This window comes from Amblyomma maculatum, chromosome 11 (genome assembly GCF_055883805.1).
Source record: "Amblyomma maculatum isolate TAMU_Amacu chromosome 11, ASM5588380v1, whole genome shotgun sequence".
Taxonomy (NCBI): Eukaryota; Metazoa; Arthropoda; class Arachnida; order Ixodida; family Ixodidae; genus Amblyomma; species Amblyomma maculatum.
This window is the reverse complement of record NC_139354.1, coordinates 93266689-93338777: the sequence shown is the minus strand read 5'-3', so window position 1 is coordinate 93338777 and position 72089 is coordinate 93266689. Positions and strand designations below refer to the sequence as shown.

General features: G+C 43.7%; 1 protein-coding gene and 1 pseudogene across 1 annotated transcript; one reads left to right on the top strand and one right to left on the bottom strand.

Moving 5' to 3' along the window:
* Positions 1-417, bottom strand: part of LOC146174402 (uncharacterized) — a 906-nt pseudogene extending 489 nt beyond the window's left edge.
* A 16864-nt stretch (positions 418-17281) lies between these two features.
* Positions 17282-60371, top strand: LOC146174401 (venom metalloproteinase antarease-like TtrivMP_A). The gene is made up of 14 exons (XM_084585388.1): positions 17282-17387; positions 18545-18717; positions 19099-19188; positions 22667-22799; positions 28533-28634; positions 30450-30574; positions 32234-32311; positions 33703-33839; positions 35148-35200; positions 44481-44589; positions 45765-45932; positions 51558-51693; positions 58584-58708; positions 60254-60371. Exons 1-14 carry the CDS (start codon positions 17282-17284, stop codon positions 60369-60371), a joined length of 1653 nt encoding a protein of 550 aa, XP_084441514.1.
* Positions 60372-72089: the final 11718 nt, after the last annotated feature.

Sequence of the window (72089 nt, the reverse complement as noted above, 5' to 3'; positions counted from 1 at the left end):
AACGTCCTGCCCTGGGCCTCCACAGTGTAATGCACGGTAAAAAGGCACCGGCAGCATCACGTCAATCAGATCTTTATGCAGTTCTTTTCTGGGAACATTGTAAAGATAATCAAAAGAAAACCGCACTTCCAGCAACTTGCACGAAATAACAACCTCGCGCAGGTAGCCAGTCACAGTACCAGGCATGTATTCACATGACACAATCTGTTCAGGTAGCAGCCTCTGCAATCGCACTTGCATCACAGTTCTTAGAAAGGTACCTTTTTGATCACGGAGGGATATAAATCGCGAAACCACTTGACGCAAGAACAAATGTGCAAGGCCAAGCCCGCCCCTTTTAACAGAAATGAACAAATTCGTCCGGGCAGTCTTTTCCCATGTGGATGTCCAAATAAAAACAGCAAAAATTCGGTGCATTTTCTGAATTGAGGTTCGTGAGAGACACAACACATTCATGAGGTACCAAAGCCTCGAAATAAGAAAAACATTGCAAATAGAAGCGCGCGAAAACATTTAGAGTTGCCTTCCTTGCCACGCATCCGCTTTTTCTTTCGCTCTGGACGTTTCTTCCATTCAGTGCACGTTGGGACCTCGATAACAATCTAAAGGCACGCCTAGATATGGCGTTGGGAGAGCAGACCATCGCAGCTTACAGAAGAAATCAGGTGTCAAGTACCAATCAGCGCAGCAAACCCCAGAGCTTTTCTCCCAATTGATCTTACACCCGGTTTGATCACAAAATGTTTGAACGACACCAGTGCTCTGCTACCGCACGCTGAACATCTTTAGCATCTTCAGTTATATAGCCGGCATACCTTATGCTCCTAATTTCTTTCTGGCAGGCGTATCTTTTCTCGTCTGCTAGCGCTCGTTTTGTCGACACTTTTCCAGCCCAAAGTTTTTCAGCCCTTGCACGTATGACAGCCGCTGTGTATCTTTCGCTGTCGAGTGTTTCCAGCTCACATTTAGGCTCTCGTATTTTACTGGCAAACTTTCCTGGCACAGTACTTTCCATGCTAAAAAAAAAACTCAAGTTGTCCATTCAGTTCTTCTTCTGTTTCTTTCTCTTTATACCGAATCTTACTATTCTTTTCTATGGCTTTCCATTTGACCCACTCTTTGAAGCTGTCCCATTCCGCTGCAGAACGTACTGATCGCATAGCAAGACAATTTTCAAACTCGGTCCTAACTTCCTAAGAAACCTTCATTGGCAAGAAGTTTGGCATTCAGTTTCCATAGGTACCAGTTAAAGCACGATTACTTTCTTTTCCTACCAAGCACTGCACTCACGAGACAATGATCACTGAAAGACACAGGTTTGACCTCATATGCAGTACACAGGGAAACAAGATCAACCGAGGCATACAACCTGTCCAACTTAGCATGGCTATCTCGCTGAAAGTGCGTGAACTCTGGCTGGTTACCAGTGGAGAACACTTTATCAACATCCTCAAGGCCATACTCATGCACAAATGCATTCAACCGCTCGGAGCTTCTGTCTCCAAGGTTTACACTTTGCCGCTCGGTCCGCTGCTGCGCACACACAGTTGTAGTCACCGAGTACAAGCAAGATTTTGTCGACCTTCAACCACAACTCAATAAAATCAAAAAACAATTCACGCTCGCATTATGAATTGGGAGCGTACACACACACAATACGCCAGCATAAATTATAGTATAGGGAAAATCAGTAACCAAAAGCTGACCACTTGGACAGGCAAAAACGGACTGTACGCTTACTCCCAGCGTGTTACGTATAAATAAAAGGCATCCACCCGATACACCAACAGAATGGCATACACACACATAAAAGTTTGTTTGAAAGAAGCCACCATACGGTCAGTGCTTTCTTGGCTCTCCATCTTTGACTCTTGCGCAGCTGCTATATCTATATCATTATCCAAAAGGAGGCGACTGAGCTAGCATTGTTGCCTTCTCGCTCCCAGCCCTCTGACATTCAAAGTAGCTACGTGTAACGGCGAGTTAAGCTAGCGAGTCATGTATCAAAAAGAGACGCCCGTACCCGCATGGTGCCTACCTTCATGGTTGCGTGGCCTCCGCTTCTGACGAACAGCGGCGTATGTATGCATGTAATGTCCTCCCAGCAGAACGTCGGGACGCATTCAAACGAAGTCCAAGCACCGTCTTTCATTTTTTTTCTCACACAAGCACCGCTTGGTTGCAGAAGGTTCCAGACGGTGGTCGGTAGACAGCCGACTCACAAATCGTTCAGGACACCACAAAACTACGGAGGCGGTTTCCCCGCCTGCCGCGTGTCAGCCGAGAAGTTCGGCTTCAGTTTAAAAGTTGCTCTTCGGATGCCCGCAGTTTTCGGCGGCGGCTCATCACAAACACCGCCTGGCAGCCGAGTCTCCTCGACGCTTTCCTCGTGCGGACGCTTCGCGGCAATTAAGGCTGCTGTCTCCGGCCCAACCTCCATGGCATCAGTACAGGGAGGCTCAGTACTAAGATGCTCCTCAGCGTCAGAAAAATTGAGTAAATCTGACGCTTCCTTTGACGCGCCTTCATGGTCCTGTGACGGAATGTGCAAGGCTTGCAGAGTTTCATTCTCTTGACTGGAGACCGTCACCTTATGCGTTGTTAAAACAGTCATGGAATGCGCGTCCTGGTTTGTTGACTGACCTCTAATGTCAGCAGCCTCCTCCGCATCCACCTTGTCCATTATTAACTCGGACGAGTCTTCGCTGGTCCCAGGTCGGGCAATGCTAGCGTATGTAGGTACGTGCACACTGGCTGTCTTCATGGCCAAACCGTCGACAGGTTCCGCAGCGAGGAACCCGACACTCTTTGCGGATGTGACCCGTACTCCGGCAGCGTAGGCACAATGGGGGTCTGCCTGGCACAATAACGAGCGCCAGCTCACCGCTAACATTCAACTGGTGCGGCAGGTCGTCGAGCTTCATGCCAGCTTTCAGCTTCAGCGTGACGAGTCTAGTAGTATAGCCCTTTTCTAACATACATTTAACACGCCAGCGCTCCCGGGAAACTTCCGACACTTTCCGTACGGCGCAAATGCAGCACGAACATCCTCGTCTGGCACGTTGTGTAGCAGCCAGTGAAGTTTGCGACGCACGTCCTGGTTTGCCGGGTCAATCCCCAAGTAGCGACCGTTTTTCGCACAAAGCTCACCTACACTTACAGTCTTGTTCACCGCTTCAGTATCCTTGAGAGTGACGGCCCAGACGTGGCTCATCCGATACGCCCCCATTGCAATAACATCGGGATTAGCGAGTGTTGTGCTAAAGCATCCCGGAAATCTTCCACCCGGGACGGGCGGATCCTGATATCGGCGTGCAAAAAAACGGTATTCAAAACAAGCCGACCTGCCAGCAGTGCAGGCAAAACAACCTGGTAAGTATTGCCCTGTTCAGCATTCCTGTTACCGCGGCCTGAAATGGCCGCTGAAGCCGCTCCTGGGGAGCCCTGCATCCTGCGTCCGTTCACTGGCGTGTCCGGCAGCATCATCTTAACCACTACTCTACGGCGGGTTATGGTTGTAGTGGTTATTATTCAGTATATGCAGCTACTTTTGCTCTTTCGTACTTTGTACATTTTCCTTGGCCGTACACTTTGTGGCCGTAGTTCACCGATCGCCCTTTAAACACGCTGAATATTTTTCCAGGCTATCAAGAGGGTTCACACATGTGACGTATCTTTATATAGCGTCGCTTTATTGAAGGCAAACCTCAAGATATCATAATTTACTAGTGCTGTAGTGTTTTTCATCGTCCACGAACGCTTTTAAGTTTTCCTACCTACAGAGATATCCGGTGCACAAATACTTGTAATACTGGGCGTTTTAGCTCCACGTGCTACCAGCGGAGGAGCGACGTCAATGAATACACTTCCGACTGAGTGGTTTAAATATGTAAACATTCGAGAACGCGTCGCCCGGTGTGCCGCTATATGCGCATCTTTCGATGATCAGCGATGTTTTTTTTTTCTCGAACAGTTTTTTGTCATCACTAGCGAAAGGATAGGTTCGTGCTTCCACTTTCACGTTGAAGGCGGCAGATCTTCAGTAGCAGATATGAAGACGCACCGCAAGATCGTATGAGCTGAAGCGACTGTTGTAGTACGCGCAAAAGCGACGCGACGCGCGTATATGCTTGCTAGCGCACACTTCCATGGCTTCGCATTTTCGAGGTATTCGGGAAACGAAGCATGCTCTTTATATACAGAATAGTTGTATAATATGTTTGGTATCATGCTTATTTAGTGCGCTGGCGTGTCCGGCATGGTCATTCTTGTTGAGCTTCGTCGATCGGCCCGGCTTCTGTTCAGAAGCGGAATACTCTGCCCGGTTCAGTTCCAGAAATGACGCATTCGTCCGGTTTCTGGTTAATTGTTACAGGCTGAACCGAAATGAAATCGCGCGGAGCTCTCGTTCCGGAAATTCCTGTATGGTGCGTGGCCCTTGTTTCAGAAAAAAAAAACTGGACGTCAGGCTGGAAAAAGCATGCAGAGCTATAAAATAACACCAAGAAAAAGAAAGAAAAAGAAAAGAAAGAAAAAGAAAATAGAAAAAAAAAATTGCATGTGACTCGAACTGCGGTCCTTTCAGCCAGCAAGCACGCATTTCAACCCCTACACCACGGCAGGATACGGTGGCAGTGCTTATATTTCTGCTTATACAGTCGACATTGCTCTTTGGCAGATCTTCAGTCGCAGATATGAAGATGCACCGCAAGATCGTACAAGCTGCAGCGACTGTTGCACACGCAAAAGCAAAACGCGATGTGTGTAAGTACTTGCCAGCGCACACATCCACGGCTTCGTATCTTCTAGGTATTTGCGAAACAGCGCGTACTCCACATATACAGAAAAGTTGTAACGTATAATATGTATGGTTTCATGCTTACTTAGCGCGAAGGCATGTTCCGACGTGGTCATCCTGGTTGAGCTTCATGATCCGCCCGAATTGTGTCGAGAAGCGGAAATACACTGTTCTGTATCAGTTTCATTCATATCGGGTTTGTCCGGTTTCTGTTAAACCAGACAAGACCTTTCCTGTATATAAGCTCAATACAGGACTGGTCCGCCCTGTTTCATATCGATTCCGGTTTGGGATGTCCTGTATAAGATACATACTAGAATTGGTCTGCCCTGTATTAATTCTATACCAGAGTGGACCGTCCGGATGAGATTCATACCGGTGATGACCTATCCGATAAAAACCCGTTTAAGCTTCATACAGGACTGGTCACACCGATATGAAATATATATGGGATAATACAGAACCGGTTCAAACCCGTTTGTCGCGATACGGGAGTTTTCACCAGGGCAGCTATCCCAAGTGCGTAGCAAAATTTTCGATGCCCAACATAGTAGTCCTTAAGTTAATTTCTCAAGTAGAATTTTGCTCGCCACTGATAAGAGCTGGAAACATTCGCTTTTGTTTCGTCACCGTCAACTCAATATTCTGGTCTGTTCCTGCGCAGTGGTTCGCATGAAGGGAATTTTCTTGTAGATCGTGAAAATTGCGTGAAGTGTTTCAAATCAGCATTTCTTGCAAATATTACCTCAACAACATGTATTCCTATACTTTTATTTGGCAGCCCAGAGAAAAACGTTTTTCTTGAGCCAAATTCGCGCATCTATCATTTTTTACCAACTGTTATTTTCAGATTCCTCTACACAATTTCATTGAGATTCGACGGTGAGCATCGATTACTCAACATGACACGGGGAGTGCATGTTGTTTGACAAAACACAAAATTCAGTATTCTGATAACATAAACACAGGACACAATGGTGAGCACTGTCGGGCTAACCGCATGACAATCATCTTTTTGAAGCATCATTCTGTGGCGCTTGTCTGCAAATCGCGAAGGGCAAACAGCGCCACTATTTATGTGCGAGGACACGCTGGTAGCACTTTAGATCGAAAAACGTTCTACGTAGCGGCCATGTACCGTAGTCCGTGCGTTCTCTGGCTTCTCATCTGTTGGCCGTCAACATCATTTTTAGAAGTGGGAGCAAGTAAGTATACCATGAAGTCTTCGCTGCCTCCCATAAAGCATGCTAATTTAAACATGTTCGCTCTTGGCTATTATTGTATTGATTGTTCATTTATGCAAACCTGGATATTGCAAAATTCGCAGCATGCCTTCACACGCTGAATGTCTCTAACCACCGACGAAATTCAGCTAGCAAAATTGTTTAAACCTAAAAATACTGTTTTTATTTCCTCTATTCGATGTATGGCGCCTAATTTATGAAAACCTCTCGCGTATTACGTACAAAGCCCACTCTCCTGCTTTCGCCTGTAGCTGAGACAATGCCTTTTTTCTGTGTATTCTAAACAGTTCCCTGAGGTCACTTTCGACAGTTAGGTTTTAAGTTAACTCTTAACTGAAAACTATGCGTGGATGCTACTTTGTTGTGGGATGCATTTTATTTCTAGCACATCCAAATCAAAGTCAAAGGCGTGTTTTTGTCGTAGTGCGGTTAAGAGCTACGCAGCGACGTTGCTCGCTCAGTTTTCCATATTTTGTTACGACCCTCATATACCTGATATTTTCTCTTTACGCTGAAACAACATATAGTGTACACGACTAGAGGAATGCTAAACGGATGGGGAAGTAGATTTTTTGAGAGTCCCGTGCGGGTGAGCTGCGCCTTTGACAAGTGATTTCATTTTTTGGGGGTTGTAAGCTCAACATGTTACGGCTACACAAGTACCAGGAAAAACTGGTTACCGGTTCTGCGAAAAACATACGCAAAAGTATTGAACTCGGATTTACATGCGCCTTCTGCTTTGATGCGTACATGGAGATATAGAAAAAATGCAGGCATGCGGGGCATGTGCGGAGCGGCTAGGTTATGAATCTGGCCACTAAATTTTTAATTGGCTGTCCAGATTTGTTTTACAATAACTAATACATTCTTACCAAAGGAGCAAGTTGGTTACGCGGGTTCATTGCTTCTCAAAACTACGGCAGCTCAAATCCTGAGCGAAGGATTGATTCAGTGGCCCAGATTCAGCGAACTCCTCTCGCTCACGGTTGGCCTTTCATGTAAGCTTTCGTGGCTCAGGAATGCTTATTTTCTCCATTATCTTAACTGATAGGAGAAAGCTCAAGCCTAGCTAATAGTTCGACGAAGTACCATGACCCGCTTATACACAGGAGCTGCGATTCCAGGAGTGATGAGAGGAAAAGGCGCGGCGCAAATGTTTACCTAAACAAAAGTGATGGCGGAGCAGTTACGGCAGCCGCGGAATTGAAACCCAAGAGCCGCGCCTCTAAATTGATAGTGTCACTAACGGGTAACAAAGCTCCGTTCACGTCGAGGGGGCGCAGAGAGAGAGAGATGATGTCTGTAGCGAACTCGGACGCTCGCATGGGGAGATGACGCAGAATAATTTCTGCTCTGCAGTTGAGATGGCTGGCACACAACGGCTATATTCGAAGGTTTGCAAATGTTCTTTGTCGTCTTGATTGGAAAGCAAAGCATAGACAGCCCAAGGCAAATCTAAGGCAAGCTCGAGCCAAAGATTGCGACGAGCCCAAGGCTGGCGCCAAGAGGTTTCGTCTCTCAGGCCTGCCCGATTTTTTGCCAAGGTCTATTCTCAAGGGTGCAGAATTGGCACACCATGCGTTATTTCCCTCAAGGCTAAAGAGCTGGAGGGGAGCGTGACAAATCAAATGTTCTCTGCTCTTCCGCAGCTTTTTTTCTGGAACTCTAGTTTTACAAATTCATTGTACCGAGTCACATGGCCATGGACCAAACCACCAACGCCATGCAGGTAGCAATCATAAGTCTTACGTTTCGAAACAAAGCAGTAAACACTACAACAAAATTTGCTATCAGTAAAGGCATGAGTTGGTGTCATACGTGTTTAACATCGAGCGCCGAGTTAAAATTGAAGTTCCTTCTGAAAACTGACGTCGACATCTTATAGCTTATGAGAGAGCTCCGGAGTTATTCGATATTCATCTAATTAAGGAAAATGTTTAATACAAATTTTCTTCTTTATCCTGATGTATTCGTCCGTATTCAGGACCATTGAGGCATGTCATTTGCTCACGCATAAATTTTAAAATTCAGTTTTTGAGATCGCAGTTAAGGCAGTCTGGGCCAGCAACACTGTATTTGAAACATCAAAAACATTATAATAACGTTACTGCCCACTCTCCGCATCAAAATATAAATTAAGGCTGACTGAAGCTGTGTTAGGCATCTTACAAAGAGCACTACGATATTCAGTCCATCTTTGTCCTATTCAGGGCACGTGCAAGTGTTTTCTCAGTACTCGTACGATGTCATAAGTTTGCCAGTTAGGCTGTAATGTCTTACCGTGAAACGAGTTTCCGTTTCCATTTTCTGTTTGTTTTCTCAACAGTAGTATTTGGTACTTTGAAATATGGTTTGTTGTGTAGGAAAGAGAGGACACTGAGGAATGAGATGCAACTGAAATGATGAAAAAACAGCCCTATTTTCGCTTTAATGTAAATGATTGAATAGGTACACACCATTCACACCACCTTTCTGGTGTTATGAAACACCTTTCTTTGTTTTAGTGGCGCAGTAGTCACTGACACGTGGTGGAAATTGAACCGTAGCCCTCCGCCATGGACCTTCTTTCTTCTTTCAATGAAACCTTCTTTTATTGCCTTAAGGCATGCTTCAAGTTCCCACCAGGACGTCTAACAGATACAGCGCGTTTCATCTGATTCCCTGTAAACAAATGTAAAAATCAAGAAATTATTGTTTCAGCGATATGAAGAGAAATCAGTACAAGTATCCTGTAAGATGACGGTAGAAGCCCCAAATCAATAAAAATAATTAATCGTTCTGTCTATGTTCTCGTTTTAGAAACAACCCCGTTGTGTTTTTATTTTCCTCAACCGTTCTAAAGGAATAACGAGTGTGCTATTTATTTTGTACATACTATTCACACAGAGCATTCCATGCGCAAGACTGTGGAAGGCAATCAACCGCTTTGGCGTAAAATGGGAATGTTGGTGGTTCCGAGACAATATTCACACTATTTTTTACCTGGGGAAGCTAGCATATCTAACCCACTATTTGAGCTTTCTTCTTTTTGGCTGCAAATAGTGCTGCAATGGGTGCAAATAGGGAAGAAAATACTGTAGCAAAATTGTCTCATCTCCGTGCACAAAACCCAAGAAAATTACTTCATGGTAGACTACCAACTCTAGGAATAATGATCGTTAAGTTTTAACCTACTCTATTTCACGCCCAGCGAAGTCTAATGAACAGCAAAATGTTGTGGAACGGCTCAGTACTCGTGATAAGTTCCCTTTTTACCTTGAATAATAAACAAATATTTCGGCACTCAATTGAGGCCACTCGTTTTAGAAATTTTCTTTCAACTTATTGAATTGATTTTTTAATTTATTTACTCCTGCATACAAGGATTTTTTTCTCGTTGGGACGAGCATTAGCCATAATTATTATTCAATATTTCACCTTAAATTGCATCGCATATAAATTTACATATTATATTATAATCAGGCTTGTGGTGCCTGAACCTAAATTTAAGTATCGCACTTCAAAGAAGGTCAAGTAGGGAAAATAATTAGTCTTTCATTAGGGGCCTCCAAAAGAGACATAAGAGAGAACAATTAGCGATGAGAAAACAGTAAAGGGAGAGAAGAACGCATTAAAACAGCAGAAGGGGAAAAAGACAGCAGACGGCTTGACTTATAGGTGCAGTGAAATACTAAAAAGAGAAAGCACAAGACACAAGCGTCAGCTACAAACTACACTTCGCCTTCAATTCCAACAATGTGTCATGAATAGTCCGACGAATCGATGTGCTCTCTAAGAACATATGTCAAAGTATCTTGCTTCGGTGTTGATTTCCAGGGTATGCTTGAAATTATGCCACGAGATCGAGAGCTTTAGGCTGAGAGAAGTATGTGATTGTCTGGCTCATAAATTTCGGTGTAATGACTGCCGTGAAATTTCTGGCTGTGTAGAAGTTGTATTTAATTTCTCCATATAGGAGATTTAGTGAAACAGTATATATTCAAGGAAATCGTATATGCATTGGCTGTAGCACTGCACCTGTGCCCTTTAGCATTTTCAGTGCTGAAGGTTGATCGCGCCCATAAGAAAAATATTTCCTCGTGGGACATTAGGGCATTTTTAAATATGTAGACGACTTGCTTGTGGTTGCAGATGCTGGGAGGACTGTCGATGAGGTTGTAGAAAAATATTGGTTGCTTTTCACAACGCCTTTCTAACCTAGCGTTCACGCAGGAGACACCTACGATAACTGTATTCATATAAATAGATGGATTTATTGATAGCAAAGACAAATAAAATGGCCAAAATGAATAAAACCTGGTTTATTACTCTGCACTGGAGAGTGAGTGAACAAAGAAGCTCATGATGAGTGACTATGTCGGAGAAAGCATATGAAAATATTACAGGCACGGCAACTTGCGTTACAAACGCTAGTCAAGTCCACTTACGCATAAAAGACGGCAAAGAGCCCGCCCTTCCTGCACATCGTTCCCCTTGTCCGGCCAAGCACCCTTCAGATAATCCTCCAACCGAGGCTTCTTGTCCAAACGCTTCAAGACAGCTGCTAGCAGTATTCGTTCACAAGCATACACTGGGCACATCGACAATATATGGTTTATAGTCTCTGTGATGACACAAGCTGAATATTCCGGGGAGTCCGCCTGTCCAATTATATGTAAGTACTTGTGCGTGAAAGCCATATTTAAACGAAGTGTATGTAACACGCATGGATGAGTGTGCGGAATATCATTCGGAACATAGTCTCAGCGTTCTATCGAGTCTTAGACGAATGTGTCGGGGGTCTGGCTGGGCCGAGTAAGCTGCCGTAGCATTCCTCATACAGTTTGTAAGAGACACGCGATGTCCGTTCTTAAAAAAAAGGCACAGCTCTTTGAAGGTCATTGCTGAAGGAAAGTTTTTCTTCAGCAACAGCCTGTTCATTTCCATTCAGGCCGCAGTGGGCAGAAATGAATTGAAACAATATGTTGTCGTCTTGCAGTCAGGTTGATGTAAGGAGCTACATGTTGTTTAGGGAAAAATACTGGCAGGCGGAGCGGAACCAGAAATGTTTCAAGTTTTGCAATGGAGTCTTTGAGGCCGTGAATATACACACGTTTTTATGCGGTTGCGCACATACGTAGCGAATAGAATCGCAGCGGTTGCCGTAGCAATATGTCCCAAAAGTAAATGCGAAGTCGTGTTCCGAGCGGGTGTGGCCACAGCTGCAGCGGGTGCCTGTGCTGACACTAATCCGTCAGTATATGCATAAATATAATTATGATATTCAGACAAGATGTTGACCTGAGTAAATTGTTTGAGCCCACAAAGTAGCACCTTTGATTACTACGAAGGTTTATCCATCATCAATGGTAGTTTCGCAGGAAGATATGGGAGAGCATAGCCTGTTAGTACTTGCGACGGATGGGAGCGGAGTGCATTTGTAACACTGCAGTCCGGCCACGTATACAGAATCTTACTAAGTGGATGATAACTGTCTTCAGTTATCTCCCACTAATAATTGCCATAAGTATGTAGACATTGCCATCGATATTAGTTCCATTGGCGCCGGCAAATAAGGCGAGCAAGGAAAACTATGGGCTTGGTTCCTTATAGCTCAACGAATTCAAAGCTCATTCTGAATCTCATGCATGCATGAGATTCAGAAGACATGCCAGCATAAGGCGAAAGAAAGCGTCGACATGCCGGCGGGTCGCGTAAAGATAGCTGGATTTCCAAGCCAGGCTTTGAACGTGGTGGCTGAGAAGATGCTAAAGCCCACTGTGAAATGAAAATTAAAAATGGGAAGGGAAAAGCCAGAATTCCTCTAATTCGGTCCTATGTCCATTATGTGTAGCAAAAACAGAAAGGAGTAGCAGAAAGCCTGAGGTATAGGTCTTATATTCTGCACAAAAAAGGTGGAATGCATGTGTGAAAATATTTACATAGAAAAAATGGCCAAAGGATGGCCTTGCAGCGTAAAGCATAAGAACAAGTTTGTGTCCTGTGTAGGAGGAGGGGTGTACAGTATACCACTAACTTGCAGTGAAGAATTTGTGCGTTGATCCGACGAGAAAGTGTGTGAACAGATGTCAGTTTGGGCAACTGCCATATGGTCAACCAGTTGTTCAACCTGACGTCCGTGATACTGCAACACTTGGACTAGTACCCAAAAATGGCGAATACCGTTCATTCTGATGTGCTACAGTGGAATTGTAGAGGCACTTCTACGAAGGTGGGCGAGCTAAAGATCCCACTACAAATTAATAATCTCAGGGTATGGGCTATGTTACTACAGGAAACAAACGCCTTACCAACACTTCTGGGCTTCAGTGGCTGCGTGTCTACAAAGATTATACCAACCGTCGCGTACACACTCCTGCTCCCCCGGAAAAAAACTGCGGTATATGTTGATACGCGGTTTCCTCTTCTCTCTCGAAACCTGGTGAACTTCATATCAAGAGGTTGTAGCAGTCGCTGTCAATTTTCCGAAAACAACTTTTGTGATTGTTTCATACTACGTTAGGCCATCCGGGGCAGCCCTTCTCCTATTAATTTTGGTAGATTATTAAGTGTCCGTTGGCAATACTTCGGGTGTCCGGTTTTAGTCGGAGGCGACTTCAACGCCCCTCACCCTGATTGGGGGTATCCCACTACAAGCCCTTGTGGTAGGCGTGTGCGGGACGCCTTCACTGATGCCCTGTTTCTACTGCTTAATCACCCTGGGACAGAAGCGCGGCCTGTACGCCAGATACGTAATGCTGCCTATGCTCCGAACTTGACGTGGTGGTCGGGCGCGGGAACTCCCTCGTGGTACATGGTGCCATACTGCTGGGGAAGTGATCATTACCCTATCATCAGTCTCCATCCCTGACGTCTACCGCAAATGTTCTGCGATCAACTGGGACAACATTCGCTCACGTCTCGATAGTCTGTCTCAAGATTCGTCGTCACTCCTTGTTGAGCACATACAAAATGCACTAAATAGCGCGCCGACTACTACTTGGATGGATGTTGAAAGACCGCCGTCAGATCTCGGCATGCTTAACTTGTGGGCTGCCTGCGTCAAGCCGAACTGGCTGCAAGGCGAGACCCTACCTCAGCACAGGCATGTACACGACTGCACTATCTTACTTCTGAGGCTCGGAGAAATTTAACGCAATCTCTCGCGATGCCAGCGACATGCATGAGTCGAACAAGTTTCTGCTAAATCTTCGAAGGCCTTATTCTGGAAAACGTTTCGTGCAATGAAACATGGTCACCGTTCTACTGACGCAGCGATAACTGCATGGTTTGCAGCTAATTTGTCGCCGGATGATTTGACCAAACAAGCAGCCCGAACATTTTTCCCAAAGTATGATACACGGCCTCTTTCCGCTGGTAATTTTCATTTGGCAGGTATCCCTGCAGATGCATACACAGTACCGTCTGCTACTGGAGCAGATGGAATTGCGATTTCTTTTTCTATTCCTGATCTACTGCCTGCAATTGATGAGGCGAAACGAAAAACAGCGCCTGGTCCGGACAAAATTCAGTGTAAGGTTGACAAGATCCTGAGAGCCGTTGCACTCCCTGAACTACTGGACACTACAAACAATGTATGGCTGCATGGAGTCGTACTTGAGAGCTGGAAATCCGCTGTCGTGATTCCTATTCTCAAACCAGGAAGCCCCCAACAGACCTCGCAATATTGCAACCAATCTCCTCAACATCAACGCGATGGAAGCTTTCGGAGAAAATGCTGACTACATGACTTTCTGGTTGACGGTAACAGCACGGTATTTATCACCTCGCTAAAATTGGATTTCGTCCGTAGATAGGTACGGAGGACGGGTTGGCGGTAGTTGCATCAGCAGTGCGTACCATATTTGGAGTAGACGTTGAAAAAGCATACGACAACACCTGTCATGCTGCAATCCTGAACCTTAATGGCATGCTCCACCTCCCTTTGAGAGGAAGCAGTTTTGACGCATCATTTTTGGACGGAAGAACATTTGCAATACGCCTCAGTGGGGACGCAGTTGGTTCATTCGTTTCGCTACGTGGCATGCCACAGGGATCAGTATTGTCACCGACATTGTTTCGTTCTCGTCAGTCGAGCGGAATAGTGTTGTTGGGCTGCCATAGGTTTTGGCTTAGTTTCGGTTATGCAGCGATTTTGTATGCTTGCTAGCTCGCAGTGATGCTTCATTGAGGTGTGTTCTTTCCCGACCCGCTAACGTAGCGTACCCTCTCCCCCAAAACATGGGTGTTCCTAAGAAAATCGTGATCACGGCAGTTCGCGATCGTTCAACGGAAAAAGCAGCTGCCATCATTGCACCCCGAGACTGGCACGTCACCACCGAGAAGTCACCGTAGCGGAGCCCGTTGAGCTTTCATTCCGCTGGCATGACGCTTAGAAGACATCCCTGAAATCAAGTATTTGCACGCTGATGGCGTCATGGTATGGAGCAGTCACCAAAATCTGCTTACTCAGGAGGCTTCTCTACAATCAGCTTCAGATATTACCTCTAATTACGCTTCTTCCATTGCCTTCAGCTTTCCGTGTTTAAACCACATACACGTGTATTGCTAACCGCTTAAGACGTTGCAAACTTACTGCAAATCTAATTCGTCTCTGTCTGTCAGGCACCCAGCTACAGAAAAGTCCGAGCGTAAACTTTTTGGGCTTAACTATTCACCAATGAGGATCGGCTACTACTTGGCTTTCTCAGGCAAAAAAACAAGCTGTTCAGACTGTGGCTTTGACGAGAAGAATTGCTCCTAAAGCGTGTGGCGCTGGCCCGTCTGTTGCACTGCAGTGGGTGAAGGCGGTACTGCCGCCACGTATAGTTTATCAAGCCCAGTTGCAACATCTTACAAGAGCACAATGGGATCACCTTGAAGGCGTGAACCGAGAAGCTATGAGAGCAATTACATGCCTTTCACGAATTATTCCGGTCGTAGCATTACAAAAGAATGCGCAGGTCAACACCTTCGATGATCTAGTGCAGCAGCGCCGTGATGCGCGCAGATTTAAAGGCTCTTTATCCCATTTCGTGAAAGGCCTCAGGGCGTATGCAATTTCACATAATAAATCTTAGCCACCGGTGCCAGTTTTCCATCCCTGGAAGTTTGTACAGGTAGGCAACAACAAGCCAACAGATAACTGCAGACTAACATCTTGCACCTCGGCATCGTCCCTTCGCCAGATATTTGAAGAGCAAGATGCTTACATGCCTCAAGGATCCATTTTAGTGTGCGTGGATGCAAGCATACAAGACTGTCAAGAAGAAACAACAATATACTGTCCGTGGAGACCTACTCTGAATCAGACTTCTACATACTTTTTTCTGCACTGAGCTCGTGGCAGTTCAGGAGGCGCTCTGCTTCGTGGTCACCATTACTGTGCTCCTTATGGCGCAAGCTTGTTTCCGCATTGACAAACGACAAGCGGTATGTTTGCTTCGACGTGTCAGCCGCTGCCCAACAATATGTCAAGACATTCACCTGCTAGCGGCGCGCTTCTCGCAGTCATTATGCATTCAGTGGGTCCCACTGGACCTTCTGCCTTCCGAAAGTCATGCAGATATAGCGACGCGCCTCCTGACTCAATACTCATCATTACCACAGCTCTTTGATGTGGACGGCGCTACCTTCCTTTTATCAAGAAGGGAACACTCCAACGCCACACATGTGCTCTTATCCCTCGGTGTGCGGTATCCCTCCCCGCGGTCTCAACCACGCAAAGAAAGTTGCGCTTAGGAGAATCCGGGTCGGGGTTGCCCTCACGCCAGCTGTCACTCGGGCGTGGTCTCACTTCCGACACTTATATCCCCGATCAAGGTGTCCGATATGTAATGACGAAAATGTTGAAGCCGACCTTTACCATTTGCTGTGCGTGTGCCACGCTTTGAAACCGACACGAATCCAGAAATTGACAATAGCAGGCCTTTTAGTAAGCAATCCTGCCTAGTATCTCGCTTGAACGCAGGGATAACATCATCGCTCACTCTTGGACTTCATAAATTCAGCTAACTTTTTTCCATTCATTTAATCATTAGCTCATTCTTTATCCTATACCGAACTGATGCCCTGAGGCAATAACTATTCCTAAAAAAAAGTGCGTGAATGAGAGGTTGCGGCGGCATAACAAAGTGCCGTAAGTCACGACTGACAACCTTGCAGAGCACGTTTCAAAAAAAAAATAAGAACCCTTATAAAGCGAAAATTTTAGACCTGATTCCTTGTCGGGCAGTTCGTTCGGGAGAGGTGTCCCTCTTTTTAGCAGTTTTGTCTCCTTCGTGCCACGCTTTGTCGAACGGCGCACCGTATAACTTTTAATAAAATCATGTTGCAGCGGGAACCGTAGTCCTGCTTATGTGAGAAACGCATCTTACTTCACCTTGTCTAGAGTCATCCCAACGCTGTTCTAATTGATACCGCCATCACTGACGTCATGAGACAATCCTAGCAACAGTGTAACGTCATGGGAGAAGGCATTGGCATGATTGTTTGTGGGGAGAGAGCGATAGCGCGAGGAAAAAAAAAACTGAATGGTCATGCGCGTCTAATTCGCTTAAGGCGCCTCCGCTGTGTGTCAGTATTCCACGTGGTTACAAGATTGTCGCGCGGTAGAAGCGACGCCGCGCGTCCAACCCTACACTTGAATAAGCACTGCAACGAACGCGCCCTAAGGAAGTCCAAGGCAACAACATTTGTAGGCCCTTGAGTGTGCGTCCATGCATTCGGTAAAATGGTTTATTAACGTTACTATCCTCTAAGGTCACACTTTGTCAAATTAGTTAACAGGCACTACACTGTCCGTAAGCAGTCAGCTACTGTTAAGTAAAGATCGCCCAACAGACCCAACAACCAGTGCTCTATAAAACATTTCGCCTCACCGCATTTCAGTAATCCAAACTATTCCCTCCAATTTTTGCTTCAGAAAAAATCTATTCTGCCGAGATCAAGAAATCACATGATATGTAAGTTATGGGACTTTTAAAGAGCTTTTATCGAAAATGAGTTTGGTAACGTGATTGATCCTTCAGCTCTGCTGACTGCGAAAGAAAACGTGTTTCTTTCGGAAGGGAGAGGGAAAATGATTTGACCACAGTCATATGCTGCATTTTCCCTTTTGGTATAGCTTTGCTTCCCGTGTATTTTTTTCTTTCATCTTCATTGATGCCTCTGAAGGCAAAAATGAAGTGTAGTTGCTAATTTGCACTTGTGCCTTGTACTGTCCCTTAGCAGTATTTTCTTAGCTCGAATCCAAGTCAAGATGAATGAAGATAAGCTAGCCCAGCTAAGCATCACGACCGAACATCACAGTTCATGTCGACTTGTTGCTGTTGGAGGGAAGGAAATTTCAGTCTCCACCGCACATGGTAAAGATAGGTCATATGGCAGTGTTTTTTGTGCTTTTTTTGCAGTACTTTTTGTGAAGGCTCAGGGCACTATTTTATCCTATGAGGGTAACATTTTTCTTGGTTGCCTGGTTTTCAGTAATACGCATTTTCAGCAATAAAAACGTTTATATAGGTGTTTAGAACAAGCTTTAATAAACATTGACATAAGCGATGACAAATACCCAAAACTGAAAGTGTACACGGTTAACAGGGGACCTGGCACATAACATACCGTATAACAAGAAAATACTTCAGAAATCAGTAATTGCTGTATATAGCACCCTGCAGCATTACGAGTACTGTATAATCAGTGTTGATGCTAAATAAAATTATTTGTATTGTATTTGTATTGTATTGTAAAGCACCTGCATGAGACTTCACGACGACGCGGCTACTCGGTAATATTACGACGGGGAGCTGCCCAGCTGTCTTAGTGAGAATCAGTTACTCAAATCTTGTTGGTAAGTTTCGTTACGTAGGGCAAAAACAACAAAAAGAAAAAATAACATCAGGTGTCAGTGCGTGAAAAGTAAATTTTTAAATTTGCTTGATTATGCAGAAACATATTCATATTATGAAGCCGTGGAAACAAAAATTGCATAATAACGTGTTTCACTATACACTGTCTTTGAGCAACACTTCTCACTACTTTTCTGTGTTCTCACGTCTTTCTGACGTAGGTTTAGCCGCCATAGTATGTCTTTCCTGTGCTTCTTGTCCCTGCGCTATACTTTCGATGCCCTGATTGAATAAGTGATGTTTGCTTGTGGGCTGTTATATAAAATTTACGCTTCTCTCTTATGCACATATTGTGGACGAGAAATTACTCCCATATAAACCTCCTTCAGCTATAGAAAGTAAAATAAAGAAGTGGTAGGTATACACAGTTTCTCTTGCTCTGCACCTCCGAAAAGTGAACACTTGCTTACGTTTCGCGGGTCCCACGGTGCTCACTTGAGAATTTTTGTTGCCGTTATACCTCTGTGCCTATTTGTATGATGAAATATTTTAATGATGTAAAGAGCAGGTAGGAACTCCATTCTGTTTTGCTCGCGCATGTTGACGTGTGTATTAACACATTCTACTGAAACGCCTATGCATTCCAACGCGCCTGAGGGATTTTGTTTTCCCTTCAGGGCCATCAACAACTGAGCATGTGTTTCCAAGAATACTAGAAGAACGGAGCTCTGAAGGCCGCCTAACATTGGTGGTTAATGATGACATTGTGCTGGACTTGGAAAAAACTTCAGCCTTTGCGGATCACTTTGAATTTGTTCAGCTCGGCGAGAGTACCAATCTGTTCGAAGAGGTTTGTTTTCACATGATGATATTCTATGACAATGTTCATGTGCGTACTCTACACGTGTTGCTTGATGGCTCACACGGCAACTCAAGTATGCATAAATAATACTGCCGATGATGCCCCACAGAGTTGCTTGGCGGGTTACTGAAAACTAAGAAACACTTTGGATATGCATTTGCTTGGAGTAAAGTACCAATCCTAGACTAGCACATCACTTATACTGTGAATAGTTAGGCCATCATTTAAAATGATGAATTTTGCTAAATATTCATTCACAACTCACCTTCAGAATATTGTGATTTCATTGACTAGCCAACTTCTTATATAAATGAAAGAGGGGCCTAATGGGATTTCAAGTAGAATTAACATTTATTATTTGACCTACAGATGTCGAGCTCAAGGTTTCGTGGTGACGTGTACAAGGACGAGAACAATCATGCCGCCGTGCTGGTCACCCGAGACGATGGCCTCCGTATCGTAAGTGAGGTTTTATCTTTCGATGAATAAAATGGCCCAATATTTGGTAAAAAACTCTACTAAATGATAAAAGAGTAAGAACAGGGCCTAGAATTTTTTTGATGAAACACTGAAGATCGTAGTGCTGTTTTGTCCAATACATTCATTATCGTCGTCTTTAATGAAAACTCTAAGGAAACTCAATAAGAAAAGAAATACATATATGATATTGGTATGCAATTTAAGGACCATTATGGCTGATATATGAGGACACTACAAGAAATAAAATGCTTTGAGCACAGCAGTAGAAATTGTTAGGAAGATCTTTAATTAATGACAACAGCAAAAAAATATAAATATTTGGAAAATAAGAATTCGATGTATAGCTCTACATATAGAACGCCATTAAACCCACTTGATTATTTGGCGTACACTATTTTGTTCTAATTATTACAACTTGTGGGGCTCGCGCACCCCTCATTGCCTATGAACTAAGCGCGCTCCTTCTATTTCGTCTTGGTGCGCGTGGAGGTAGCGCAACTTCGCATGTGTAGACTTTATCGCGGGGCAGGAAATGTGCTCGGTTCGATAGGGAGCCTTGTTAAGGACAGCGGAAAGCCAAGCCAGGGGATGGCAAGACAGCGCGGCTGGGTCGCCGACATGCTGTCAGCAAGCGGTACCATATGCATCCCGGGTGGTCCCGGGTGAACGCGGACGACGGAGCGAAGCCCTATCAGCATGAAGACGGAAGCGATGCCTCCGAAGAAGTGTTTCGCTGTTGACGTGAGTTGTTGCCATGCGGAAATCATGTCTCTGGAGCCGCTAGGAGCGATTCTGCCGTGCCCCATTCTACCGGGCCACATGCACATTCTGAATGTGGATGAAGCTTCATTTGTACAACAAACAGCACATTAGTTGTTCCCAAACCATGATTGTATTCCTACTCCTCCTCCGGTGTTATCAATGGTGAACCCCCTGATGACATTGCTACAAACATAATTATGGCAGAATTGCTGGCCTCCATAGGCCGCCTCAAGGCAATCACTACCTCTGGACACGATGGCATATCTAATTCCTTGTTTTGCAATTTGGAAGGGTCGGCTTACAGTCTCTGCTTGATACAATAAATGAATTGTGGCATTCTGGAATAATTGCGGGAGAGTCGAATCATTCTATTGTTGTGACCGTGCCAAAATTAGATCAATCGCTAGTTTCTCTAACGGCCCTACGCCTTATTTCCCTTACACCTACTATCTGCAAGCTTTACGAACACATCCTAGCAGCTCTCTTGTCATGGTAGTTGGAATGAAATGCTTGTTATGCAGAATCTCAAATCGTATTCTGTCCTCAAATTAGAACAGAAGATAGCCTTGCAGTTTTCGCTGATTACATACTTGACCATTCTCTCCAGAGTCATTTGGTTCGTAATGTGATTGGTACAGACATCTCAAAGGCATATGACAACGTCCTTCACTCTACAATTCTTGACACCCTTAAGGATCTCGGTCTCCCGAATAGCTTTCTTCCCTCAATTAACTCCTTTTTAACAAAAGGAACCTTTCTTATTCGTGTGCATGGGAAGCCGTTTGGTCACATTGCCTTCAACCGTGGGGTGCCCCAGGGCTCCGTCCTTGCCCCCACATTATTTAACGTGGCTTTTATTCCTCTAGTCCGAGCCCTAGAAAACATGCCTTCTGTAGGCGTTCTTGCGTATGCCGACGACGTGACCTTGTTGCCCTGTCATTCAGATGCGTCCGTACAATAGTCGGCGCTCCAGTACGCTCTGGATGTTTTAACATCGCAACATCGCAACTCCCAGCTTTAGGCCTGCCAATATCGTGTAATAAATCATGTTTCATTCCCATCGGAAACAAATCTGGCTTACGGAAAGCAGCCCCTTTTACTTTTACGGCAGCAAGTTCTGAATTTCATAAAGTAGAAAGTGTTCGTGTGCTCGGTATTTTTCTTCATACATCTGGGACTGGAACAAATTGGCTAAACGCAACCCGCAATTTGGTTCAAGATACACGTGGTCTGATTAGTCGCATAGCTATGCACTCAGGCGCAACGCGTTCTGATGCTGCTCGTCAGCTCGTGCTCGCTATCCTTCAGCCGCGGATAATGTACCGCGGCACAATTTCAGCGCCTCACCCGTCGACGCTAGGACTCCCTTGAAGCTATAAATCACGAGGCTATGCGCATCATAACCTATTGCCCGTTCTGCAAGAATATGCTCAACTTAATATATTAGCTTAACTCATCTAGTCCAGCGTGAGACAAACAGTGCATGGAAAATGTCGCTTCAGCTCCATCGCTTACACACTCTTCCTCTTTGGTCGTACTGTCAACTCAGACACAATCGCTCCACTGCCTCGCCACCGCACCGATATCAGCCGCGCATTTGCCTTCAAGGTTGCATAATATGCACCGATGCATAACTCACACCTTTGCAGGGAGGTACCGCTGTGTACAATACCTCCCACCTTCATCTTAAATCTCGCCCAAAGTATGGCGTCGATACTTGCCCCCCCCCCCCCCCCTTGCATTAGAGTTCCAGGCAATACACAACGCAAATAGCTTCATCTCATTCGAACCTACATTTGATACTGTTCATATTTGCAACAAATTCCTATCCGCCCTTAAGCAGCTTAAGGCTGTTCGACGCAAGTTCAAAATTACACAATCCATTCACCTGCTCTGTAAAATATACCCCTGTCCTGTGCGTATACGCTGGATTTGCGGCCATATGATCACGATCTACATAATAGCCATGTGGATAAAATGACACGCTTTCACACATTAGACATCCCGTTACCTTCCCCTTCCAGATCCGCTCATGTCCCATGTTTTCGAGAAAGAATATTTGCGTCAGCGATCACACACTCTAATTTCTCCGTCCTGTGATCTCATTTGAGAGGCGGAAGTATCTTTGCGCCGGATTCGGAAGGAGCGGCTCTAACCTCCTCTGTACGTCATCGGCGACGTGACAAACGCTTTTAAAAGATCAAAAAGTGCCCTCATGTGGTGATTCTTAGGAACTGTGCAATGTAAAGTATCTATTGTGGACCTGCCCAGTTACGGCATCCGTGCGACAGTGCTACCTACGGAAAAAAGGCCTGCGATGGAACCTTGATTGGGATTACAGGAAGTGGACGCTGAACAATCAGTTTATCGGCAACCTATGTGATTATTTAAAGGAGACCTGTTTACATTCCTTCTTCTAGATTCCTCCTACTCCCTGCTCCCTTTTCACTTTGCCTGATGGCAAATTTCTCTAATAAAAAAAAAATCACAAAATTTATTCATTACTGCACATCAACAAGGCGACACCATAAAATTGTTGCTTTAAGTTTTTTCATGGTCCGTTTGTATGGTGGTTCTTATAGTGTCATTGATTTAAACATGCGGTTTACTTCGTGCCGAATTTGTTTTTTTTGCGCAACAGCCTTCTGTTGTGTGCATATTATCCTTATGCAGAAAAAAGCTACGCTCTTTTCAGAGAGGCATATTAGGTGGATCAATAAGAATTGATCACCTCGAAAATGCAGTGCGAAACAAAGATGGTCATGTATTGCATTTTCTGAACACTATTGAACACAACACTTTCGACGGATTCGAGAGGCAACTTAAGGGTAAGCATTCATTTCTTTTTACACTCTCGTTGTTTTTTATATGACATGTTAAGTTTTTGTATATTTTTGAAAAATAGGTAGGCAACTGCAAAATCTATTGCGTGTAAACTTAACAGACGCTTTAGAGGTGTCTAGAGCAACAATAATTAGGGGTAGCGACATTCTGCTGTCATTTTATAAAATAATAATGTGTAACACTGCAATTGTTTATCAGCCAAAACATAAACGTGCAGTTGTAATATCTCAAGTCTGATATAGGATTTCTTTTTTAAAAAATACGAGCGGTTCACTTGCTGCTGAGTTGCGCTGTTGTAGTGAAGGTAAGTTTGCGCCTTGTTTCTCTTTATTTAAAGAAAGCACCAAAAAACCATGAGCGATTATATGATAGCATACTTTGGTTTCAGTTCTCAAGTGGTATAAAATGTATTATGAAGGAACAAGATATGCTTATATGTCCTACAAATGTTACGACCAGGCAGTCATTCCCGCCTTTCCCTCAATGATATGATAAAAGCTAAAACTTTCAATGTTGCCTCCAAAATGGATCTACATCATCTGGCGGCATTTTTTGGCTTGCACGCGATCTCTGAAGGAAATATTTGCTTCCAGCTGCTTAAAGTCGTCACCTTAGAAATGCGTGACTACGGCTCGAATTTAAATCTTCACAAGGAACATTTTCCTGTTGCTGGAAACTGTTGCTGAGAACGCTTGCAGTCGCAGGTTTTTGACTCGTAAGCGCGTTAAGTTAACATTTCGAAACTACTCTTGAAAGCGGTTTTAGTTGAAAAATGAGAGAGCTGTGATTTTCTTTAATTAGAAGGAACCTTTAAGAGTGAAGATTGTTGCCGCTGCGATTGGCACTTCATTGGAAGGTTATAGGTTAATTTCTACTGCATGTTTTAAGACCTTTGTAGTGTCTGTATCAGTTCTTAGCTTGCAAATGTATAAGCTCGAGGACTTCCTTCTCCTGATGATTGTACTGTACTCTGGCAATGTGCAATCACTCACAGATTTCTGCAAAGGTAAGAATGCAAAACATGAAAACCACGTCATGAATACTTAATGAGTTGAAGCTGTCACCGCCGTAAATAAGCCGTTATAGAACCGGAAGTAAAAACCAGTGGTCCATATTCCAGATTCCACCGGCTGCATTTGCAATTTCTGCCTCTTCACACTAATGTGTTATCACAATAACTGCTCATGCTTTTCTTATTGATCTAAAAACTAAATTTCCTATCCTTTCATTCGCTTCAGTGGCAGTTTCCCTTTATATGCCAGGACCGAAATCAATTCCGATCTCTAGTTCCGATAAAATTTGTACACTGGTGCAACAGACGCGTTAAGCATTCCGTAACCTCATGTAGCTAGTGTATGAAAGTATGCCACTAAACAAACAATATTTGAAAATTCCGCAAATATTCTTGATACCAGTTTCCTTTCAATAAACGTATAAAACGAGGGGAAGATGGTTGCACAGTAATAAAGAAAACTCTTCAAGGGTTCAGTGGGAGCTCAAGTTTGAAAGCCATGCCAACGTTTAGACAACAGGACGTGTCTTCCCCAGGTCAAGTCCCCTTGTCGAAACGCTGGCTTGTGCATTAGGGCTCCCTTTGAATCCTGTTTCGGTTACCTTTCACGCTGAGTAAATACAGAACAATCACCTTGCGCTGCACAAATGCCAAAAAGAATTTTCTTAAATTTCAACGTTTTTGAAAATTTCTTTTTTAATTTCCCCTAAATTTTTATCAAACATCTTTAATAAACATGCTTTAAAATTTTCAGTTTATGAGCGCTTCATACTGAAATATGCTCTTTCGTACAAAGTGTCATGTACTGCCAACTCGGCGCAGCTCTTTTTTTTCTCTCTCTCTCTTTCTTGATTACGGCATTTTTGCTGAAATGTTAATCTATAAATTTTTAATTGTTTCCTCGTTTGCTTCTATCTATTCATGTAAATTTGTATCTATACGAATTCTGTACGTGGCTATACACCGTACTCAATTTTTCGCACCGGTTTGCTAACATCCAGATTTGTTCTTAGTGTGTTAATAAATTTTTATTTAGTACTGCTGAATGCCAGTAACACTATGTTTTTCTGCGCTGTATTCGTAAATTAATATTCTAGATTTTTTATTATAAACACCAAAACTTTGCTTTCGATGAGCTCAAATGTCTAGGCCACCTTGTCAGGCTCCGATGGTATCCCCGCTGACCCTGAGAAGGCAGCATTTGGGCTCCGTGCGCCAGTTTTTGGACCCATCTTGGGCCGCCTCGACGAGAACGCAGAAACGGAAGTGCTCACAGCCTTCAGCAATGTTGGACTTGGCGCCGTATGAGAACAGTCGCAGTACAGCAATGAGCGCGTCATCGCCTACGCCAACCGTACATTGTCTCGTTTCGAAAAGAACAATTCGACAGCAGGAAAAAATGTCTCGGCGTAGTGTGGGCGCTCGCTCAATTCAGACCGTATACCTTCTACGAAAGGCAGTTCAGGGTCGTCATTGACCAGTGGCCTCGTTATTGCTACGCAACAAAATCTTCCCAAACGCACCTTTGCAGCCTCTTAGCCGATTAGTCGTTCCTGTTGCTCATTACGCCGAGTATCTGCGCCCCTGTCACAATGAACCACCACCAGGAAATCATGGCTTCACTCCCACATTGTATCGAATACGTCAGAAGTAGTAACGAGCAAACTAGAGGCCACAGTGAGACCGTATATGAAATCTTGGCGTGACTGCCAGCGTAATAAGAGCCCCCTCCCCCTCTAAGGCCTGCCGGGTTGCTGCAACCTGTTGCTCCGCTATATCTCCATTTCACAAAGTTGGTGTCGACTTATTGCAGCCGTTTCCTAAGCTGTCTCAGGGTCGCAGGTGAATTGTTTCTGCCACCAATTGTTTATGATGGTATTGAGAAACAAAGGCCCTCCAGCGTGGTACAGTTCCCGAAATGGCTCAGATTTTGTCGAAAATATTGTTGTCCGTCACTGGGCTTCAGCTTCTTTTATCATAGATCGCGCAACCTTATTTAGTGTAAGGCCAGTGCAAGTCGTTAAGCAGCTCAGTTGCACATCTGATTGGAGAAGTACCGCTTATCGCGCCCAGATGAACGAACTGACGGAACGCCTAAAGAAAACCCTCACCTATATGATTTCCATTTACATAGACGTCGACAACAAAACCTGGCATGCTATTCTGCCCTATGTCCCGTTCGCATGAAACACCGCAGTGCAAAACACTACCAGCTACACGCCTTTCCACTTTCTTTATGGACAGAAAGTGACTAAAATGTTCTAGATGCGATACTATTCCCTGATAGTACACCCACCTCCCTCTCCGACGACTAAGAATTCAGCCAGTTAGCCGGAGAACTCCGCCGACAGGCTGGGCTTCGTATTCATCGGCAACAAAATCGTGATGCCCAGTGATGCACCCTCCGTCACTGGGATGGCGAATATTGTCGCGGAGACTAAGTATGGGTATGGACCCCCATCCCACAGAGAAGTCGCGGCGAAAAACTATTGGGTAGGTTTCTTGGCTTCCATAGTGTCTTAGGCCATGTTAGCTGTAAACTATTAGTCCGGAAGATATATGCCCGCTCGTCGCGTCGTGCTCCTCAGACTGACATTGTACATGTCATCCGAGTGAAACCTCGCAACTCGCGTTAAGTGCAGTGGCAGTACGTGCCGTTCTTTTCCATGCCTTGACATTGCCTGTTCTTCCTTCCCCTTTTGTTTTTTCTTACTATGCTTTTAGAATCCGGACGAATCTTTTTTTTTACTGAGGCCAATGTTCCATTTATTGTGTAACTGGATTGGCCCCTCGTGGGAAGGCGAAGGCTGGTGGTCGTAGGCTGCCTAACAGGCTGTTCACGGGCGCAGAAGACCAGAATCGCTGCTTAGATTTTTCGGGCGCTGGTAAAAGGCGGTTCGGTGGGGGCAGAGGTGAGCATAGAATCTCAGCATAAGGGAAGACTTGAAGTTGGGAACAATGCCCCATTTATTGTGTAACTGGATTGGCCCCTCGTGGGAAGACGAAGGCTGGTGGTCGTAGGCTGCCTAACAGGCTGTTCACGGGCGCAGAAGACCAGAATCGCTGCTTAGATTCTTCGGGCGCTGGTAAAAGGCGGTTCGGTGGGGGCAGAGGTGAGCATAGAATCTCAGCATAAGGGAAGACTGGAAGATTGGCAGGCGTTTGGTCGAGTGGCTGCATTGCTTGGTGCACTTCATCGCTTGTAATGTTTGAAATGAAGGTGCGAAGCGGCTGGAGACGCTCACTGTGGAGGCGTTGGAAATCCTCCCAAACAAACTGACGCGCAAGCTGCCAGAGTGCATGATCGTTGCTATCTCGTGACAAGCTACGACAGCTGATGGCTGAGATTTCAAGCGAGCGATCATAGTAGAGTACTGCGATCATAGTTGCTGCAGTACTCGTTCCATGGCTCTATCTTCGCGAACAAATTCATACGCGGCTGTCAGGGGCTTGGAGCGAGACCAGGAAACAGCTGTTCCCTTGCACCGTGCACTAAAAAAGCACCTTTTGGGAATGAGCCTTGTTTGGTTTAGCGCGCCATAAATGTAGGGTCATGTCTTTAACGAGCATCATGAAACTTTCGTTTGGCCTCTGGATTCGACACTGGATAGCTTGTTCAGTCCTTTCTTTGTGCTCACGCAGAAGCTCACTATTACACTCCTGCGAAGCGGTGTGGGCCGACTTATGATTCTCGAACCACGTCTAGGCGGAGCCCTCATAAGCAATTTTGCGATTGTAGTTTCATTGTAGGCAACAATGCGATCGTTGTGGCTGAGCCAGTCGTGAATATCTTCAAATGGGACTTCATTAAATGACCATGGAATACGTGGCATGTGGATGGCCAACAAGGAATCTGTAGCATCAGTTACGCCAGTAATCTTGGTGGCGTTTTTACGAGATAATGTGCACAAAAAAGGTTCAAAAATTACCAGAATGAACCACCGCGTAAACAACTAAACTGATGTGTTTTGAAAAAAGTATAGCGCCTCTCTGTAAATGAAAAAATAAATTGTTCTTAGCTGTCGTCTGGTATGTAGTCCACTACAGCAACTAAACGGCTAGTAAAGTGTAAAAAACCTGGAAGTTATGACAGTATTTACTCAAAAAAGAAATAAAAGCTAAAAACCTACGGGGATTGCAACCCATATAGATAGTTTGGCTGTTTCTGTTTATTGAGTTGTTTCGGAAAATAAAATGTGCGTATTAAAATCCCTTTTTTAAAGCAGGTGACATTCGGCCCTGTTGGTAATTATTATTTAGGTACTGTTATTCAACAGGCAACAAATATGAGTGCTTGCGAGGCTAGAAACCTATGGAAGGAGTTTACAGACTTCCTCGGTAAACCCATCAAATACTTCAATAAAGTAAATCTAAATGCCAATACCTTGATAAAAACCAAATATATGTATTAAATACCCTATTTTATAATAAATGTGTTTAAATTAATCACTTTGTTAAGGCTCCACGGTGAGGAGTGCAGAGAATGTGATTTCAAGGTTTGTGCTTCAGCTAGATTACGAATATAAGAAACTTGCTCCGAACTTTAAAGCACAACACATGTTTTTGTAGCCTTCCAAATAATTAACCTAGACAGTACTGTCAGCCATAGTTATCTAGGCTTATTTCTAAGATAGATTTGATAATTTGTGAGCAAAACATACACCTGGTCAATATGTACTGATCTTGCGAATAGATTTTTTTATAGATAATGAATCTGGTACCATTCAAGAACAAGAAAGAGGATTCAACGAAAGAGGGCAGAATATAATATCTGCAAGGAATGCTGGATCCAACCAGGCAGTCAGAGGTGAGCACACCCGACAAATATTACCATTTAGTTCCTTCAGGGACAATATTTTGAGATATGTTTTCGCTCCAGCATTGGTAGCTAAATCGTTTGCTACCTCAAGAGCTCTGTATTAAAATTGACTTATGTAGTGTCATCCAATCTGAGGAGCCAAAGCATACAATATTCAGTGAAAAACTAACTTTTTAATTACAGTGAGTTGTGTGTTGTGTATTTTAGAGAGCAATAAAGGAAACACAACAAAAACGTGAGGCGGTATTTATATCGATTCGGTGCTTCATACCGGGGCCATAATATGGCCCTTGAGATTACACCGATGCTAAAAGAAACTCTCAACCCTTCGGTGCTGAAGAAGCGTCAAGAGGCAAAAAGGCCACAGCAGACAATTAGTATGGATAGGTGTGAAGGACAGACTTGCTTACTGGCTAGTTATTGAACTGACACTCACAGTCAGGTCATCTGTAACAATTTTTACTGTCTTCTATCACATTCAAAATTTCAGCAATTGTTTCTTTCACGATCATGTCAAACGAACTCAAGGCGGCTACTTTTACAGTTCAATTTTTTCCCATCGAAACCCTCTTGCTTCTCCTTGTCTTGCATTTAACTGAAAAAGCTTCGTTCTATTCAGAAATTATCCACCACTTTACGACCATATGCCAAAATGTAGAACATTAAAAAAATGTGCGCCCCTGCCTCCTCACCATATACTATTTCTTACTTACATCCCCCACAGGGTGGCACAGTGGTTACGGCCCTCGACTACTGTTCCAAAGGACGCGGGATCGAATCCCGGCCTCGGTGGCCGTTTTTCGCTGGAAGCTACAAGCTAGGCTACGCGAAGAAAGTGCACGTTAAAGAACCCCAGGTGGTTGAAATTTCCGGGGTCCTCCACTACGGCGTCTCTCATAGCCTGAGTCGCTTTGGCACGTTGAACCCCACAAACCAAACTAATTTCTTAATTACACAACAGGTGATGAGTTCCTAGTTCTTTGAAAGCGGTTGTTCTCAGCTGTCAGCCTTCTTTTACTAATCAGGCTGAATGGGAATGGCATTCAACTAATCTCTACCACTACACCTACTCAGAAATAGCAGTAACCAAACAAGAAGCAATCATGAGTCATGCCACAATGTAGATATCAATAGCAAATAAATATATTGAAGCGGGAATAACTATAAATACTTAAAGTGATTGCCCAGAATTGATAGTAATATATAGACTGTATATTATACTCGAACACCTATCCTGATATGATGCAGAAACGTCGAGTTCCGTTTCCCTTCAACCGTATCCTGTTAATATTTGTACGGATAAATAATTGCAGTGTCTAAGGCCACCACGAAAGTTCTAAATCAGGTCATCAGGTTTGGTCCGAATCAATTACGGGGAAAATCAGGTTTACGCTAATATACCTTTAGATATTGAGAACGGCTCTTCAGCTGAGAGGTTTGATATAACGGTGCTTTGTGTTATTGGTGACGGAAAAAAAAAGGACAAAAACGTCTACTAGTGCAAATCTTCCAGCCATCGTAACCTTGGAAATATAAGCTGATGTTGTGAGGCCCTCTTGACGAAGTATTTTATTTCAGCTTTATTGATTTGTCTTTATGTTGTCTCACAACTTCTAAACAACGTGTGTTTTCAATGCGTTTGGCCAAATACTTTACTTGAGTCCCGCAACTAATAGAAAAAGCCTTGCATTCCGTCATCAAATGAGTTTCTGCTCGCTCTTGTCAGTGTACGAAAAGGCAAATGGTGCGTTAAAATCCATTTCGATGTCAAAAACCAAGAAAAATAATTTAATTCTTTTATAGTGAAGAAGATAACAACTGTGGAAGCGAGGCTAGTGATCAGCAGTCGATATACAGCTGCATTCAAATCCAGTGACTACAGCGATGTGAACAGTTTGCTCGACTACCTCCGAGTGCTTATCGCTTTCGTAAGTCACTTTTCGTCCAAGAGCCTACTCTGAAAGTAATTTTGCATCCAGCATTAAAATGATTTGCAATTTAACCTATGGGCTGTGTGTCCTATTTCAGCACTTAAAGTAAATCAGCCAAATATCATAGCACAAATGGCTTGTTGGACATTGTCCCACATTCGAAGAAAGCGTCTTTAGACGAGCGTTAGCTTTTCGGAGAGAAAAAATGTCTACCTGACGTATCTAAGTAGTACCAAAAGTTTTGTCATTTCATAAATAAACGCCAAATGAACGAGCGCGTGTGCTTCATTGATACATTTGCAATTGAGCAGACGACGCTCTCAGCGAGGTAGACGGCCATTGTTGCTGAAAGGTGCGTCCGAACGGAATCTAAAGGTAACATACACGCACTGAAAAAGGCGATTCTTGCTGAAAGGTGTCTGTGAACGCAACCTAAAGGTAACATACACTCACTGAAGCCAGGAAAGAATTATGCTGAAGGAAATTGCTCAGTATTAGCACTGTAAAATCAAGATTGATTTAACGTATTTGTAGAACATTAACAGAAGATATATTTCTAATACAAGGGACGCTCTGCAGGTCTTATTCCTTCTAAAGTATTGCGCACAACGTCACTTCTATTAATCTAAACAATTTCCTTGCCCAGTGCATTCCACAGACACGGTACAATCTGCTATTAGGATTGTATTGGTGCCCTCTCTGACTTGCAAGGTTAGCTACTTCTGCAACTAATAACGCTTACGAAAGAAATCCTGCATGGCATTATAAAGGCACAAGTCCAAAATGTCGTTGTCTACAAGGAACCAGTCATCATCTCATTGCTTTTCGACGGGGACAAAGTGCAAAAGAGCCCCTGTGGAACTAACATAATAAGGCTCGATAAAAGCTATTTGAATATATAGGGTTGCATTGTACACAGCCGTACCCAAAACTGTCGTTTAGAAAGGTCAAGGTTTAGCCGAACAATATAAAACACTTAGAGAGGCCTGCTTCACGAAAAAATTATGATGCAGCCAGGCTAACAGAGATTGCTTCTTTTCCCTGAAGGGATCTACATGTACAATCGCCGAGATAATTATTTTTACCAGGGTTCGCCTTAACGCCTTGCGACGTGTTGTTCCTGGTACCTTAAAAGAACGCTACTTTATGGGGCGAAGGCAAAAATGAATCTCCTTTGCATCGGCATAAAACTTTTATTGCGTCCATTACATTCTAAACAGTACAATACTTCACCTTCTGCGGCATGAACCATATTCGGCTATGTAAAAATGTACGTTGAATGCAATGCTAGGCTAATTTTAATAAATGTGCAATTTTCCTACTTTCTGCCCTGCATTTTCCTTGTCCCGCTGAATACCGTCCTGTGGGGAAACACAGCATTTTAAGTCTTGAATGCCTGTAAACTCTTGGCGTTGCGTCGCACTTAGAGCTTGAGCGCTCACTTAACATATTCTTTAAGGTACACATTCTACATGTTTTGTTGGTTGGGAATTTGCTAGTCATCAATGAAACGCGCAGTGTCAAATTTTTGTAAAATTTTTTTAAGATTCATGGGCTCAGTTTTATTCTGTTATGTGTTACTCATAACTCTTCAGATTAATCTGCATAATGACTACACTTATCACTAAATCCAAATAAAACTACTGTTTTACTCAGGTAAACCTGGTTTGTTCACGATTCAAGCAGGACGTCCTGGACTTACAGGTGAATGTGGTCGGCGTCATTTTGTTGCAGGTATGTAAATGAAAAACGAACTTTTTTAATAACACTGATATTTGTCCAGTTGTATATTTATTAACCGGCCGCATGGATTTCTGCAGTAATATTACGCATACAAGATATTTCGGCAATAATTTTCTGCTTACAACAATTTTTTTGGTATATTCAGTTAGCTGTTTCCCGCGAAATTAGCGAATGCCAGCAAGCTAATATATAAACCAAATGAATGCAGCATAAAGTGGCATGCGAATACTTGATTCGATATTATTTCCGGCGGTGTTAACTCTGGAATCTGACTGGGGACCACAAAGCACTTTAAAAAATAGTTTAATGGCTTCGATATTATTGGCCCAAGAACTCGCTTTGGCACAAGTTGTTTATTCTTTTGTCAAGTAATAATAGGGGAACTCCCAAGGTGGATCAGATTTTGAATGAGGGAGTAATTACTCATTGTCATCCACCTAAGCGCAGCCATACGGCTTCTTTCTTTAGTCAACATTGGGCTACACACCGGTTTTCCAAACAATCGAACACTCACTATTTAATTAATATTACCACGGGTGGCTTCATTATTTTAAGAGCGGTGATGGTGTGACGGAGCAGTTGGTCTGCCTCGAGAGTGTAACAATGAACAATGCAAAACTTCTTTAGCCGTACAACATTATTTTATTTCGAGCTTACTTTACACAAAGGACAGGAACGCTAGTGCATACGCTTCTAAAGGTGCTAACTAGAAATCTGGGTTTGATATGACACGGAATAGTTTCCTATCACTGCCATGCTTGACAGTCATATAGCGTGGCTACAGCGTATCAAAACGTCTGGAATGATAAAGGGAGTTTAATATTTTTGCGGGTTGTATGCTCAAATTCACGTAATTCAAAATTTAATTTCCGGTCATATTGAGCACGGGAAAGTATTACGATTTCGTAGTGAGATGTCATGGAGGGAATAACAGAGGTGATTGTTTATCCTGGTTACATGAATAAAGCTTTATGACTATCAAATTTGCAATGATTTTCAGAATGGCCTTGCGATTGACGTTTCTAGATTAACGTATCTAACAACGTTCTTTGGTTGAATGAAATTGATAAACACCTTAATGCTTAGAGCACTAGGTTTAGTGAAGCTGTTCTGTTTTCGTGACATTTGTGTTTACGAAAAGTATAAATACCTTTTAGCGCAGTATTTTGAATCAGTAGGCGTTTAGGAAGTTCCAATTCATTTTATACTCTGAAATGACTGCATTAATATTTTCTTCCAAGGCCACACAGTGACGCAAAATATATATGACAGTGGCTCGCAGCCTTCACTTTGTATCCATGTTAGTTCATTATATGGGCTCAGGCGAAAACGCACTGAAATGAATATAAAATTTCTCTTTTTTTTTTTTTTTTTTTTTGCAGGAAGCTACCGAAACCTTTATGCGCAAATTTCATAATGCAGATGCACTGCGAGCTGAAACATTGGATGATTTCAATGAATTTATTACAATAAGAAAAACCGTCTTTACGCACGAAGATATCGTCGTTTACTTGACCCCGTAAGTATTACTTTGCTGCTTGAAAGTTTCATGTCAGCAATTTTTGCCGCCATAATTACGGTTGTCATCCTAGAAAAATTAGACAAAATTGGTGGGGAAAGTGCTTATTTCAATAGCGGCCGCAAAGGATAACGCGAAACCAAAAAGTTTCAGGAGAGACTAATCGGGATGACACTAGAGGTAAGGTAAAATATGGCGCTGATGAAAATTTATTGTCCTTAAAAAATTTTCTTAATTTATTTTTACTTCTTTTACAATTTCAATTAAATAGAAAAGCCGCTCAATACGGCTAGGGCATTGATTGGATAACGCTTGCTTGAAGAACGTCAAAAAGAACTGCCTAAATCAAGAAAAAAATGTTCAAAAGTTAGATATAATCACGTCTAAATGTTGTTAGCACTTAGAGTGAATAATAATATGTATATAGGCAGCACAGCAATCGTAATGTGCCTTGATGAACTGGATAAGTAACAAACAGGTGTTTCTTAAAAAGCATAAGAAAAATGAAAAATGGTTTTGTAATCGCAAACAATTAAACCACTGTTTGAATCGTATATCAGCAAAGTGAAGATGTCATTAAAATTTGCTCATCTACAGTTCTATTCCTGAATTTTAAACTATTGTAGACAACGATGTTTAGTCATTTGGCATGTGTGTTTTTTCATGCCTCAATGTTCCTCAGATTGTAAACGATGTTGAATAAATCAATTGGGACAAAGTGTGAGGAGGTTCATTTTTAGATATCATTGGCGTCTCAGGGGGTACGAATCAAAATACATGAACAGACCGACCAAGATAGCAGCAAATATCTTTATCCACAGATATTCAAGAGACCAGAATGCGACTTATAACTAAGAATAGGAATAAAAACAAATTGTCAGAAGTCACCGCGTCGTACGAGGAGAGGAGCCGGTGCAGAAGCTCCCGGTCGGGTGGACAGGGTCGGTGAGGTAAATCTGGGTAAGCCCAACAGGGCGCAAGGCGACTGGTAAAGGGGCAGGTACCCATTCCGCCATGCTTTTCTTATCTAATTAAATTTTTCGAGCATTAACTATATCCCGTGAATCAAATTATAAGCATGGGAAAACAAACTAGTACAATACGTACAAGTGCTGAGCAGTGTAAACATATAATGATAATCAGAAGAGCTACAATATTTGTTGTAAAATTTTGGGGATAAGGATTCGATGTGAGGGTTTCTGGGATCACTGAGTAAATATCAGCCACTTAGATTCCAATTAAATTAAAAATAAATGTATGTACAATAACAAAGACATGAACAATATTTCCTTACCTTTCTTTTTCCAGATACAGAATAGGCCAGATGCTATCGGATGGCTCTGTTGACCAAAATGGTGCCGGTAAATACTAGCGTTCACATTATATACGTATGATATTTACAATAGACAATGTGGGAGATATAAGAGCCGTTTTAAACGCCTGTCTGCACACAAAGCCCCTCGCGCGGAACATATTGCCCATGTTTCTGATTGGGAGTCAGACAGTCAATACCTCTTAGGATCAATGCAATGGAGCAGCTAATACGTTGCTACAGATTATCGTGCAGGGCGTATTTCCTTCATATTCTTTTTTCGGGCTGTCTAAAAGAGGCAATTACTTTGCTTCTGCCTCCACTGAGCAATCCTGCTCCTCTCCTGGTGCCATTCGTTTAATTGCGGGAGGATATAAAGAAACGTAGGAGTCAAATTAAGGGCTCCACTATTCTGGACATCTTTTATATTTGTCACCATGACTACCTCGTAACATCTGGTCGCCGCAATATGGACAGCCTGAGGTGTTTGGCAAGTATAACTTTTAATCATCCTTTTTTGTTTCAGTGTGCTTCAAAATCAATCAAATGTGAGAGAGACTGATGCTCAACTTTTGTTTTTTACTAGACAACATTATTGGATTTCATCTGCCATCTTCTTGTGGGTAGTTTTTCTTTTGCACGCATTTTGCGCTTTCCACCCACTTTATTTATCTCTTTTGACGTATATTATTTAAAACATGCCCGCTACTCACCTCGTCACCCCAACTCCCTGACCTCATGGGGTATCCAGCAATTCGTTCATGTCTTCCTTTTGGAAACGGCAGTTAGCCAGGCGTCGGCCGTTGTAAGGCTCGCCTCCGCGATCAGCTCGTTAAGCTTGTTGGCTAAAAAAGTCTGTTATGCTGGCCTCAGGCTGATACGCTTGTGGGACTGCAAACAAAAAATTGATAGAGCTGGAGAGAAGCAGTTGCATGGATAGGCCATTTCAGGTTGACCTTAGCATGAGCACAAATGAAAGCAATCCCGTATGCTAAGTGATAGCCGTAAACTACGCTTTAAAATGCCTTAAGCTGGTCTAAAACCACGATTCCCCGACTAACCTTTTGGCTCTCGCTTATGCGAACATATCTCTTACTATCGTAAGGGAAAGATACATTTCACAGTATTAACATGGGCTTATTTGGGCCCGGAAAAATACACGAATCCTTCTAACAGAGACACTGAAACGACTTTATTAAGGCGGAAGCCTTAATAGACTATTTTGTCACCGAAAATATGCGCATATTGCGTCCGCGGAGGTGAAGTCACCAGTCATGATTAAAAAGTCGTGTGGTGAAGTACATGAAACACTATTAAACAATACAGTCATGGTTATTAGTCAGAAGCCATCATCTGCTGTATCATTTGTTAGACATTAATTGAGGATGAGAGATTATGTCACCTTACTTGAGAGTATCACATACAAAGCCATTCGACAGTCAAGTTACATGAAAATATCACGTTACTATGAAAATCCTTAGTTCAATCCCAAGTTAATTAAATTCGTTACGCAAAGTACTCAATTAAGTAATTACTTATGTATTAAGTACTTACGTGCTTACGTACTTCTGTAATTACTTAGCAATAAAATAAATTACTTCCTTAAGTTCTTATTTATTTACGCAAATATAATTACGTTCATAAAAAGTCGTCTGCAAGTGGAAACAAAGTGCCTACCCCTCCCAGCACCATTCGAAGGCGCTAACCGCTACGCCAGACACAGGAGAAATACATCTTGATTTTCCCTGTCTAGCGTTCCTGCTGTTTGCAAGGCAAAGTAGGAGTTCTGACGACAGCTTCTACAATAAATAAATAAGCAAGGTTTAGCATGGTGACGACTTTCACCTCCCGTTTAAAAGGCAACGCCGTGAGTAACCATCCTTCCATCCATTCAACACCGTCTCTAGGAGGGAGTGTGAAAGTATCGCTTGAAAACACCACGCGATAGTCAATTTTCATGAGTCTGTCACGTGGCTATGAGAATGCCACGTGAGAGGAGCGACGCCGCACCACCAATCTCACATTTTCATGAGCATTGCCGCTAACGCGCGCCAAAGGACACCATGGGACAGGATCAATGGTGCATATTCCAATCCCACCCTTGCAGGAGCACTGCAACAAACGCGCGCCAAGGAAATGAAATTTACACTGTTCAGCTTGCTTGCTAGTGAAACGCTTTATTTCTTGGAATCAAAGAGGAGGCGAACTGGGGAAGATAGTGAACGCCGAAATAAGTCAAAATCCACAGTCCGTGCCGCCGCAAGTGCGAGCCGCCTCCTAGCACAGCTGGCCAGGGCCTTTTGTGCGCCAACTAACGAGCACCCAAGAAAGAAGGTTTCCCAAGCCTCTTCAGTGAGGGTGGGATGGGGTAGAAAGTGGGCGCTTTATTGCCAGGTCCACACCATGTGGGATAAAGAGCAATGACTCTCTTCACAGTGCGGATATTTGTGTTTTACATTTGGGTCATAGCGAGCAGTCTGGGCTGGACACCAGAAAGAGTTGGTCAGCAGATGTCGCATACTACGTTCGTCGGCCTTCGACATCCTCTTCCCATAAGGTAGGTACAGTTGGTGCCGAGCTCTGTCGTCGCCACTAATTTCATGGAACAGCAGGAGCTGTCACCTTAGCTCGTCATCGGGAGAAAGAATAGTAAGTGCCTAGAGAATAATCATGGAGCAGCAGTGTTTGCCAATTCGCTCTTTGGCAGTCTCTGACGGCCCGGTGCCTGCACAATGCGTACAGGCTGGTTTCCACGTCGCGGACCACATTGTAAAGCAAGCGCTGAGCCAGTGTGCACAATTCACCGCGCATATAGCTTTCAAAGGCAAACCTCGAGTCGGTGTGACACTTCGGCATTGGGGGCAGAAACCGTGAGCCACTGGTTTGGAGCCGTGTTTAGAATGCAGCGCCCGCTCTCGAGCGAAGCGGCAGCCCTCGTAAATGCGTGGATTTATATTGCGTGGGACGGAGCACACCCACAGCTTGTGTCGCCAACCCACGGGGATACTGAGAGCTTCCTCCACCAGAACGCAAGGTGATGCGGTTTCCAGACGTTAGATCAAACATTATCTTGGCCCCGTTTGGACCAAGCGTGCATTGTTACAAAACGGCCTCCGACAACTCCCGGAAGGGGGAAACCACCGCCAGACCGAAACATGCGGTCAGTGGAAGTTGTCATTGGGTTGTCATTGCCCCCTTCACCACTTTCTGATTGAAGACGCCGAGCTGTCGCACATTGGTAGCGCTGAGTTGTAGGTAGGGGTAGAATATTGGATGCGGTTGATAACGACGGCCCGAGCCATACGGAGCCCATACCATCCCCGCACACCTCCTCACTGGTTCGATACCCGCAACAGCATGTGGCCCGCCATGTCCCCGGTGCGCTTCAGTTCGGCAATTGTGGTATCTGCTTTGAGACAACAGTGAATATCGGGGCCCAAGCCTAAACCTCATTCGCTTCCCGCACAGGTCCCTCGCACAGGAAGGTATTTTTGAGGTGAGATTCGTTTTAATGGCGCGGTTGTGAAGAGTTCCAGTTTGGTGGGGGCGCAGATAAGCCCGCAGGCGTTAGCATGTCTCCACTATACTGGTTGCCTGCTAGACGTTCTCTTCCATGGCGCCAGTGAAGCCTGTGTTGGCCGAGCGGGTGATGTCATCGGCGTAAAGTGCATGGCGCTCCCCTACGCCAGCTGCAGTAGTTTGGGGAGGTCTGTCATGGTTACTTTAAAGAACAAGGATGAGAGCCCAGAACCTTGGCGTATTCGTGAGGGTAAAAGCTATACAAGGGGCGCTTGATGTACCCTGCCGAGCAGAGCTTAAGCTTTTGCATTTCTGCAGTGCAGATTCTGCGTACAGCGCTATATGTGATAAAGGGATACGTACGGGCCCCGAAACGTCGTGTTTTTTTTTTTTCAAAACAATTTGGCAAAGTGTATGTTTATTTCTTTAATGTTCACTCCTCGCCAGACGGTATTCCGTCAATCCCTGGAGTATATTGCTCTTCGCGCTAAGTATGGAGCGGCAGTCATTGCAAGAATCAGGCGGTTTGTCAGCCTAAATTCCAGATTGGCATCTTTCTAGTGCCATCTACAGTTCAACCTACGCTGCAAGTCTCTGAGCCTCATTTCGAAGTCTCTGAGGTTACCGCACCTAGTGCTACACCATTTGGAACGCAAGTCACCGCTAAAACTGAAAAATGTTTGCTGAAAGCACGGATCACCGAAACGAAAGCCACGATCAAGTAGTTCGAAAGGAATGTATTCTTTGTGCAACGTTCACTCCAACGTGATCTGACCGATACATTTCAAAAAGTTAGGCTAGACGCTAACAGTGTCACCGCCAGGATGAGAGACAAGAGAATGGCTATTCAAGAAGGCAAGTTGTCATTACTTCTACAAAGGAGCGTCCGTACTCGGTGATCTCCTGGCATCTACACTTTTTCCTTGCACAAGCTAGATCCCGCGGAGCATTTCCTCCTTAGCCGTGGACTGAACTTTAATGTCACTGCTGGCCCTAATCCTGCAAGAATGATCTGTGCGGTCGAACAAGCGTTTCGGCAGGTTGAGCCCAGTCGACGAGATGAGGCACGTTCGCGTGCCTTTTAAGCCCTTGGAAAACAGTCGCCGACAAAAAACAGGGTCCCTGCCGCTACCGGAAAAGAAAGCCATCAAAAAGTTGTAGACGAACGGCGAAATCGAAATTTATCCGCCGACAAAGGGAACGCAACCGTCATTTTGGACCGTTCCGATTACATCGCGAAGATGTCTGCACTTCTTGAGGACGCAGACACCTATATGAAGCTCATTCGCGATCCAACAAAGCAAATTTAATCGGAACTGCAGAAGCTGTTGACAGAAGTGTTCAAGTATGTCCCTCCTGAGAGGAAACACTTGTACAGATAGTTTCTTTGCCACAACGGCTCGGCTCCCGCGATCTACGGAGTTCCAAAAGTGCACAAGCCAGGTGTACCACTGCGACCAACCATAGACTACAGGCGTTCACTGCTATACAAAATGTCCCGTCATCTGCCCGAAGCCCTTCGCCCACTAGTCGGAAAAATGACGATGCACGTTAAGGACTCTCGCCACTTTGGGGAAAAGCTAAAGCAGACATCAGTTAAAGACGAGGACGTCATGGTTTCATTTGACGTGAAATTTCTGTTCACGTTCGTCCCGGTAGACTTTGCAGTGCAGTGCTGCAAGTAGACGACTCTTTGCCTTCAAGGACGGCGGTCGACGTGGACGATCTATGCCGACTCTTGAGATTTTGTCTCGACAACACGTATTTTGTGTTCAACGAAACTTTCTACAGGTAGCGATTCGGCACAGGAATGGAAGCTTCCATCTCCGTTGCCTGCGCCAACCTCGCATTGGAAGCTATTGAAAAAGCACCCATTTCAACGTTCCGACCGGCACCGAAGCTATTCTTACGACCTGTGGACAACTGTTTCAGTATTATACGGCGCAAAGATGTGCAACCTTTTCTACGCCATCTAAATTCAATTCAGCCATCAGTGCAATTTATCGTGGAAGAAGCCAGTGGGAAAATCCCTTTTCTTGATTTCCTTGCACAGAGAAAGGCAGCCATACTTGTACCGTCAGTATATCGAAAATTGGCGCATACCGGGAAATACCTGAACTTTCAATCCGCACATCCAATTGGATACAAGTGGCCAGTCGCCAAATCTCTATTTAATCGCGCTTTCGCCTTATGTTCAAGCCAGGAAAATGGAGACGGTGAAGCAAGACTCAAAAAACAATGCATATCCGCAGCAGCTAATGAAAAAGCCAAGAGCGCTCAGCTCATACCTCCCGACCTGGCCAACAACAACAAAAAAAAACGCTGAATCCAAGAGAGCGAGCATCCCGTATGCTTCCGGGGTGAGCGAAGCACTGTCAAGCGTATTCAAAGGATATAACGTTTAAATTTCTCATGAGCCTACCAGCACGTTGAAACAACAGCTTGTACTGGTAAAAGACCCGCCAGATATCTCAAGATACCCGGGCGTAGTATACAAGATGCCTTGTGGAATCTGTGACGCTGCCTACATTGGCGAAACCGAAAACTTTAGACGCAGACTCAGAGATCATTAGAATGACGTCACGAACGACAGCTCTACATCTAATGCTTTGGCGGAACACAGAGTATCAACGGGACACACCATCGACTGGGACGAAGCATCAGTCATTACTACAGAGAGAAACTTATCATCGCGCCTTCTTTTAGAAACGTTTTATATTCGTAACACGAAGCATGCTCTTATCAGGAAACGTGGAAATCTTCCACAGATATACAATCGGACACTACGGAATGTTCACCATATTTAAGCAGCCGTCTTTCCATGCAGCGCTCTATAGGATCAAGGGACTCGTACGGGCCCCGAAATGTCGTGTTTTCCATTTGTTTCAGAACATTGTGATGAGTGTATGTTAATTTCTGCAATGTTCGCTCCTTTCCAGACGGTATTCCGTAAAACCCTGGACAATATTGGAGATTCTGCAGCGCTCTCGAAAAATTTTATTGCCTGTCTACAGAAGCGTGACTGGCCGCCACGGCTAAGGTTTAATGGCGGCAGGCTATTAGTTGGAAGCCAGACGATGCGACCAGTGCTAAACGATGGTGGCTTCACACTGCGTGTAAGGAGGCTTTTTGTGAGCTCAATGAGAAAAACACACATGCCATCAAATGCGATAGTGTGAAATCTTGCCATGAACCTCCCGCGACCCAGCTTAGTTGATGGATGGTTCCTAAGGTGTGTCGAACTCTGTCAGTGGTAACCGGCGATATAAATGCCACGCATGCCACTTTATGTAGTTTCGGAAGAGGCCGACAGAAGAAGCCAACTTGTTTGTAGCTGTAGTGTTGCTAGAGGCATTGCAAGAGAACAAGGTAACGAAATGGTCGCAAAAGGTGCACTGGATGTCGGCTTTATCCGAAGAGGAAGTACCAGTTGAAGATTACTTCTTCCACATCTGGTGACCAAACTCTGGTTTGATAAACGGACCACCAATATTGATATTGTCAATGACTGGAAAGCGACAACCTGGTACAATACGTGCCCAAGCTCTGCTCTAGTGTGCAATATCTTTCGAGGAGTATGTTAACGTACGTACGTATCATCGCGTACTTTGCCCATACATCTGACGACATAATTAGGACAGGCGGTAATACCAACACGTACAGTTTCCTTCTGCGTACGAGAACATCTCGATATCGCATTTTCAGGGTGTTCTACTGCGTTGGAGTCAAGTCCCTTACATGAGTTACCAGTTTACACAGTTGCGCGTCAATCCCAGTAAACATAAGTTCATTCTCTATGTCACTCGACCATTTGAACGACCTAATCACACCTGTAGAGTAACCACAATAGGGAGATAGTAACTGAGACGCCCGACAACGCCAAGTAATAGTAACACATCGCATACCAGTAAGGTGGGCGACAGAGTGGGATTGACGTAAACCCAGTCCAAGTGGCTCATACCTACCCCGATGCGCATTGCAAAAAAATAATCTTCATAAAAAATGGCACTGCTATCACGGTGGCGAAGGAATCGGACAAGCTTCTTCAGCGATTCGGATCAATTATCAAAAGCAACCTGTCCAGAACTCCTGCTCCCGCGCCATGATTATAACACGGAGTTAAAGAAGTCGAGTTATACATGCGATACGCAGCGTAGAAAAGGTGTTGAAATGAAATAAAGAACTCCGTCGGACATTCGCGTATGTATTAACCAAGCGAGTCTTCCAGTCGTCTAAAAACAAAACAAAAAAAAAGTCCGCCACAATAGCGCGACTATCGAGGGTGAAAATGAAGTTAGCATTGGACCTGAAGGAAGGGCTAGAAAATCCACACACAAGCACCAGTTCTATGAGTCCGTCAAAGGAAAGAAGGCGTGCACAATATATTGGGAAAGAAAGGAAATTACATTTACGGATGTTCACGTCAAAAATAAGATATTGATGTGATAGAAACATGCTCAGTGTAGCACTTGCCATTTCTCCCCCTGCAAAGTAAATGCTGAAATGGGTAATTATAACAGTACACTAACTAGAACCAACATTGGAAATCAAACCAGGAAGAATCTAGGAGGAGGAGGAAAGGCAGTGAGGTTATCCGGAAGAAAGCAATTTGCTTCCATGCACTGGCGGACAGGATTTAGTGGATATGAATGTGAATGATAAAGGGGAGTTACAGGTATAAGAAGAATGTATCGCGTGCGCCACAATCAGAGCTATAGTGCAGGCCCGTGGTTCTCCAGAAGCGGAGCAATACCTGGGAGGCCTTCATCGCCGGCGATCGCCGCAGCTTGTGGCCTATAACCTTAATTTCTGTCAGTTGGTGCCCATCTAGATGTTGGATCGCACGGGAGAGAGACTGTCTTTCAATACTGAATGTGGGGCGCCCACAAAGAATGTGGGCTTTAGTCTCGTCGCACACACAGGTTGCACATGTCGGGCTATTACCAATTAGCATGCAAACAAACGAAAATATAATTGACTCACATTCTAGTTTCGCAACCAAAGTTTGCGAGTGCCACCCTGCGTCAGCGCTAGAGCAGTGCTTCACGATGGTCTATAGATAACCGTCTAGGTTCGGCTGGTTGCTTCACGGCAACGGTCAATGGGTTACGAAAAAATCCGCTCGGCAGGAGTTGCTGCGAAAAGTTTTAAAAAGAAGTTTGTTTTCTTCTATAACACGAACATATTTTTTGCTGTTCTTCATTACGCGTATGTGGGAAGAGAAGTAATGTTAAAAGTTCAGCTGCTGTTTGGGAAGGCTCGTATGATTTTCTATCATGTTTGAGACGGACAAGATTGGCTTCCTTTCGTGGATTTACCAATAATATCTTTATTTCATTTGCTAAATGTTTTTCTCAAATAGTAGGTTGTCGGACAAGTTTCATTATTTCTGGTGGTATATATTATAAAAGAGTACTGAACATGAGTTGAGAGGGGGCCTCAGATTGCAATCCGAGCCAACATTTCGACAAGGGGACTTGTCTTCACCTTGGTGAAGACTTTGCCTCTGCTTGCGAACGAAGGCTCCCCCTCTACTCTTGTTCAGTGCTCTTGCTTACTGTGTCGCCATCACATTTCTCTACATCATTGTATGTAAGAAATATAGGCCTTTATTCGGTTGTAGATTGTCCGACTGGATACGTGCATGGCCTGAATTTCTGATTGCCTTTGCACGATCTTTCGAGACCTGATCACTATAAAATAATAAGGCGCCCTTTTCAGCATAGAAAGTCGACTGCTGGAGAGTGCATTAGGTACGCTCTAATTTTTTTTTCTCTTTGCTGACAAATTAAAACGATGTGTCATTACAGGCTTGGCAGGTGTCGGGGGAGCTTGCACAGACCACCGCGGTAGCTTGGTTACTGATACCCCAAAAGAATTTACAGGAGTCTACAACCTTGTTCATGAAATGCTTCATTTGTAAGTACATGCAGTTAATTATCGCTGTAAGCTAATGCAGCATATTACAGCTGTTTTATACTGTTATACCACCTTGGCAGAACTTCTGAGCGCTTTAAAGCTTCCTGCTTTTAATAACCTTATTTTCATAGCAGTGCTTTATATGCTTGTCACAGGACTGTTCACTGCAAAAGGATTAAAAATGGTAGCAGTGAATAAAAAAGAATACAAATTAACGCATCTGCATTGCGTAAGTGAACCACCTTAGGAATTGTCGATGTGGTTCTTGTGGGGAAATAACAATGTTACCACATAACACTTGAATGACGGGCCAGGAACTTCTTTCATAGGTAGCGGTAATGAAGGATTACTAAGGAGTATTGAAATGCTTGTCATGAGACAGTGATATAAACAATGGTCGTTAACAGTGTCTTATCGAATTCCTGCACAAAGGAGCCGTTGGGGTAGAAGGTAACAAACTATTAGGTGCGCGGAAAAAATTAGTCTGCGGAAATCAGGCGGCCCCAGGCGGCACATGGCTTTTTTAGTTTGAGAGATGTGAGTTTTAGCGTTTTCTGTGCAGTAGGTGTGGTAAAGCTAACATTACGATGAACACACAGTAAGGTGCAACTAAGGTATACCTCCATCTCAATTATGGCGTCAAGGCAAGACAGCTACACTATAAAGGTATAGAAAAACATAATAAATCACGTGTCCTGCCCACAACCCGTATGGATTGGGCGAGCATAGACACCACGAACGTAGGACTTTAGTTGAATCGTACTGAGCAAAAAGGTTTGTTGTTATATACATTATGAGGTGTAGGAAGTCATAGAGAGTACTAAAATATTTCAGGAACCAGAACCAAATTGCACGAAAGCGGCAAAACGAACACAACGAAAAAACCCAAATCATAGCGCTCTCGTTAATTATTTTAGTGCACAGAACTTGTACTTCTTTTATCTTGCTTATTGCTTACGATATAAACGGTTGTCATTACATAACCTTTATTCTTTTTTCTTTAGCACTTTAGCATTATTTGTTGAAAATGAAGCCCATAATAGGGCTCTTAGATAACGCCTGCTTAGCTGGAAAGTGTGTTGTGACAAGGGCAATCAGAAATGGCAGTGTTCTTAGAGCGGCTGTAATATTCATTTGTGATTTGCCCAAATACTGACCGGAATGTTCATTTCCAGGCTAGGATCTGCCCATGATGGTGAAGAAGCTCCGGAGTATCTTAATAACAGCCCTGGAGGAACACAGTGCTCAGGACTAGAAGAATATGTAATGTCACCAGTTCACAAAGGGAGCAAAAAGCTGACATTCTCGAGCTGTACGCAGAATCAAGTGCTTGCCTACCTCAAGTATGTACACCAATTATCTGCAATAGCTTAAGGTTTCACATGTATAAAACCGTCTATGAGATAAAATTTCAAAAGTTTATGATAGAAACTAACACTATACAGCAGTAAAGCTCTCATATTTCCTACTTTACAAAATATAATATTACAATGAAGAGGAGAGGAGGTCAGTGCACCAAAATGTCGTGAGTAAAATTTATATTACGGCATTTTGAGATCTTTTTGCCACTTGGCCGGCAGCGCCAGAAGGAATCATTTTAGATGAATTTCGATGTCTAAGATAAACAAGTTATTTCTACTTTTATGATTTAAACCCAAATATTGCTTGTGAAGAAATAGGCAAAATGATTTCGGCGAATAATGAAACGTGTGCTTGATGATTGCTTGTGGGCTTAAGAGCTGTGGTCTAGTGAGACCTGAAAGGAAACCTTGCGTCGGCCGAGAGCTAAAATCATTATTAGCTGTTGCTTGGTTTCTGCGTGATCTGACATAGATCTCGTTAGCTAGATCGGCAATGTTCGCACGAAGACCTTCGGTCTTCACATCTGCGACCTAATCGTTGCAGAATCTGCGAATGACTTGAAAGAACATATGCCACGGTAGCTGAATACGGCTGGCGACCTTTCGGGTAGACGTGCTGACAGTGCTACGTCCGACAGCTTTATGCCTCTATACGTTATATTGGTTGCATGTATGGTTCACATCCATACAGTAGCTAAACCTGTACTGTGAGAGGCACTATATATTCTGTCATGTCAGTATCAAGACAATTTATTAATTTTTTTTAATTCGGGTATAGTAACTCCAAGTCAGCTCAAGATTTAGGTGGTGGTCGAAAGTACGCAGAGCTAATGACGTTAGCAAGTTATGGGAGAATATATGGATCCAGCTCGCGCAGACCGTTTTCATGGACTGAAGTTGGCATGCTGTTACCCTCCAGTAGGTTGTGATTATTATTGATGGTTATTATTACGTCTTTGACTAATAATTTCGTAAATAAAAAATGTAACTTGAACAAAGATTAGTCGAGGTACATGGTCTAATATAAAAGAAGCGGCAAACATTGAGAAAAAATGGAAGGCATAAACACTTACTGCTCATTGAAGCACTATGAAAAATATGTCCTCTGATAATACAAAGCGTATTTTTCTTTCCTGGAGTTTTCTTCGAACACAAAGTGGGTGGTATGTGCTTGCACGCGCGGTGTGCGTTTGACTATGCTATCTTCACTGCATTGCGTAGTGTACGCTTCCTTGAAGTGTTTAGTTTTTGTAGTAGTCTTCGCGGGATTAGCGTATATTTTAGAAAACAATCTCGATATTGTTAAGCCAGTAAAAGGAAATGTTTAGCCGACATCTCATTGCAATATTATTGAGGTCACAACCACTATAAATTAGTAAATTAAATCAACCTTGTTCCCCACTGTCGGTTATGCCACTGTCAACAGATGCTCAGCCTACACACCCGCCGTCAGAACGTCCTAAACAAGCTTTAGCTGTCGTCCTTTCCACTGGCCAGAAGTTTTAGCGGTAATGCTATGCTTCATATCCAAATGGCGATATCTCAATCGGATTGGGAGGCAGAGCTGGCGCACACGGGTCTCTCTGAGCAGCGCAGCCTGATCACCAGGGCCCGGGAGACAGCCCAGGCCAATGGTATCCTGGACGGAGGAAACCACCCACGCTATTCCGTTAAACAATTAAAGTTTACTCTCTCTCTCTAAATCGGTTTGGAGGTCTCACTGTGAGGCGGTTTTGTAAGCATAGCATAGCGAACGAAAACATGAGAGAACTGCGGAGCAAATGAGGGAAGTCATGCATCAGCTGATGCACAGAAAAGAATGCTCGTTCTGCCATTGTAAGTCATGCTACACTGCCGTGAGGTTTTTTGCAAAGTCAGACAGCTAAGCCAAGGAAATGATAGAAGTGTGTCATATAGGAAGTATGCAACTATATCAGAGTGAATGCCATTTTCTGGTGCATTTAGCACAGCCGAAGCTTGTAGGCAGGTTTTATCGGCTTATCGCCGCGAGCTGCGGTATGCCGTCGTGAAGCTCTGTTTTGCCTCACAAAATAGCGCACTTGGCATCACTTGAATACCTTTTATAAAGAAGAAAGGTCAGCTTATGCGTGCTGAGTACCTTAGTTTCACTATATCAGATTGGTCTTGATGTTGGGTCACGTTTGTGCGGATTTGACGAGATATCTGCATATGTACGTGCCTTTCGGTTAGGAAATGGACTAGATACAAGAGACGCTTCGTTTCGTCACCTTTTTTGTGTGTGTCTTTCTTGCACTTTTTAATATGAGAGCGGTAGCTAGTATTCTACCTCGAGCAGCTCTCAAGGTCAACTGGATGGCCGATTTAACATTAGGAATGGAGGAGCGCGTATTAGTAGCGTTACGCGCCAGGCACCACCCACTCGCCTCGCTGTTGTGAGGAGAAGGGCTGAGGCGAGTGCGCGTGTTCTTACAGCTGCATGCGCAGTGAAGTGACCGCTTAGCTTGAGTATAGGTCGTACGCTGCCTACTTGTTGCAGAAAGTCATGGAGGTGGAGAAGGAATGGGGCCGTTTTTAACATAGCAACCGCATAAGAAGAGTCAAACCAGAAGTAAAACTACCGGCGCTGGTAAATTTGAAGCCATGCATTTCAAATCGGGCGTGGTTACGAAAAGTTTCAGCTATCGCCACACTCGATCACATTGCCTGTTTCACAGCCCCTTTGCGCAGAGGCAGTGTGGCATCCTATGAAGTCATATTTATATCTCACTCTACATTGCAGGCTGGCTTGTTCACAAACTTCCTTTCATACGCATTCGACTCCAACACACCGTTATTGGTTTGTAACCTTAAGCTGTGTCGAAGGCAAGAGATGTTGGACAAAAAATTTGGGCAATCCCTAAAATTATGTGGTCAATCGCTAAATGTGAATTTGCGCATTTCGAAAATATACATTTCAAGATTAAATAGGTCCTCGTTCAAAACAGAATCTACTTAGCTTCGAAATATCGTTAACACACCATCTGGATTAAGTGGACCATCGCCAGAATAAGGTCGAACACTAAAGGATGATAAACCGTTGAGGTGTCGAAGCTTTCTCACGATAATAAGTGGGTTTCGGACGTTAAGCCCCTGGTCTTTGTCTTCTCTAAACCAGAAAACGAAAGCACAAAGAATGAGGGTGCTCGTTATGGCATAAATAAAAGGGCCAGCAATAACGAACAAAAAGAAAAATGTAGGGGACGTTTTTATTGTTTTTACTTTCAACGTGAAGTGTTATTTAAATATTGTGAGAGATAGTTGTTAAACAGTTAGAAGAAAATTGACGACATGCCACCGATGGGATCCGGACCAAGGAACTCCGAATTCCCCATTAGTGGTCTATCGCTGAACTACTGCAATAACTGTTTAATCTATCACTTTCTTAGTCAATATACGGAACCACATAAATTCTTAGGAAACTGAAGATTGACTAGCCGTTACCATAGCTAAGCTCTAGATTACCGGACTAGAAATTCGCAGGTCGTGAATCGGGATTCCGCCGGCATCTCGTGTTTTTTTCTTCTACTTTCTAGTCATCTATTTCCACGTTTATTTAGTGCATCCCCTTGATAATCAGAAAATTAAAAAAATAATAATAGGCTGTTATCCTTGCCAGTTGTTGTTCCACGTTTGTTAGACTAACTGCTGCGGCCGAGGTCACATGTCCGCTTGCGTCTTTCTCATATGTCACAGCACCAGGGGACCAGGCAGCGGCTACATACCAGCGAGCCAGCGACATCAGCAAATTCATGTGGTTTCAGATATAGGTTACATAGTCCATGGGTTGGTCCGCTATAAACATTTAGCGCTGACCATCTCATCACGCCATACTCATGTCGACAAAAGTGCAAACTTTTGAAAAACAGTGCCACTTGGCGTCGCAACTTTTCTGTAATAGGACTTTCTTCTTTTGGTACAAAGTAATCGCACATTATCTTACTTCACTTGTATATTGGTAGCATAAAAACCTACAGTTGGAGTAAGTTTTAGGCACTGTTATGAAGCATATGTAGCAGCCTGCATGTTTTCTACATTGCATGTGCGGCGTGAGCGTGCTGAACCTATTTTGTTTCAGTCTCAACGCCAGTTACGTCAGTCATTCTATACTCCAATCTATAGACAGAATCTCTGTCATCCATTTGATTTTGAGCAATATCAGACTTTGAGTAATTCTCTTCTTACCAGAAGCATCGCTAGCCCCTTTTACACGTAGAAGGCAGCGCTGTCACCGAACACTTGGGAGAATTGGCTGGAAATGCACGTGCACACAGAGCAAGGTGGACTCCTTTTTATTGAGCATGTGTTTCGGCTAGCCATTTACGCCGGGTAGCAGACGCCACACGCCTGAAAGCACGGTTCCCTCGCGCGCTCCCCTTTCTCTTTACGTATGAAAGAAGCTGTACATGCAGCATAACACGTCATTTATAAAGCATCATATTCCGCAGAATTGAGCTATGTTTATGTTTCTAATTTAGGATGTATTGGTGAGCTAGTACTGGTCATGATTTTTGATCGCCATATTTTGTAGCATCACTTTTGACGACCAGGAAAGGGGGTTGGGGGTAGTCACGTCTTCCGGGCTTGACAAGCCATCGTGGTGGTCCGCATGACCCGACCGTTAAGATACACACAGCCCGTATGGAGGGGTCATCATTATCATCATAATCATCAGCCTAACTATACCCACTGCAAGGCGAAGGCCTCTCCCATATTTCTCCACTTAACCCGGTTCTGTGCTAGCTGCATCCACTTGACCCCTGCGATGGAGGGGTCGATGGACGTAAAATGGCTGCATATCGGAATGAGTTGCAGATTACTTAAAGAGATGCTACGAAATAACGTTTCCTGGGTAAGCGTACTGAAACTCCAGCAGCTTTGTACAGGTTTTCATGTAAAAACAGATGCAGCAGAAAAGGAAATTTCCCGCCACAAGATACCTTTGTAAATCAGTAACAAGGGTAAGCTGATAGATTGATTTTACAATCAGTCAAAGAAATCAAGAGCGGTATTATTAAATCAGGGGCCCTCATTACGATCTTGAGTTATACACGACCTTTTACTTCATTCTATGGTAATAGCTGCAGTTATATTGTTCCAGCTATTAGTATTTTACTTGCACAAACGAGGAGACTATATTTTTAGCCTTTTTTTTTCGTTTGAATCTAGTCTTAATTCTTGCAGAGCCTTAAAGACATAGTATTTAATCGAAGTATTTAGGCACGTAGTTTAACCGAAAAGTCAAATGTCATACTCTCATTACAGCCTTTTCATCACTTCATTTAAAACGAGACTGGCCACAGGTGACACACCTGAATTGTATCAAATTTATCGCGCATTGGGGATTTAGAGCAACACAAAAACGATGTTTTGGGGATCCATATTCTAAGTGATAATCAAACTCCCTATGTTCTGTAAAGAGACATTAAGGACGGATGATATGCACCAGGGAAAGTTTCCTGCCTTAACTAATAGAACACATAAACCACGCCTATTTTATTTAGGAACGAGAAATTAAATTCCGGAATTTTAAATGTTCGTATAAACTTAGTATATTTATGATAATAAAATTTCTGGTACGTTTTCTAGGAACCCTCGGGGACACTGCTTGCTGTCCCAAGTGACACGTCACACAGAAGTGGTAACGATGGAAAGAATGTTCGTAAACCGAGAAAGATTCTGCCGCAGATTAGTGAAGGAAGTAAATAACGCTAGATTTCTTGAGGTAAGTGGGCAGACAGCGTGAATAAACTCCACCCAGCCTCTGTTATTTTAAATACAGAATGTAAAAAAAATATCTTTAGCCATTCAGAAATCTACGCCTATCAGTATCATATACAATGCACTGAAATGTACTGTATTCGTAACAAAAATCACCTTAAAGCCCTTCACTAAATGTAGCGCAAGAACAGCTCTTGATGATGTTGCCGATGTCATGATGATAGTAGAACTTTTTTTTTTTAACAAAAGGACAAAGCGCTAACGACACATTCACAAAAGAGAGGACACGGACAAGCGCTCACTGACAACTGATCAGTTGTCAGTGAGCGCTTGTCCGTGTCCTCTTTCTTGTGAATGTGTCGTTAGCGCTTTGTCCTTTTGTTAAAAAATGCTGCACCAACTAGCCCAACAAAAAGTCCTTCTTGAATAGTAGAACTACCAGGGCCGCAGTGAAGGTGCGAATGCTGGACGAACTTCTCTCAATCCACAAGTAAGCACATTGCCTAGAGCTGAAAATGAACTACTATACGAATGTTTTAGTTTCAAATTGCTGCTCTGAGCACTCCTTCTCATTTCCTAAGCAGGGAAGTCACCTAAAGGCTACATTCTCCGCTGCATGGTTCTTCACTTTCTGGACATCTATCTCCCAGGTGTCTTTCCCTAGGCCTTACCCGTACAAGACACCCTTACCGGTCATTTCAGTGATTCTCCTGCCTGGATGCATATGCCTTTGGATACTTTATTCCTGGCACTTTTTCGTTGAAAGCTCTTTTTTAGTAGCAGATATTAAGGTGCAGCGCAACATCGGACGAGCTGTAGTGATTGTTGCTTGTATGAACGCTGTTCTGGCGGGGATGAACGCCAAGAAGCGATGCGATGTACGTATGTACTTAGTAGGATACACTTGGATATATTCCTAACTTTAAAGTACTTGTACAAAAGCAACTCGTCGCCCATGATACAGAAAAATTCTAAGGTATGTTGTTCACCTCTCCCAGCCTCTTTAGCGCACTGGCTGGCTCCAGCATAGCTATTCTAACCGAGCTTCATCTATCGGTCCGGATTCATGAGGGAAACGGAAATACCCTGCCCGGTATTAGTTTAAAATAGGACGGGCCAGCCTGTTTTCATCTTTGAACCGAACATGGTCATTCCAGTGTATGAGCTCTATAATGCACATGTCTGTCCGTCCTGAAGACATAAAGCAACGCAGCAGACAGGTCACAGAAAACATGCAGACAAGACGAGCGTAGACTAACAACTGATTTATTGAAAGAAACGTCCTTCTTTCAAGAGCATAACGCATGCGCAACCAAAATTAACGCCAAAAGTAAAAGTACCCTATCTTATCAACCTAAAAAGTCAAGTTAATTCTGATACAGATGAATTGATGCCTCGCTAACACATTTTTCCGCACCGTATCTAGCAGTTTACCAGGCTTCAAAAATCTCGCGTGCCTTCCTGTCCTTCACGCAGCCTATAATCTTCCTTTGCCTGAAAAGCGGCGTACAAACTATTTTTTCTTCATGTCATTAACCTTACAAAACTGGCAGTGTCTTGCTAAATGTTGCCCACCGTGCTGGCTAAAAGAGTTATTGCTCCTGAAGGCATTTATTATTGCAGCGCCCCGTCTGCCCTACATATACGGAACTACAGCTGAATGAGATCTCAGAAATAACTCCCATCTTACAGGCTACAAACTTATGTCTGTTGTTGACTCCGCACCCTACTTTCTTTTTCAGGTTATTGTTTGTTAATCGGCTTAAAGGAGACAGTTTACATGGGGCGGACAAGAACACGTTGACACCAAATTTCCCTCCCACCTTCTTCAAACCGTGCGAGGTCTCGTGCACATAAGGAAGGACTTCAAACTTCCTCCTCTCGCTTTGCGGACCAGCAGATCCATTGCGGACCAGCACGAGCGGTTTAAGATGCTTTCTGAACATGGTCTTTCTGTTGTCCTCCATATACCGCGAATGGTCCATTCGTTACTAGCTGGGTACCGCACCGGTCCATACGTCCTGAGATTCATGTCGGACATGGTCTCTCGGTCGATTTATGAGCCGGATACAACTGTGCGGCATAAGGTCCACATCTCTTGGTTGGTCTGGTTCGAGCGTTATATTGGTCCATTAGAAATTTGTTTAAGCAATATACAGGATTGGTCACACCGATAGGAGCTTTTACCGGACTATGCACGCCCGGCAAAATTATTGCTTTCGATCAGGAATTTAAAATAGCGGGTATTGTTTTGGAATCTTAATAGTTCGATATTTAGCACCCTGACAAAGAAGACTTCATATCAATTCTAAGTGCTTGGTTGATCTGAATATTTTGGCATCATCGGGGTAGCCTTTATAGAAAACGATGTTTACGTTCTGAATTCCGTTTCACTTCATTGCTCTTTAAAATTCGCTGTGTTAACTCAGAAAGAGAAACTGCACAAATAAGGGGTTGTGGTCAGATAATTGAAGCGGAAAAAAGGAATTATGGGCTTCAAAGGATGAAGAGAGTATAACGCGTTGTGAGAATCGATGAGAAAAGGAACAGCGCTCGGAGGTGAAACACGATTGCTTTCATGGTTTTGAGCCTTCTCCACTGCTCTCGTAGCCGTCCATCGATCGGAATCTGTCAGCTGGTCAGATACGTGGTGACGCTGCGTATAACACATTTTTCCTTCTTGCGACAGGAACAATGCGCTTACCCAGCTTATATTTTACTCTGTACTAGCATGTAGACGTGCCACAAGATGGGTTATGGCAATGACAACAATAATTAAGTGCTTTCTAACACAAATGCTTTAGTGGCACAGCTATGTTGGTTCGTGCTGCGCTGCCCTAGCTGCAAGGAGAAGGCATAATCTAAGAAAAAAATGTACTTGAACACTTTTGAGTAACTCGACTGGGTCCAGTCCGGCAATCATAAACACGTGCACATCTGCAAGCCTACACGCTCAGTCTATATTGCAAAGATGAAAAAAAAACGCAGAAAAGCATTTGTTGTAGGTGAACCGTCCAGCTTTGTCGGCGGAGTGATTATATATAATAAAGTTCTATAGTAAGTGTGGTTGTCAAGCGAGGTTTTTGCAGGTTGCAGACAATAAAATGCAGCTTGAATTCACAGCGGAAATACTTGAATGAATGCTTTAAAGCATAGCGAAGATGTTGTTATACAGGTTTTAAGAACAGTGGGAGAGGTTATTTACATCGACTGAAATAAACTGTGCTAGCAGGTTCACATGGATTGCGAACCTGTTGGAGCTATTTCAGAGGAAAACTTGGACTTATATCTGTTGAATGGGAATGACATGTTCTTAAATAACATCACCACTTTGTGAACAGCTAAAGAAACTGTGTTTTTTCAGTGGCTGGTATAGCACGACGCATTCGATATTAATATAAGCTAGAAACACGAAGGTTTCTTGAGGACACGTTTATTTACGAGAGCAATGGGAGCGAGAACGAACAAGGATGATGGAAATTAGGGATGCAGCATTCCGAAGTGATGGCATGATCGATTAATGTTCCACTTACGTGATCTCTCATGAAAGCCTACTTTGTCAGCTGTTAGGTTGTCGTTATCATGTTTCTTATTTCGAGCAATGTCTCATCACGAACAATTTGAGGAACAGGTAATTCCAGCTCTAAAGATTTTGACTTTTTTCAAGAAATGCTTTGGTGCGGCAGACAAAGACAAGACACTGTGGTGTGTTTTCTACGTCTTGCGCTTGTCTGGAGCGCGGAAGTATTTCTTGAAGTTTCGATCACCAATTGGCCTGCAAAACAACCCTTCTAATCTTTACATTCCCTTTCTTATGAATTAAAAAAAATTTAAAGCTAAGAAAATGTTTACGTTCAAGTAATGCCTTTTGTACACATGGCCATAGCATGCACATTGGCCCAGCATATGCAGTATGGACGGAAATTCAGCGAAACATTGCAAGCCTACTTTGCAAGATCAACTGTTACTGAATAAAAATCAGCATCTTAGTTAAAACACTTTGTGGTTCTTCCAAGACTTTTCTCATTTCCATTTTTCTCACAATAAGGAATACCGCCTTCGTTATAGTTATGGATACTTTAGCTCCTTCTTTCGGCGAAGCACTGTAAGACACTGTAGCTTTCGTGCGCTCCAGTCTTATGACAAACATGATAATCCCTGCAACCTTTGCTTTTCTCCTGTCAATGCTATCTTCTTTCTTGAAAACATGCTATATGCGTTCCCTGCACTACTACATTAACTAAGTGAAACTGCGCTTATTGAATTGCTTATAACTATATCAGGTCCAATATGCCTGTAAACTTAGAGGCTATCCAGGTTAATCACGGCTTATTCAGGTTCATTTTCTCAAGAGGAGTTATGCAAGTGCAACTATAATTACCCTACCAACTATTTTATCGGACATTCCGTAATGAATGTTAACACTACTTAATCCAGGTGTGCCTGCTAACCCACCACAGTATTGTACATTGTCACATAGTGGAGACACTGCCGTTGGCGATAAATCTGGAAGCTTAAAATTCACTGGAATTAACGTTTTCTTAGACTGACTTGCGCCGCAAAAGAAGTATAATCAATCGGTGACCGCAATAGCAGCAATCGTGATCGCCGGTCGTCGACCTAGGAACGGTCGTTGCATTCGTCAGTGCTGAACCTAAAGTGGGCGAATAGCCATCTAGATTACCGCCAAAGTAACCTCGATACAGCTGAATGGAACGAGAGGAAGATGGCAACACATTATGAAAGAAAGAGGGAAACCTCAGTTCAGAGGTCAGAGGCTTGTCAGAGGTTTCCACTTGGAGATGTTTAAATACGCTTTTTCTTCCGAAGGAGAAAAAGTGGAAAGGGGAGGGAGGAGGGGGGGGGGAGGAGAAAGTAGGCAAAAGTAAAAAAAAATGTTACTTTAGTAATTTCTCAGTACAGAACTGCTGATCCTGTGGCATGAAAAACAACTAGAAAGCGGCCGCAAGAGGAAAAGCTACAATGCGGGATGGATGGATAGTTAGCACCTAAAGCAGGTTTCGCGCAGACACACCTTTCTTGAAAAGGGAAAGGAATTCCAAAGGATCCTGATAAAGAATAAACCCGCAGGGGAACAATTCTCAGAAGCTTTCCCTAAACGCAGGCGAAGGACAAAGAAATAGAACAATGAACCACAACTGCCACAACAAAAAGGTTGAGGGCCCAGCTACAGTACGAATTGATAAGAGGCGAACGTGTTTCGAGAAGCACGTCTAGCCTACGCTATTGCGGAGGGGGGATATATTGTACATGGGCTGTGAAAACGCTGTACAATTAACGCTATATTGATTCTCTTCCTGATTGGGTATGGCGCAGAGAGAATACATTTAAAGGATTCTAACGTTCCTTTAGATACTTTTATTTCTGATGGTTCCAATGTTCTAAATTTATAAAAAAAATATGTCTCTATATTTTCATATTTTTTGTCCATCGCAGATTTAAAGCCTTAACGAAGAATATATATTTTAATCTCTTCGAAGTTATGCCCTTTATGATTGAAATGCTGGGAAACTGCTTTCGGGAAGTTTTTGTCTGTGTCTACCAGATGCCCATTAAGCTTGATGTTCATTGATTGCCCTGTCTCTCAAATGTATTCTCTATGACAGAATGAGCATTCTAGACGGCAGACAACGCTTGAAGCTAAGCATGATTTTATGCGAAAAGTGAACTCGCTTGCGCTACATTTAACCGTGGTGTAATGCCGTGGAGCCTTGTTTTCAAATCTTTATGCGCGCACGCCGAAGAAAGCGGGGATGGAAAGTTCAAGCAGCTTCCAGATAGCGACGAGACCTATCGTACAATCTCCGCCACCGCGCTGCTCCTCTTCGCCCTCTCGAAATGGGCTTACTTACGCGTGCATCCCTCCGTACGGACCTGGTCCTCCTCCTCCCTTCGCGTGGGAAGGCCGTGCGCGCTGACGATGGCTTCTACTAGCTTCCATGTTTTCTACCGAGTCGAGGGAGAGGCATAGCTTTAGTAGCGGTAAGCTGTTTCTGCTCCTCTTCGGCGCCTGAAAGTTTCTGCGCTGGGTATTTAAGAGCGTGCTGCGCGGCCAATGGCGGTTATGATTCTGGTCGTCGACGAAGCTAGCGGTAGAAGGCAGGGCCCGACTTAAGAGTTGTAAAAAGAGCAATGAGCTCATGTTGCTGTTAGCGTGTCAGCTCGTGGAGCTGTGGGTAGTGTGCATTCGCTCAGTACCTTTTGCAAAGTGTTGTCGATTCCCTCTCTATTGTAAATAAATTTTCTGTACCTTGTGTTTGAGTCATATAAAGTTAATTTTTGCTGTGTTACTTCAAGTTCCCAGTCTTTCGTCTCTGTGTGTGTGTGTGTGTGTGTGTGTGTGTGTGTGTGTGTGTGTGTGTGTGTGTGTGTGTGTGTGTGCGTGTGCGTGTGCGTGTGCGTGTGCGTGTGCGTGTGCGTGTGTGTGTGTGTGTGTGTGTGTGTGTGTGTGTGTGTGTGTGTGTGTGTGTGTGTGTGTGTGTGTGTGTGTGTGTGTGTGTGTGTGTGTGTGTGTGTGTGTGTGTGTGTGTAAACTACACGTCGCCTGCCGAATTGACGAACACCTTGAATAAGTGCTGAAGAACGCAAAAAGAAAACAGAAACCTGAAATTTTACTCGCGCAGTCGACGGTACGATTTGCAACCGCAGCACTCTGCAAGCCAAGCCTGCTAGTGAAGCCGTCGTAGAGATATCGGCGCTGACCGAAGTCTGCCGGCTGCTCAAGGTGGAAGAGCGCCGCAGTGTGCAAAGACCTAGGAACCCCAAAAGGTGACGTTTAGAGGCAGCGGTGAGTGGGAGTGTCCGCTAGCGAGGAGCGACGCGGCATGGAAGGTGCGACCGTTGCTGAGGTGCCGAGATCTCCCGGTCGTTCAGGGTAGGAGCTTCATCGATTCTTGCAAGGACATAGGGATCCCAACGGAGACGGTCACAGGCAGCGACGATCGGAAGTGCCTCAGATTGAGGAGCTACGTTGCGAGGAAGGCACACCCGTTGCTCAGGTGAGCGGGATTTTTTGCATCCGTTGGTGTGCGTGGCTCAGGAATTTCGAGCGGGAGGTGCGTGGTGTCGACGCGTAGTTCGAATAGTAAACATAAACACTAGAAAGCCAGTGTTTTTTACATGGACCAGCGTGTCCGTAAGGGTCCTGTAGCTGCACTGAGACGGAAGGATTACTTTAGCAAGGACGAAATGTGAAGTGCCGGGAATAGTGAAGCATCGGGAGACAGAGGCGAAAGAGAGACTGGAACGCGACAAGCTGACTTAGAAATCAGAAAGAAAGAAGCTGCGTTGGAATTCAGAAGGATCGATGCAGAAGTGAGGAAACACGATATCGAAACTCAAAAAAGCATTAGCTGGAGCTCGAAAGGTACAAGTAGATGTTTCCTTATTGGAAATAAGACAAATACCTCGCGGATTCCAAATCGAAACAAGTAAAGTTGAAGGAATTAGAATGAATGCGAAAGAGCGGCCCCCGACCAGTGCTTTTATTCTACGTGTAAGGTAACGCAGCAGCCTCGGCGTCGGACACCACTGCGAGCACTGAGCAAGCGGAGACGACCTTCACCGAAGCAAGCGATGGTGTCTGCGTGCGCGATACAGTTCGGGCGATACAACTGCAGCAGTCTCAGCGGCAGAAGTGTTCGCGTGTGCTCATATTACCGATGGCGTCAGCGTTCCGTCAGGTGCACCGGAAAGCGCGCGGCAGCAGGAAACTGAAAAGAAACTCGCTGTAGACGAGGTAATTGTGGAGTCTAAAGGTGCGGCGTACGAAAACGTTACTAACTTTTCAAATGTACCCACCACGGCCTGAACAGCGACACTTCGGGCTATCCGGCTTGAAGAGAAAGGAGCCATCGCTTGCGTTTATTCACCGGAACCGCGGAAGCACAGACCGCCCGGGCGAAACACAAAATTTTGACTGCAGAAAGTTCTACTGCCCGGACAGATATTTCAGTCGTGACGGTCAACAGCAAGGACTGAGCGGCGACTGGTGCTAGGCTATCATATGCGATGAGCTATCCAAGACGCTCCGTGAGAAAATGAGCGCCCCGTTCGAGGACGAGCGCTATAGGCTCCACATGTGTTAACCTTACGCGAGCTGCCCGACAGGACGCACCTGGCTCGCTCTAGCGATTCTCGAGACGAAATAATTTCGCCATTTGAGCGTGAGCAGCGTTGCGCCGGCGGGCGTGAGCGGTTCTACTCGCCTGGGCATGAAAGTGCATGCGCTTGTGCGCGGAGACTCACGAGTGAAGTGCGTCAAGGACGCTTTCTGGACTGTGCTTTCTGGAACATTGGGCTGTGCGTTGTGTGCAGAACTACAAGATCTACTACCTACAGTGAAAGTTTTGCATGCGGTGCTGCGGACTGGGCATAACAACGTTGTTTTTGAACTTTGTGTAACTAGAACTGTGAACTGCTTTGAACTTCATGCATGCCACGAAGCTACAAGCCAGCTTTCGGCTTGGCTGGGCAAAAATGCCTAGCAATCCTCTTATGGTGGGGCGTATAAGGCCGTGGTGGCCTATTTTTCAATGTTTCAGTGCCCACGCCGCAAAAAGCGGCGATGGCAAGTTCGAGCAGCTTCCACATGGCGACGCGACCAATTGCGCAACTTCGGCCACCGCGCTGCGCCTCGTCGGCGTCGTCGACATGGGATGACTCACGCGTGCATCCCCCGTGCGGATCTGGCGCTCTTCACTTCGAATCGGAAGGCCGCGCGGGCTGACGATGGCTTCTACTAGCTTCTAGGTCTTTCTAGCGAGCCTAGAGGAGGGGAGGGGCAAAGCTTTATCAGCGCTAAGCTCCTCCGCTTCTAGAGAATTCGGCGGCGGGTACTTAGAAGCGCGCAGCGCGGCCATCGGCGGTTGCGATTCTGGTCGTCGACGAAGCTAGTGGTAGCAGGCAGGCCCTGATTTAAGAGGCATAAAAAGAGCAAAGAACTCATGTTGCTGCTAGAGTGTCAGCACGGGGAACTGCGTAGAGCTGCGTGGAGGTGCGCGTAGTTTTCATTTGCTCAGTCTCTTTTGTAAAGTGTTGTGGATTCTCTGTCTAGTCCCAGGTAGCACAATGTGGGCTACAAAGGGTGGGCCCCGCTGGGTCCTTAGTAGGGAATGCAGGACAGCCCCGGTGGGCTCAATGTGAGTGCCGCAAGAGGGGTCGACGTAAGCCTGAAGGTGACTGTCGACAAAGCCCCGATGGGCGCAACTAGGGACTGATGCAGGCAGCCCTTGCGGGGCTGCCCACATTTTTCCCGCATTGCAAAAAGGGCACATCCCAACTCCCCCCAATAGTCCTACTTTGGACAGATTCGGGCTGCCGCTCTAGATGAACATTTTTTTAAATTTCGGTTAGCCCCTCAGACAATGACATAGGACCGATGCGGGTTCTATACCGCAAGTGGCACTTGGGATTGCCCACATTATTTTCATAGGGGTCCGATGCAGGAAATTGATGGGAAGCCCTAGTCCAAGTTTTCCCAATCAATATTCATGCACATAATTAAGTAATTATTTTATAAATGTCTGCACTTTCTAAATAGCCACAATATTAAATTTTACAATAATTCATAATACAAATGACTTCATGTAAATCTTGTTCAGGCTATGGAGATGTGTGCTCTGAACCGTAATATTGGCCTGAGAGTTGCAGGCTGTCCACAGCAACCACATAAGGAGCAACAGTTAGCAATGAGCATGTTTTAGTATTTTTAGCGCAATTTGCATAAGCGCGAGAACTAAAACCATTTAATATTTCTAACCGACTAAACATGGCAACAAAGTTATATAAATAATCTATAATAGCAATTTAGGGCAGCATTTAATACAAATAAAGGTTGAAAGAATGATTACACAACTGCACGCACGCTTTTAGCCCATTACGGCCCATGTGGGACCTACAGCGGTTTTGTGTGGGCAGCCCCAATTGGCCTGGGTGTTGTTTATGAGCCTACCCTTATAAAAATTTTGTATGTGTGTCTGATGAGAGTATGTTGCTCTTTCACAATAGAGACGACAGAGCCTTTTGTGAGTTTCAAATGAATTTTCTTTTGAATTCTTACTGTGTGTCTAAAACAAACTGGCTACCGTGTTTCTGGTTGGTACTTAATGTGTTCATTTCTTGTGTGTTCTTCATGAGTGTTGACTAATAAGGGTCGGGTGGCTTTCACTTTTGGATAAAAAGTAAAAGCTAAAAAATAACGAAGTACCTCAACTACATTAAAAAAAAGCTAAAAATAAGAGGCGAAAAAACCGACCGATTCACTAGCACGATTCGAACTAGGTACCTCTTACTCTGTAGCTTTCTAAGCTAACCACTCGGCCACTCGGGGAACTTTAGCATTTGAAACAATTTTGCATCTTATGTCATGATTGCATTCATAAGGTTGGGACTTCATCTTTCGAAGCATGTTTCTAAATGTACAGGTCATTGCGGCCACTCGAACAGTTACAACTTCTCGAGAATTAGAGCTTGCTGCCTGCTCCCACGACTTGAATCTAATGTTCTGGATGCTTATGCGCTCTATTTTGTCCACTGGAATCATTTTAACATGTCAAGTTTGGCATCGCTGGCAAACTGACCAGCGCTGGCTCTTCGGTGGTTGCCAGCGTGGGCGTAATTTTCGCTGAACACGGAACTGTAGCACAAACCTTCAAGGAAAAAAAGTGCGACCAGGCTTCAATACCGGCAAGCGCAGCAGCGACAACACTATTTTGCTGGTAACTAAATCTTATTGGTATGTAAAATTTTCGGGAAGCGATGCAATGACCGAGGGCTCGGCTAATCTATACGCAGAGCTAGAAGGAGCTCAAAAGCTTACGAAACACGCAAAATATTATACATTACAAGCGCTGTATGTTGTTTTGTTTTTCTCTCATGGGCCCATCACCCAATAAACTGCTCTCTTCCTTGTCTCCTTTTGAGTGATTTTTTTGTAAACATAGCATGGTGTGAAAGGAAATTAAACGCACATTCCTTTCAAACGCACAAAGTTCAATCATTGCAGGCCACCTTCCTGTCTTGTAGTAATGCAAGGCTATGTAGCAATCATTAAACTGTTTTAAAAATATGTTGTTCCTCATTAATTATGTGTACGTCCTCCAAAATTATCAAGCAGTAATAGTAACGCACATGTAGTGATGGTTAATAATAATTTCTTTCTATACTGAAATTCTCAGATTGCACTGTGTTTCAAGTTGAAACACATCATGTCCTCTCAATGAGTGGTCGCAATGACCGAGAAAATACACATCATACTTCCAGTTGACTTTTCACATTCTGTTCTTACACATTAGCAGTTCACAAAAAAAACTTTGATTTTCAAAACAAGAAAAAATAATGTGAAATGTCAGCTCCAAATCTGGTTTAAGGCTGTTGCTAAAACGCACAAAGTATTGAATGTGTGTTGAGTTCCTTTGTACTTATAAGGAACATTAAGAGCAAACCAGAAACTCAAAACTCATTTTCGTAAGGGAAGGCAATAAAGCCCACTTGCTGTTGCATGTGCCTTCAAATTCCCCACAAGGGACTGATGTTGGTATTATGAGAGTCCTCCCGCCTTCCAGCCCCATTACGGCCCATGTGGGATATAAAGCAGTTTTGTGTGGGCAGCCCCAATTGGGCTGGGTGTTGTTTTTGAACCTAAAGCCCACCTGCTGTTGCACGTGCCTTCAAAGTCCCCACCAGGGACCGATTTTGGTATCATGCGGGCACGCCCGCCTTTCAGCGCCATTACAGCCTATATGGGACCTAAATCGGTTTAGCTAAGGCTGCTTTTATTGGGCTTCACGAGGGCTTGCCCAAATTGAGGAACAGGGGCACCATCGGGGACCGATGCAGGTTTTATGATGGTTGCCCCAGCCCCACTTGCCAACATCGAACCTACTGGGGCCCCACATTTTGTGCTACCTGGGAGTGTAAATAAGTTTTCCGTATGTTTGTGGCATATAAAGTTAATTTTCGCCGTGTTACTTCAAGTTCATCGCCCTTCGTCTCAGTGTGTGTGTGTGTGTGTGTGTGTGTGTGTGTGTGTGTGTGTGTGTGTGTGTGTGTGTGTGTGTGTGTGTGTGTGTGTGTGTGTGTGTGTGTGTGTGTGTGTGTGTGTGTGTGTGTGTGTGTGTGTGTGTGTGTGTGTGTGTGTGTGTGTGTGTGTGTGTGTGTGTGTGTGTGTGTGTGTGTGTGTGTGTAAACTACACGTCGCCTGCCGAATCGACGAGTACCTTTAACAGTAGCTGAAGAACTCAAGAAGAAAACAAAGAACCTGCACTTTTACTGGTGGTATCGTTTTGTATATTATTGCAAGTCTTACATCTATGTTGAGAGCAAGGATGTGGTTGTGTTCGATGCTGTTGTGGAGTTGCGAATGTAGTAGAATATCTCTGAGGGCTGTGGGACGTTTGTTGTTACCCTTGGTGCCTCCGGGAATATTTTCTTCATGTATTCATTACACGCTAGTATTGAGCAATATTTCCGCCAAATATTATTTACGTTTGAAAGGGCATTGCAGTATCTAGTTGCAAACAAAGGTTGGCGTTTAGTGGCTGGCGTTCAGCGTTTCCTGCTGCTGAAATTTTTATTTCTTTTTCAATCTAAATGATTACCGGTTCCGCACTCAGAAATATATAGTGAAAGTGCATTTTTTCACTTCTTGACCTACTTTATCTCACCTACGCTCCCCATCCCCAACCTTTTTTCTTTGTAAGCAAAACCATATTAGGCCTCTGTCACTGATGATCGCTCCGCCCAGACTAAGACAAGTCCACTGGTCAAAACGGGGGCTCGACTTGCGAAATTAGACTTTCCTCCTTTACTCTTGTTCAGGGCTCGATACAGCTGGAACAATAAACAGTTGCACTTGGCTCTGATCACTCAGGGATAATATCGACGCACAATGCGCTGCAAGGAACGTGATAAAGTGGCGTTTATAGACAGCGTGCATGCAAAATGAAATAGATTGAATCAATCCATGCGCTGCAATCACAGTAACAATGCCACTTGCTGGCCAGCTCCTAAAATATAAAATAATACTAAGAATGAAATAATTCGCCGCAATAGCTTACACTTTAGTTCTATATACACTCCATCGGTGTTCCGGAAACCTCTTAACACATGTCATTCATTGCCTGGTAGTTACGGGAACAGATTTGTAGTCTTTCCTAAAGAAAGATTTTACACAGGCAAATTCATCTCTTACAGCACCTTGACGAAAGGAACAACATCAAAAACTGTGTCCTGATGTGCACCTGGGACCAAGGCTATAGACGTAACGTCCGACTCCGCCCTGCACCTAATTACACCCCATGCAAAATGCTGAAAAATAAAGTCGTAAAGGTAAATAAAATATTTCCGAAGACATTGAAATATGGATAGATTGACTGCACAAATTTAGCGTTTCACCAAGAGTCAAACGTTACGTCTGGTTCTCAGACAAGAAGCTCTCCTATCTAATTAGTTTCCATTAGCTGTTATAGCAACTTTCTGAACGATATATGCCAATGCAGATTTTTCTCAACGGTTATGGTGATAAAAGCCTGACTACTTGCGAAGCAGCTGTTTAATTTTGAGATCGAGCAGGCTATTTCAGCTCAAGCTCAAGCTATCTCTCCTTCGTATTTCCGCTCACAACTGTGTCCAGATCAGCCACAGGCCCTTCCTGAGATGTGAACAAACTAACGTCAATAACAAATGGGGTGGTAGATACATTCGTGCTATCGATAACCAGAACAGAAATGACCAAATACACTTAATCTAGTTATTGCAAAAAATATTTGCCTCCTGTGTCCACATTCATTCAGAATTAAAATATGACCACTCCACCGCTACAAAGGAGCTTTCAAGTGAATAATATATATACCAGCTTCCAACCGAAATGTGGCTATATCTTCTTCCAGCACAATCAACCCGTCATATTACCGTTTTGTTACAAATAAAACAGCCATAAATAACCCGCCAGATCTGTACATTTTAATCCAACTAGTGTGCAATATACGTATTTCTGTAACATTGGGGCAGTGTTCGAGGAAAGAGAACATATCATTGTAAGCTTACACCTACTCATATCTGCTAGTAGGTGGCAATTAGAAAGAAACATTCATGCGGATTTTCGCGAACGCCTAATATGCAGGATACCTTTTTTGAATGAGCGAAATAAGCTTTCATTCTTGTGTAGGTTGAATTCAAAGTAAAGCAGTAATGTTTGCCTTAATGCTTTCATTAAGCATATTATGGTGTAGGTAATGGCAGCCTAATTTATTTTGAACGCTTTATTTTAGGAAAATATATGTGTCGCCTCATCTGAAAGAACGATTGCTGTTAGCAATTTATAAAACAAAATTATAAACATACACCTAAGCATGCAGAGCAAAATAAGAGAGTGATTATCTGTAATAAAATGTTTACGGTAAATACCGATAAGTACTGCCGAATTAAACATTTACATGTGCTTCTCGAATGTAAAGTATCTTCTTAAACCGGCTAATATGTAGCTTTAGCGTCTGGAGTTTGTTTTTCGTGGGAGCAATACTGACTAAATAATAAATATTTGCATTTTAAATGTTGCACCATACTTCTCAAGGATGCTTATTGTTTATTTTAAAAATCGCTCTTTACAAATTACTGTGGCTTCCGCACCACATTTTTACCAATATGAGTGGACGTAAAATGAGAGAAAAACTTTAACTAGTTAGCTGCTCATCTGTTTATTACATGTAGTGATCTAGTTGGTATCGAAGCTTTATAACCGAAGATTATTATTGGCAAATTGCGATTTTAGATTATTAAAAGCGCGATTACACTCAACGGTCGTAAAAGAGTGATGAAGGTACCAAGTTACCTTCTCTAGTTCGAATGGGCGGAAGCAGCAACAGCGTGGTGCACAGCAGCGCAACAGGGGCTCGGAACCTAAACAACATTGGCGATGTAGAGGGCTGCTATAAAGGCCGCATTCTTCGAAAGCGCTGTAATTTGATGCGAGGTAAGGAAATTTCATTTAACAGCATACAAATTATATAATTTTCAAGATTGTACAAGCTAATATGCCTCTATAGTATGATTTTATTCATTTCTAGCTAAGTATAAGAGCAATTATCCTAAATTGACCTTTACCTTAGCAGTTAAAATATTTCCCTGTCTTGTGATGGTGTGGAAAGCGACGTATACCTATTGAGCCCCCGAGCTGTCATATCTCAAAGTTGATTTTTCAAAACAATGTAGGGCTACCATAATATATGTAATATAATTATGCTTTTGTAAGCTGCCACTGTTCGATTTCTTAGATTTGGGGCGGGGGGTATATTCATGAATAAATATTTCTCTCTAACCGCAGTAGACAGATTAGAGCCCAGTAACGGCAGCTGCATTCTGAAACAGGAGTTATAAGGCCTCCTTGAACTGTACAGTGTCAGTGCATGTTAAAGCACCGCAGATGGTCTAAAATCCATCGAACCCTCAACTACGACGTCCCGCATAGTTTGAGTAGCTTGACCGCTTTAAATGCAACATATGGACATTCTGGCGATGTCTTTAAGGAAATGTAATTGATGTCTCGTAAACTTGGGCATATACGGCAATACTGACATTCTCTCAAAAACCAAATGCTGAGTTTTCGCGCAATACATGTGATCATTTATCTCACGTTTTTCGTTCTTTCCAGATGTGCCTACGCGGAAAGTGCACCAGCGTTCCTAGAAAGCTCCGCAGCTTTAAGGGCGTTCGGCAGCAAAGGCTTTAGCTTTGAAGGTAGAATGCATTCATGCATTTTGGGAAGGCGAAGCATGACACCAATATTTTCTTCAATAAATCCTTGGTTGTGATCTCACATATAACACAGAGCTATATTATTCTGAAAAATATAATAGTGATTGAACATAATACCAACCATTTTCTAGCGTTGTAGCACATATGAATGTGTCGGTAAAGAAATGCATAAAATATGTCTTCAAGCATTAACTAAACCAAGGATACAGTTATCTATAGCTTCTATGTCCTCAAATGGCAATATGCTTCTGTCGCTAAAAAAATTGAGTCTAGTGTGAGGTGGTGAAGACATAGTTGAAGGCATATTTGCATTTGTGAAAATAACAGTATGGTTATTATGCCATGCTAGAAAAACATTTTTATATTTGTAATATTTGCTGCGTGAAAATTTGACAGTTTCAAATTTTCAGACCTTCCCCCCCCCCCCCCCCCTCGCCACTCACTTTCCCCCCGAGGAACAGCCAGCACGAAAGTGTCCAGCGGGGCCCTGTTTACGTAGCTGTGGCCACCGAGGTTCAAATTACACACGTGGTGTAAAGTAATCTTACATTTCGGGTGGTTTAAAAGATTTGTAAAATAATTAAAATACTCTGCGGAAATGCCAACTTGTTCCGAAAATTTAATCCGGCTGTCTTTAACGATGGCCCAGACCTGAAACATCTTCCCCGAGGCCAATATTTAATTGTTGCATGGTAAACGGTAAACAATTACGGTATTTCGAAAACGAGAAGTTCTGATTTCATTACACAATGCTGGTCAACGTATAACTAAAATATATGCAAGGTGTTTCTGTTAAGATGGCTCACTATTAAAATTAGTGAAATGCCTTCAGAACTGGAACCGCATGAATGTATTTTGGATATACGTGAGGTAACATCTAGTAGTCTTCCATTTCTTTCACTGGAAGAAACCGTTGACGTTAATTTTGTTGTAGTAAACTACCAAATTTGTAAGCGCCAAGTGGTGGTTTGACCAAGGTGATTCGCCTATCCCTCATTTTGTTTTGCGAAAAAGAGAAACATGCAATTTTTACAAATGACAGCAAGCCCGAACGCACCGTGATTCATCATCATCATCATCATCATCATCAACCTGACTATACCCACTGCAGGGCGAAGGCCTCTCCCATATTTCTCCACTTAACCCGGTTCTGTGCTAGCTGCATCCACTTGACCCGTGCGAACTTCCTAATCTCATCCGCCCACCTAACATTCTGCCGCCCCCTGCTACGCTTTCCTTCCCTCGGAATCCAGTTTGTTACCCTCAGCGACCATCGGTTATCCTCTCTTCGCACTACATGTCCTGCCCATGTCCATTTCTTCTTCTTAATGTCCACTAGAATGTCGGTAACTTCAGTTATTTCTCTGACTCACTCTGCACGCTTCCTATCTCTTAATGTTACCCCTACCGTTTTTCGTTCCATAGCCCTCTGGGTTGTCCTCAACTTAAGTAGAACTCTCTTGGTTAGCCTCCCCGTTTCAGCGCCATAGGTGATTACAGAGCCCGTATTAGCGACTGAGTGAAGGACTTTGAAATTGCGTCTTGTTTGATGCCTGACGGGAAGCATTGCATTACTGCGGACACGGAAGTAACTTCCGCGGCTGCAGCTTACGCGTCTCTAAAACGTTTTTCCGGATTCTGCTAATGCTTATGTAGTAATTAGCAACAAAGTAAAGGTGTGGTTGAAACATTTTGTGCACCTACCATCGTCTTCGTGTCCAAACGCGTTGCTCGGAATCAATAATATATAAGCTTGTTTGCAATTTCTTTCGTCACACCTACCACAATTACCTATAATAAAAGGCAGAGACAATACTTTCCACAACCGGTGAAAACAAGATCGAGGTTCAATTCCCCGAGTGTCTCCGAACGCTGGAGGGAGTCATTGTCAGGCATCACAGGGAGAACTCTGCGACATATATTCCGTTTCTGTGCCGTAAATAGATGATGAGCCAAATTGGGGCTGAAAATCGAATGCTGCAGTGGGCCCTGACTGGAATAACAATCCGGAACGCCTCCATCTTATCCCTAGGGTTTACTTTATGTTATTATATACAATCTCCTAAGTACCGCTAATAGATGTTTCTACATATCATTATAAGCTTATTTATAGAGATACCGATGATTACATGCCTGACTCACACTTATGTCACTCATGGAGGTACTGCCAGAAAATATGCAGATAACTGTGCCCCCTTACTACGAACATGTACCGAACTACCTCTGACTCTCTCCTGATTTATTATTAGCCGGAAGGTAGTGACAAAGTAACATCTCGCATCCAACATTTAGGGGGCAATGTGGCCAGTTCCAATTGGTTAGGATTAACCTTCAGGATTAATTAAAAGTATTTTTTTAAGCTACAGCATTCTGCTTTTTGTAACGAAAAATAATTAGAAAAGCATTGGGATACCTAGCACACTATATTAGTTTTCTGTTGAAAACCCCATCATAACAACGGTCAAAGGAACCGAAATATTACGCTGAGAAGTTTGGTTTATTGCGGATTTTAAATAAACCGTAGTGGCGGTAAAGCCCAATGAAGTGTTTTAGACTAATACTGCCGAGATAAGATTCGTTCGGCTGCCGCGCTCTCTGAGAAGCTTTCTGTCTTGCCTAATGTTTCACTCTCTGTAATAAGTGACCGACTCGACAACACCAATTTTGTACAGAAAGAACACACATCAGTAACGAATATTGCTTTCATAGCCGCATGGCTGCTGTAGCAATGCGAAGTCGGAGAATGTGCGCGTGGAGACAATTGAATGCTTCGCGACAAGACGAGAGGGGCTGGCGGTGTTCGGAAAATCTTTCGTTCTAACTAGTTGACTTTTTTTTTTAAATATAAGTAGCTCAACCCAAATAGACTGTCATTTTTCTTTGTTTCAAGCCCAGACTACGAAAATTGTCAGATTTGTAGACATTTGGGTATGGCTCAGCGGCGAATAAGAGCTATTATTATTTCACTTTATTTAATATATTTCCAAAGACGTAGAAGCTTTTATTGTGTAGTGAATTTTTGTTGCTCTTCTCGAAATAGGTTCTTCTCGGTGTCTTGAAGACGTGGCAAATTGCACCACCGGTGCGCCCCGTCCAAGACGGTGATCAATGACTACGAAATATGGATAACGACACTTGAGAGTTACAAAGAGATATATAGTTATATACAAAACTGAAGTTTACATACAAAACTTGGCAATATTTACAGCAAGGTTAGGCAAAATATACATGGATCTGGCTAGCTCGGCCTAGCCAAAGATGTACACATCAAGTCATAGCTCAGAACATCAGACTGGTCTCTCGGGCTTGGTTTTAAGCCCTCCGTGTCCAGCCCACATTTCCATTAGGTCCAATCGCCACGAACTTCAACATGATTGGTTCGTGGCCACGTGTGAGTGAAACCCTTTCCACACAACGAAAGAAAGAAAAACAGAAAACACAAAATGTCCCATGCTGCCCACATTCCTCTGTACACCTTGCCGCGTTCTCGCGTTGAGATCATCAAAGCAAATTAGCAGCATCATTAGCGGACCGCCGCCCTCTCGCGCCCCCGCAATTCCTAGAACTTGCAAAGTCCGTGACCTCTGGCTTAGCGGCGGCGCAAAGAAAAGACGCTCGGTCAATCGGTCCTCCCGCGGACGTCTTCCCCTTTGTTCAACGTTCCCCATCACTCTTCCACCGGAGCCGAATGTCACCCTTCTGTCTGGACATGGCGTGTCGGTGAATGGACGTTTCCACCGCGACGGCGGTGTCGTGTCGGCTCGTATGAAAAGAAAATTGCAGGTTCGCACAAAGCAGCTTAAGCTCCCCCTTTGGGGACTCGATCGCCTGTCAGCCGCCTGGTGACACTCGCCACTCTAATGGCTTCCCCTGCTTCATCCGGTGATTCGCGGCGCCTACTTGTCTCCACGCAGCTAGCATCAATTCATGCTACCAGCAAAACTACCCCGCGGCACTGAGTACATAGTTGTTAATCCGGAGGCGCCTAACGATACCTTGCATCTGTTAAACAAATTCTTAATTTACTTCACTCCATTTTCAATGGCCGCACTCTTTTCTACCCTTCTTCCATCTTTATTCTCTAATTTCCATCCCCCTGGAAAGTAGCATGTTAGCAAACAATAACACTGGCTTATATCTCTTTCATTAAAGAGTCTTCTCTCTCTCCCTCTCTTTCTTGTTTAATGTGTTTCGAGGCTCCAGGTTTATTCTCAGGAAAAAGGTAAATTCAATCAAGGTGGCATTAAAAGCTCCAGCGCACAGCCAACTCTTCTTACGACAGTTCTAAAGAGCTCCATAAAATTACAAAAGTTATTTTTAATGATTTATTTCAGGCTATGCTGCCCTCAACTTCGTAAAATATGACGGGAATATCCTAACTAAAGCCTTGGAGGTCAGAAGCACACTGGCATAGGTCTTTTTTAAATGCCGCCAAATAGCACCATGGGAAAAATGCACACGCTGTCAGTAAGATATATAGCCGTTTCTTTCCAACTGAGCGAAGCCAACTGGTGTCTTGACGTTAGAAGGCCAGCCGGCAAATCACATGTCTGGGATATTCATCACAAAAACTTGAATGGATAATTGATGGCCGAAGAGGCATTGTCTTCCGATCTGTCACTGTTC

What these genes read in the sequence shown, in the direction of transcription:
- LOC146174401 (XM_084585388.1), top strand. Translation starts at nt 17,282, where the DNA reads ATGAATGAAGATAAGCTAGCCCAGCTAAGCATCACGACCGAACATCAC. An exon ending in GTACCAATCTGTTCGAAGAG is followed by an intron (nt 18,718 to 19,098) that starts GTTTGTTTTCAC and finishes TTTGACCTACAG; the next exon opens with ATGTCGAGCTCAAGGTTTCG. An exon ending in ATCGTCGTTTACTTGACCCC is followed by an intron (nt 33,840 to 35,147) that starts GTAAGTATTACT and finishes TTCTTTTTCCAG; the next exon opens with ATACAGAATAGGCCAGATGC.